The sequence below is a fragment of the Astatotilapia calliptera genome, chromosome 16, assembly GCF_964374335.1.
Source record: "Astatotilapia calliptera chromosome 16, fAstCal68.1, whole genome shotgun sequence".
NCBI lineage: Eukaryota > Metazoa > Chordata > Actinopteri > Cichliformes > Cichlidae > Astatotilapia > Astatotilapia calliptera.
In genome coordinates, this window is record NC_137437.1 from 9307697 (window position 1) to 9370045 (window position 62349).

General features: G+C 40.5%; 3 protein-coding genes across 3 annotated transcripts in view; 2 read left to right on the forward strand and 1 right to left on the reverse strand.

Annotated features, from left to right (window-relative positions):
- The first annotated feature begins 6930 nt into the window (after positions 1 to 6930).
- frzb (frizzled related protein) lies at positions 6931 to 32646 on the forward strand. Its single transcript, XM_026145187.2, has 8 exons — positions 6931 to 7323; positions 15805 to 16053; positions 23687 to 23722; positions 24553 to 24603; positions 27956 to 28021; positions 30297 to 30501; positions 30817 to 30880; positions 31631 to 32646. Exons 1-8 carry the CDS (start codon positions 7119 to 7121, stop codon positions 31673 to 31675), a joined length of 921 nt encoding a protein of 306 aa, XP_026000972.2. The 5' UTR covers positions 6931 to 7118; the 3' UTR covers positions 31676 to 32646.
- Positions 32647 to 41289: 8643 nt separating this feature from the next.
- On the reverse strand, positions 41290 to 56600 carry dnajc10 (DnaJ (Hsp40) homolog, subfamily C, member 10). Its single transcript, XM_026145489.2, has 25 exons — positions 56470 to 56600; positions 55252 to 55508; positions 54972 to 55134; positions 54770 to 54820; positions 53532 to 53614; positions 53164 to 53295; positions 52409 to 52502; positions 52180 to 52257; positions 51936 to 51979; positions 50512 to 50577; positions 49995 to 50060; positions 49825 to 49914; positions 49583 to 49693; positions 49386 to 49500; positions 47809 to 47936; positions 46281 to 46397; positions 46088 to 46189; positions 44614 to 44674; positions 44028 to 44122; positions 43201 to 43334; positions 42965 to 43018; positions 42687 to 42834; positions 42376 to 42498; positions 41742 to 41849; positions 41290 to 41667 (listed from the first exon to the last, which is right to left on the reverse strand). Exons 2-25 carry the CDS (start codon positions 55459 to 55461, stop codon positions 41656 to 41658), a joined length of 2385 nt encoding a protein of 794 aa, XP_026001274.2. The 5' UTR covers positions 55462 to 55508; positions 56470 to 56600; the 3' UTR covers positions 41290 to 41655.
- Positions 56601 to 58850: 2250 nt separating this feature from the next.
- nup35 (nucleoporin 35) overlaps positions 58851 to 62349 on the forward strand; it is a 5798-nt gene continuing 2299 nt past the window's right edge. Inside the window, exons 1-6 of the mRNA XM_026145892.2 lie at positions 58851 to 59174; positions 59769 to 59936; positions 60042 to 60178; positions 60838 to 60895; positions 62065 to 62173; positions 62251 to 62320. Of these exons, the coding sequence (XP_026001677.1) occupies positions 59162 to 59174; positions 59769 to 59936; positions 60042 to 60178; positions 60838 to 60895; positions 62065 to 62173; positions 62251 to 62320 (555 nt within the window). The 5' untranslated portion in view covers positions 58851 to 59161. The remainder of the gene's footprint in view (positions 59175 to 59768; positions 59937 to 60041; positions 60179 to 60837; positions 60896 to 62064; positions 62174 to 62250; positions 62321 to 62349) is intronic.

A 62349-nucleotide genomic window follows, 5' to 3' on the forward strand; every position in this document is an offset into this window, starting at 1 on the left:
CAGCTCCCCTGCTGACCCCAGTAGGCACCCCCATACTCTGCAACCCACCAGGGAAAGGGGGTCCAGGCCCATCCGGACCGGGGCACAGTTCAGCAGCGCCGCCTGGCCCCACAGAGCCCGGCACTCATCTTCCAGACTACATAAGACAATAGATGACCAGGCTGAGATCTTCCTCCACCTCTCCTATATCTCCCCCTCCTGTAGAGTGAGTTCCTGAAGAGAGGAGACCTCCTGGCTTAGTATTTTTATGTTAATTATAGTGATGTGACAGAGCACATATTACACTATGATGGAAATAATATAGCTCCTGTCCGTCTCCAGCTCATTGTTGTCTTGCTTCACACAGCATGGCCTTGCATATTATAAAGACATCAGAATGCTTCTGATGTGTGGCAGCTGAACATACAAAACTCTGTCTGTGTACATTTTATCAAATTGTAGGCAGGTGTGTCAGTAAATCAACAATCTGACATTCACACGCACAGATGTGGCTTTTAAACTATTTCCATACTAAAATAACCTAAATCGGTGATGTCAAGTTCACCAGGGAAGACACAAAGGACAACTGTTTGCCTTTCCTGGACTGCGCCGTGCACATTGAAGAGAACGGCAAACTCAACATCAAAATTTACCGGAAGCCCACACACACGGACCAGTACCTCCTCTTTGACTCCCATCACCCTCTGGAACACAAACTTGGAGTAATTAGGACCCTACACCACCGGGCAGAACATGTTCCCTCTAAGCCTGAAGGAAAAAAGAAGGAACACACACGTGTAAAGGAAGCACTCAAAACGTGCGGCTATCCTAATTGGGCGTTTTTAAAGTCAGCAAAGAGACACAGAAAAGAAGACCAGACACCAGCGAGGGAGGATAAGAAAGACAGACGCAACAACATTGTCATCCCCTATGTAGCCGGTGTATCAGAAAAACTCAGGAGAGTTTTCTCCAAGCATGACATCCCGGTGCATTTCAGACCCAGCAACACGCTCAGACAGAAACTGGTTCACCCGAAAGACAAAACGCCAAAACACAGACTTAACAATGTGGTGTATGCTGTACAGTGCAGCGAGGAATGCCCAGACCTCTACATTGGAGAGACCAAACAGCCACTTCACAAGCGCATGGCACAACACAGAAGAGCCACCTCCACAGGACAAGACTCAGCAGTCCATCTGCATCTTAAGGATAAAGGACACTCTTTCGAGGATGCCAATGTTTACATTTTGGACAGAGAGGACAGATGGTTTGAAAGAGGAGTGAAAGAAGCATCTATGTCCACTGTGAGCGACCATCTTTGAACAGAGGCGGGGGTTTACGACACCAACTCTCTGCCATCTATAATCCAGTTTTGAGATCCCTCCCCAGACGCCTTAACACCCACTCACATCCTGGGCCATCTGACCTCAGGAATTCGCATGATAAGGTGGGGCCAAGTTTCACAATGAACTCACCCGAAACCCTGGCTGATTGGGACCCACACCCAGTTTCACACCTTGGCTCAGGCGATTAGAGGATCATCAGGGGGTCCTTTTGTCCCTCTGTGGGGGGTTACTCCCACTAGGTTTATATCTGGGACTCTCCACCATTTGACATATCTGTACCAGTGGCTGGGTACTCTTCCTTTGAAAGAGCCAAGAGCCTTCCTTTCCACTTCCTCCATGTAAAGGGACTCTCCACCATTTGACCTTAGAACTGAAGAAGCTTCTCGGATGAGAGGTGAAACGTCTTCAAGCAACTTAAAGAAGTCCAGACGCTTTTCTTTGCAAGCTCCTTTGACTACGATGACCTGGATGACTGAGAACCTTCACAGACATCTTTACCTATAGGACATCTCTAAAGTATATAAAAGTACGGATAAAATCCCAAAATGTGTGCCCTCCTTCACACTTACATTAAACATTAAACTGCTTTTTCAGCTTGTCTACCAGCCATAAAGAAGGTTTTTGGCTCTTTGGTGTTGCCTACACTTTCCAGCGAAAGAGACAGTTTACTGCAACTTTACTCTGATGTTAGTCTGTCATCTGTTAGCCGACTGCAGCTGGTCCAAAACGCTGCAGCACGGTTACTAACTGGCACACGCAAGCGAGACCACATATCTCCCATACTGTCATCCTTTCACTGGCTGCCAGTTAGTTTTCAAACTAATTTTAAGATTTTATTATTTGTTTTTAAGGCGTTGCATGGGTTAGCACGCTCATACCTTTCTGATGTTTTAAATTCGTATACTTCTGCAAGATCACTGAGGTCTGCGGATCGAATGCTCTTGGCTGTCCCGAGGTCCAGATTAAAGTAGAGAGGAGATCGGGCCTTTGCTGTGACTGCTTCTAAATTGTGGAACAAACTGCCCCTTCACATCAGGACCTCCCCAACAGTGGACACTTTCAAAACCTGTCTGAAAACCCACTTTTATTTTGTGGCTTGGATGTTTTTATATTTTTGATTGTCTTAAATGTACAGCACTTCGGTCAACAGTTGTAGTTTTACAATTTTTTACAGACGCTAGGACACATTTCCCAATACTTAGGTCACGTTTGCAAAACTCCTCACACAGTGAGCACAACAGAAGTCTATGTGGGCTAAACTGAGGACCAGTTATCATTGTCTTGGCTCAAAATGCATTCAATGACTACATCTCTCAAATTTCATGAATCATCTTCTCACTCAGACACAACAACTGCCAAAAAGCTTTGTACGGACAGGACATTTTGCATGTGCTTACATACTGTTTTCAAAACTGTTAAACTCATGGTCAAAACAATAACACAATGCAAAACTTGAAAAGACAGCAAAATCCAACGGCAATATTTTATTGAAACATATTTTAAATCTAACAATGCAGTTTAACCAGCCACAGCTGATTCTCATTGTGGATGAACATCTACACAGTTGTTACTCCTTCAATTTTTCAACTCCTTCAATTCTGGCAGCCAGAAGATTCTTTCCTAGGTGTATTGCCCTAGATGACATAAGATGTGATGTGGATGAGAACCTGTGGCCAAATGGAGGAGACCGAGTAGATTAGCATTACTATTGTATGTGTATCAGTGGATGGTGTGTATACAAATTCTTGTATTTTGGGATTACTTAGTGCAAAAAAATAAAAATACATAAACATAAATACATGATGTCTGATTCATTCCAGTAACATATATTGAAATTATAAACAGAGATGTGTCCTTGTTTTACACAGGAAAACACTGTGTAATGCTACATGTTGTTAGTGTTTTTTAGGTCATTGTTTTGTGGGTGACAAAGTGTGTTTGTCGGCTGTCAACCTTTGCTAGTGTTCTGGAGGAATGTGTTCATTTGAGACCTGAATGAAGTGTTTTGGTAGTTGTAGTGCATTTTGAATGTGAAATGAACTGCTTTGCCAGGCTGAGGGTCAGTTAGGAGAAATGTGTGAAGAGTTTTGCAAAAGTGACTTAAGTATTGAGAAATGTGTCCTAGCGTCTGTAAAAAACTGTAAATCTGCTATATAAATAAATTTGACTTTGACTAAATCTCACTGATAGATGAAACTGCATTGTGGGTAATGTAGGCAATGCTGTCAACAAGGAAGAAGATCATATGAAAGCAAAAAGGACACTTTTTCTGATTCTGCTGCAGTTACTTTTTAAAACTATCCATCATGAAACTGACAGTGTCATGGGAGTGCGATGTGAAATCAGTTCTCCTTTAACGCCCCCGTGACTTCTCCTTAAACACCACCCTCAGGGCAATACTCACGTTTTTAGCTCCAATTTCAGGCTCTGTAGCAAAATCAGTAATCATTCCAGATTACTTTCAGTCCTTGTACTGTGTGTGTGTGTGTGTGTGTGTGTGTGTGTGTGTGTGTGTGTGTGTGTGTGTGTGTGTGTGTGTGTGTGTGTGTGTGTGTGTGTGTGTGTGTGTGTGTGTGTGTGTGGACAGCTGCAGTCTTATTTTTGTTGGAAAAGATTCTGGTAGTTTCCAAGAATATGTCCACATACAGAGAGAAAGAGTTTTCTTTTGGCTGAAATTTTCATTCCCTCAGCACACATGTTAGTGTGTGCTGAGGCACCTAAACTTCATTCTAACCTGAACCCCTTTGGAGGTCTGTCCCAAAACTTACACTGGATCCCACAAGGACAGAGGTGCAAACACACATTCACGCAACGGAGTCAGGTTGCGGGTTTGTTTTGCTTCTCAGACAGTGGAGAGGAGAGAAAATGAGCAGGGTTTTTTCACTTTCACTGGAATGTGCATTCACTGTGCAAGAAACAGTTAATGTGTGTGTGTGTGTGTGTGTTGTGTGTGTGTGTGTGTGTGTGTGTGTGTGTGTGTGTGTGTGTGTGTGTGTGTGTGTGTGTGTGTGTGTGTGTGTGTGTGTTCATTCCTCTGATAAGATTTTCCTGCCAAATGCGAGAGGGGTTTTACGTCAGAAGAAAAAACACACTTCGGAGAGAAAGCAGAAGAAGGAAGCAATAGTGAGAGGAGGGTGGAAAGGAAGAAGGGAGGAAGGAAGGAATGAAGGAAGGATAGAAGGGAAAGGGCTGACTCAGTTATCTGCTTGTTGATCCATGAGTCACAAAACCCAGAGAGACCATGTCCGTGTGTGTGTGTCTGTGTGTGTGTGTGCATGTGTGTGCGTGCTGGCTGTAACTCAACCCTAACATGGGAAGCTCCTCCAACATCTGACAACCATTACTGCTGTCAACACATGCACACACACACACACACACTGCTGTAGTTTGCTGCGTCATTTTCAGCTTTATTGGACCAATAACAGAGCTGTTAATGCAACAAGCCTGCGGAGGTCAAAGGTCGACGGCCAGTGAACCACTGAACCAGTTACAGGTCCCCAGTACTTGCTGTTAGCAGGTCGTATCAAGTGCCTGATTGTCTTTGCAACAACTGTAAGAGCACAGTGTAAGACTACAACCACGTGAAAGAATGTGAAATTTTGTTTTATTCATTTTTTTTTGCTAATTTCAGGTGTGGGTCCTACTTTTGCTCTCTGTTTCCTTTAGTTATTCCACAGGGAATCCCTATTTTTATTGGAAGCTTCTCTGTATTGTTGTTATTGTTTTCTCACACACTTCATTAACTCGCAGTACCAACCGTAGCTCCCCCAGGGCTGAAAAAAGGTGCAGTGACCCGGGTGGTTCCTCAAACGACCACCTGGGTCTGGCTCCAAAAGCAAATCAGTCCCCAAAATCTCAAACTTTATAGCAGGCTGTTTGCAGGTCTCTATAGCTAACTTTCTCCTTCATAATAACTGTATGGGGTTTTTTTTCCTTTGGGATGTGGCCACTTTGCTTGACTTTGGTGCTGTCTGACAAATAATATGGCCTTTGGTACTACTTAACAGTGTCCATAGAGTCATAGAGCTTTCTAACTCAACCTGGTAGCCTTTAGATGATAACGTAGCACTCCACCCTCTGATCTACAACAAATGAGGGGATGTCACAGTTTAGCTCACACCAAAGAGCTGGATCAAACTCTATTCAGCTTTTCATTGTAAACATTTTGAATTTTCATAAAGATTATGCTTCTGTGCCCATGCACTGGTGACGATCTGTTCTGCATATGCAGATACAGAATCTGTTTTACAGAGACTTCTTCCAGTGGACAATTTGTAATCTAGTCTTGATCAGTTGTAGACTTTGTGATAAGATGTGTCTGTGTTTGTACTTTAAATGCATATTTTTTATTTTTAATCATTTCAGCTTCTATTCCCCTTTACCTCAGAGGAAAACATTTTTGCTTCGCCTACATGATAGCTTTTGTCACAGGTTACTTTTCAAAAGAGAGCACTTTGAGACTTCTAAACTCCAAACATAGCAGGAAATGTAATGCCTGGGTTCAGAAAGTTATATCAGTATAGATTAGTTTGTGAAATTGTCTTTGTTTGTTCTTGTTTGAATTTGATATTGTTATAAATGACACTATTCAAATGTCTTGAGGCATTGCAGCAGTTTATTGAAGCATATGCAAACATACATGAACAGACAGTATGACAAAAATAAAGTTTGTTCATTTTTAACTATCCTAAAAGTCAACATTTGGTATGACCGCCTTTATTCTCTGACATAGCCTGAACTCTCTTCAGCAGCTTTCATTTCTTTAAGTAGTCTTTAGCACTGGTTCTCCAGGTTTCTTGAAAGACTTTCAAAGCTCTTCTTTGGACGTTTCCTGCCTTTTGTTCAGTTCTGTGAAGATGATCCACCACTGCTTCAATGATGTTGAGGTCTGGGTCCTGATAGCGTTCTGTTGTGTCTCTCTATTCCAATGTACCTTTACTATATTTACAGAGTGTTTGAGAAATGTGTATTTAAACAAGGTTTTACTGCAGTGTGTTTGGGGTCACTGACATGTTGAAAGGTGAAGCCACTGCCATTCACATGCTACATGGCATGTTGGATCAAAATCTGCATTCATAATATCATCAGTTGTGACAACACTATCAGCTGTAATGCAGTCCAAACCATGACAGAGCCTCCACCGTGTTTTACTGACAGCTGCACGCTGTATGCGTCCTCCCTACATACTGACAGCAATCTGAAGCACAAAATCCAAAGTTGGCGTTACCGTCTGAAAATGGTCAGGTACAAGGATTTTCCCATTTGTTACGGACATCACTTTCTGCAGTAGATGGCGTTGATAACACTTCAAGTGTTTTCTAATATTTAAAAAAAAGACAGATTTTACTTTTCTCACGCTCTTACCTTCTCTTAAAGTTAACTGTATGAGGTCTAGCCACTGATTTCGTAAAATGTAGTGACACACACACACACATCTACGAGCTTTTCACGGCTTTACTCGTGTTTATTTTTCATCTAAAAGGAATCTATCTTTTAGTATGGAGGATAAGAAGGGGGAAAGGAGAGGAGGAGAGGTGAGACGAGTCCAGGAGGGAAGCTGGAGAGAGAAGGAGGGATAGAGGAAGAGGAGGACGTTGAAGTGTGCATAAGAAAGCAGCTCCTCCCTCCCGCTGTCTGCGGACCGGACGGCAGCAGCAGAAAAGCACCAATCAGCAGGAAAATCGCGTCTAATTTGGGATTTAACTCGAAGTGAATGAGCGAGTCTTCACCGGAGCACGGACCTGCGCTGCCCTCACTTCACTGTGCCCCCGTACCCTCTGTGAACCGACCGACATGCTCTCTCTGGGGCTCGCCGTGTCTCTGCTGGCCGTGTCCTGCGCGCTGTGGCCGGCTGCGGTCCGGGCGGCGTCCTGCGAGACTGTGCGGATCCCGCTGTGCCGGTCCATGCCCTGGAACATGACCAAGATGCCGAACCATCTCCACCACAGCACGCAGGACAACGCGGTGCTGGCCATCGAGCAGTTTGAGGGGCTGCTGGGTGAGTTACTGCCCCTCAGTGCCCTAATAAACTTTTTTTTAATTGGGCAGTTAATTGAGTCATTGAAGAACCTGGTGTGTAATTAACTGACCGTAGAAGCAATCGCACAGTGATTTTTCAGGTTCTCATGAAAACATGTAAACGTTTTCCCCACAACTTTATTTTTAACTTACTGTTCACGATTTTTGATTTTTGAAGTCGCTAATAAGCAGTTAAAGCGCTATTTTAGGGCACACAGATTAGTTAACAAGTCGGGCAAAGGCTGAAACAGCCTGGGATGACCTTTTTATCATCTGCACGTTGCCTTGACATTAACATAAACACCTGACCACTCATAACATCTCTGTAATGTTATTTGGCACATAACTCAGAAATGATGAAATTAAAGTAAGGAGGCTTTAATGTACATACAGAAAGTGGAGTGAAGAACAGACACTTGAATAGGTCACTTCTCTAAAATTACCAAGTGTTTTTTTTCCAGGGCCGTAATCATCATATATATTTGAGGGGACATATGCCCCCAATCAGATATATTCAAATTTCCAACCTTCCAATGTACTTATGGAAACCATAAATATTGTTTTTCTTCTGTGCAATAACAGATGATCACATCTCAAAATACTGATTAGTGAGTGTTATCATGAACTAAATTGATGTCTTTATAATAATAATAATGATTATTATTATTATTATTATTATTATTATTATTATTATTATTATTATATGCACAGCAGTGGGTAGGTATAATCAGTGTCAAATACTTTACTTTGCTTTATTTACCTTCTTTCTTCTTAAATATGCATGTAATTGGGATTCAGTAATATTTTTATATCAGCTGTTGACCACCTGACCCTCAGACTTAGATCTCTCACCCCCAGATGTTGACTAGTAATAAATGCTAATCAAATATAAACTAATAAAATACTAACTACTGCCAAGTATTTCCAGCAGATCTGCAGGAAAAATGTCAGGACGTTTTGTGGTGGAGCAGGGCTGGATCTGGTCTGATCACTGAAACCATCGCTTCACTTAGAGATTATGGAAACCTTTTTCTGCCTTTCTTTTTTGGCTGCTGTAGCAGTACTCTGTAATGGAGCAACCATATTTTGAACAGTTGGTCAGTGACAACCCACTTTCTGGTCTGACTGTAGCACTAATCCAAGACAGCACACATCAGAATTATAGCTGGCTACAGGAGGAGGAACCTGAGCATTTTCAGCCTCTTGGGTTCACATGAATTTGGTTACAAGAGCGTTCAAGATTCTGAAATGATCTCCGAGCTGTGGACGTTGTCCAGGAAAAACAGGAATTTCAATTGTTTCGCCGCAAGGAATGACATTCCATTTTTTTCTAATTAGCCAGCCAGTTGACCGTGAAGAATCATAGCATGAGTTGGTTTGAATACTGGAAATTGAATTCCTGGTATTTCCTAAAAAATTCTTGACAAAAATCTGTTTCCATTTTCTGGGGAAAATACCTGCGGTATAATAAAGTTTGAAAATGAGCCCGTTTGGCATCATTTTTAACTGGTTGAGAAGCTTGTAGTACAAAAGACTGATTTTTAAACCAGTGCGTTAGTGTTCAAACTTGTGTACATGTATCTGGCATTTCTGATGGAAACATCTTTGTAATTATGTATTATTTGCAGTTTTGAATAAGATGGTAGTCTAAATATTTTTATTCAACCAACAATACACCTGAGGCAAAAGTCATTTTTCTAGTAAAGCTGTCAAACACTCGTGGTTTTAACTAATCAGTCGGCTAAATTAATCCTTTTTCTGTCTTTCTTCCATATTCAGGGCATATAACCGAATGACCAAGGAGCACAAACAAAACAACACAACCACACTCATTCAAATAGTGCAAAAACAATTCGGCTCTTTCCATTTTCTGTTTTGTAACACTGTGAACAAAATGTCGGTCCATTTGCTTTGTAGGAAGAAACAAGACTTGTGAACATGTCACTTTAGACTGTGGGAACTTTTGATGGCCATGTTAGTTGTCTGGTAGTAAATTGTAGGCAAAAATAAAAAATCAATCAGGAACATAATCAGTGGAGTAATTGACAGCAAGTTCTGACCATGCTTAACCCTGCCGGGAGGCTTTCACTTTTCAAAAGTTTTAGCTTTGGCAGGCCGTGGAGTCTGCACACTTAGCAGGTAAGCTGACCTTAATGCCAGCAGACATCAGCTGGTCACCTATTGCATCCAATTGGCAAATTTTAGTCTTTAGACCTCTGACCTCATGTTTCTAAATATTAGAAGTATGGCCGTCTGTACCGATAACACTCATTTACACATAGTTTTGAAAGTGCTGCGTTTTCTGAGCAGAAATCTTTTTTCAGAACTAGAAATAATGAGAACCTTGGAAAATGGCACAGAAGTTATTATTCATTTATTTTAAATGACCACCTTCTCTTCATTTTAAGCGTGGCTTGTTGAGCTATAAATCCTGAGCAAAACTGTAAAAACTGTAGGATTATGGGATTGTTTTTTGTTTGTTTTTTTTAAGATAAAGGGGCCTGTTAATTTTACTTAGATATAATAGGAGGTATTCTTCCATTGAAGGGGACTGATATGCTCCTTTGTTATTATTTCCAGACTCCATGAGAGTAGCTTTGTGCGGCTCAAAGTACAAAATAATCCTTATTCATTTTACACTTGAATGTCGGTGCAGTGCTTAAGTTCACGTAAAAACGCGCCCTACTAGCTTGCATGCCTTTAAGGCTACTACTACTACTGCTGCTACTACTACTAATGATAATAATAGTGATAACTGGAATAATTTAGCCACACATAATAACCGTTCAACTCCAAATCTAAAAGTCTCCCATCAGGGAGACTGTTTGCCTGATAAGTTAGCCCCACAGTGGAAGTAAATAGGATTGGTTCCTTTCGCATATTAAAGAAAAAGTTATTCTTGATTCTTTGTCTTTTGAAATTGCCACGTCTCACTACTTATTTCACTCATATATATTCTAGCAAGTCAGGTTAACAAACGTTATTTTTATTGCAGGTGACTTTACATCGGTTTTGCATTATATGATTTAAAAGTAGTTCAACCACATGAAATGTTACAGTTTTACTGTAGCTGCTAATCAAGGCTAGTTAGCTCCTTAAAAAAATAGCTTTAACTTTTTTCCCCTCATTATGATTTTATTTTCACTACCATTTGATGTATGTGGTAATTCAGTTAAGTAAAAGTTTCTAATCCATCAGACCAATACAATTAGGCAAATTAGATTTAGATAGTCTTTTCTCCTTCCACTCAAGTGGAATAGGTCATTATAGAGGACAGTGGAAGTAGAATCGCCTCAGTCAAAATGCATAAAATTTACATTTATTAAGTAAACTGTAACAGGAACTGCCTCGGAGCATATCTGCGGATATCAAATATTACTATCTCTCTGTAGGATTTGGCAAGTAACATTGCTTTTCAATCCTGCACGTTCTCTACACATGCCATCACTGTCTGGTTAAAAATAAACTAACTAAACTAAATATGAGTTCTGATTAAAGGTTTGGGCAGGCTGCCACAGTTAGGTTTGGTTTGGTTACTTTGGCTGATCTCCTCCATCCATACTAACAGCAGTTTGAACCATAAATTCCAAACTTTCAGAGGGTACCTCTCTCCTGACCTACTCCTTACATATTAACTCCATAATTAAAATGTTTTGCTTCAAAGAGTCTTCATTACTCTACTATACCTGTTGCCACTGATTTCCAGTCCAGGCCTTGGGTAATTTTCCGTGCCTCAGTTTGGGGTTTTTTTTGCCCTGTTCCCTTTCCTTAAGGATGGGTTCTTGACAGCCACCCTTCTACTGAGACCGGTTATGATGATGCCTCAAAGAGCCAAACAGTAGATCAGAGGTCCCCAATCCCAGTCCACGAGGGCCGGTGTCCCTGCAGGTTTTAGATGTGTCCTTGATCCATCACAGCTGATTTAAATGGATAAATTACCTTCTCAACATGTCTTGAAGTTCTCCAGAGGCCTGGTAATGAACTAATCATGTGATTCAGGTGTGTTGACCCAGGGTGAGATCTAAAGCCTGCAGGGACACCGGCCCTCGTGGACTGGGATTGGGGACCCCTGAATTAGATGGATCAGTGGAAGGGCCAGATGCAGCTCTCAGGTTCTGTGTCAGGCTGGATTTCTTTTATTATTTATTTAAGAGATACTGTGTGTAAAATGTCACCACTAGATGTCAGTATATTGCAGTCAATTGAATTCTGTTTCAAGTGCTTAATTGAAGCTAAGGTAGCGGCTGTGGGACAGACAACTCGTGTGAGTGGTTGAGGATTTCCTGACCTTTTCTGTTAGTAAACGCTGCTTTCTTGCTGCTGTTAGTTGCTGTTAGCCTGTTGGATCCTTGCACACTTGGCGAATACACTGTCATCACGTGAGAATCCATTGAAATAACTGTGACAACATCAGAATAAATAAACCCGTTCATGCACATTTTCATGTGTTAGAGCCCCAACCACTGTGTAGGTAATGAGACATGAGGTGGAAAGAGGATAGAGCAGTGGTGGAAGAGAAAAAGGTAGCCAATGTGCAAAGAAAATCTTTCAAAATATACAGAAATATGCGCTGGCTCAAGACTTTTTGTTTTATGATAAATTGTGTATGTGTATGTATGTATATATATATATATACACACACACACACACACACACACACACACACACACACACACACACACACACACACACACACACAATTGGTGTGTTAGCATACTAAAATTTGCTAACTTAAAATGGTGAATAAGATACTTTAAAGTAGGGCTGTATAATAACGTCCTTGTTGTAAAAGCCAACCTTTTTCTTACTTCAAACCAGCAGTTTGACTTAAATTCATTTCTACAACCATATTTTGTATTCTTTGCTAAGGTAGATTTAAATTTGAAATATGTATAGGTGTTCATTCTTATTTTTTCTCTAATCGGATCATTTCTCCCAGTCGTTTAACTTGTAATAAGCAACCGTTTCACATTTCCATGTGAGACAAGCATTGATAACTGCATATGTGGTCACATTCATCAGTAATCTTCACTATTTGAGGTTTCTGCAGTCTCATTTCCTGCCATATTAGTTCATAATTTATCCATGTCTGTCTTCAATAAATACATTTAGGTGCTGGCTGAACTTTGAGCTTGGCTGAGGTGGGCGGAATGAAGATTTTAAAAAGTGGTTAAAAAGGACTCTGCTTTAACCAGAAAAATGTCCTAATGAAAGAGCTCTGGGCCAACAACCAGGAAGCAGTTTGAGGTCACAAGTTCAAGCTATTTCTGTGACTTCACTGTGAAGTGGTACAGCCAAACCTCAGACCCACTCTGCAATAAAAGCACTGATCCATCCTCTACCCAGTGCTAAACTCTTTCTGGTCTCATCCTGTTTGAAACATGCAGCAGGATGGCAGATGGTAAAAGTCCAGTGTTTGTTCAGCCAGGGGTCCCTGAATGCACCATGTCTTCACTGACATGAAGAAGACATGAGTCTATCTAGAGGGCTCAAATTAAGTGAGCTGAGACTGAACAACCGTCCTTAAATATTTCTACAACAAGTGTGGATATGAAAGCTTCTTGGTCATAGCATGTAATGTCCCATATGGAAAAGAAATAGTAAAAACTTATAAGTGATTACTCATGAAAGTGGCCACTTTCTCATTACCTTCATATATTGTTTTAGTAAGTATCCAAAACATACAAGTTTCATTATATAATTTTTCAAGGGATCTTATATCTGTTTTCACTCTTATATGCTTTTCATACAAGTTTCACACAAGACAGATACAAACTTTATAAGATTTATATATATCTTTTCCATATGGGCTAATTCTGAAATACCATTTAAAAGGTGAAGAATTCCCAGTGGATGAGCACTTGGTGACAACCTCTCTGTCTTCCTTTTCTCACCCCAACCGATCGTGCCCAGGGCTGGACTGGGACAAAAATCGGCCCGGGCATTTTAACTAGAGACCGGCCCACCAGGTATTATAGGAAAAGTCATAAAGCCTTTGAATGAAAACAAACGCTGTTGTGACAGTGATGTACAATCTTGTTGGTATATGTATGATTTCTATACATTTTACGTCAGATAAAAACTTTGGTTGAAAGATTCAGATAATTATTTAATAAAAGCTAGAAATTTTAAATGACAATAAGAAATAAAAGTATTTCTTTGTGCCCCCCTCTCCCTGTTAATGCCCTACATGCCCCCCTGGCAAAACTTTGCTAGACCCGCCCCTGCACAGTTACCAGCTGTCAGCTACTTAGAAAAGGATCCTGGTGTTATTTGTCTCTCAGAAACAGTTCATAACGTCCCTTCAACTCATTCATGTCACCTAAAAGGTAAACCTGTTTCTCCATCACCTGTTCAGCTCTGATGATTCAGTAAGGACATCTCCTGGTTTCATCTTTATGTTTCCCTCTCACCACATATCCAAACCGACATCATGACCAGCAGCTTTACAGCTGTGGCTCCAGCAAACATCAGCTGATACTAGAAATTAATATGAAATAAATTCTAACAACAGCTGATCAAGCTTAAACGTGCTGCTGTTGTTTAACGCGACATCCGCTGGTTTCCTCTTTCTGGCGCAAAGTGGGCGATAAACAAACAAGAGAGCCGATCAGCTGATCATTGATCAGTTTCATGATTGAAGCAGCAAAAGGAGAGGGAGGGGGAGAGAATGAGAGAAGAAGAGGCAGCTGTACAACGTAAAGACGCAGAATAATCTTAATGACCTTGTAGTACCATATCACCCTATTAGAGCACTTCGCTCTCGCTCTGCAGGCCTACTTGTTGTTCCTAGAGTATTTAAAAGTAGAATGCGAGGGAGAGCCTTCAGTTTTCAGGCCCCTCTTCTGTGGAACCAGCTGCCAGTTTGGATTCAGGAGACAGACACTATCTCTACTTTCAAGATTAGGCTTAAAACTTTCCTTTTTGCTAAAGCATATAGTTAGGGCTGGATCAGGTGACCCTGAATCCTCCCTTAGTTTGGGAGGATTCAGGGTGCAATACACATAGGCTGCCGGGGGATTCCCATGATGCATTGAGTGTTTCCTTTCCAGTCATCTTTCTCACTCACTATGTATTAACAGACCTCTCTGCATTGAATCATATCTGTTATTAACCTCTGTCTCTCTTCCACAGTATGTCTTTATCCTGTCTTCCTTCTCTCACCCCAACCGGTCGCAGCAGATGGCCCCGCCCCTCCCTGAGCCTGGTTCTGCCGGAGGTTTCTTCCTGTTAAAAGGGAGTTTTTCCTTCCCACTGTTGCCAAAGTGCTTGCTCATAGGGGGTCATATGAATGTTGGGTTTTTCTCTGTATCTATGAAGCGCCTTGAGGCGACTTTTGTTGTGATTTGGCGCTATATAAATAAAATTGAATTGAATAACTCCAGCTATGTCTTTTTCTATTCTAGCTGAAGTCCGGGACAAACTGTGTTCCTTTTCAGCTCAATATGAAACTCATAATATTTTCTCTGAATACGGGACGATTCCGTTTTTTACAGGACAGTTGGCAACTCTACTAACTAACCTTATGAATAAAATAAAGTTCATTATCAGTAACATCATAGCACCCACCCAGCTGTATAGAAACTCCGTCATGCTAGCTAGTAGTACGAGTTATTGTACTAACTGACTCACTATTAGTGAAAAGTGTGGAAGGTCACTTTATTAATGGGTCTGTTTGAAATGGAGCAGCGAACTTTTGGATGCCCTCGTCTTTCTCCAGAGTAGGAGTCACAGGAGCTTCCAGTCAGCATCACCAATGACTTGTGTTGCTACCACATGGATTTAAAAAGAAAATAAAAAAGATATTTCCAGGATGGACACCATTTGCTAAAAATGTCTGTTTTTTAAATGCTTGCAGGTGTTCACAACATATTTTCCTAAGTGCTCCAATTTGTCCTCATTATTTATTTATTTTAACCATATAAGATATTGTGTAACTTTCTTGAGTAACATTGCATATTTACATGTGGGCTGTAATCCATAAATATTGTGACTACAGCTGCCTCTAGCAAAACATCTGTATTTAGAGCTATTTGCAGCTATTTTTATTGCAAAAAGACATCTTTCCACCGATTCTGCCTTTATATACGAATCCATGGAAAAATGTCTTTATACCGCTTGATTGCTTGGATGCTCAAAAGTATTGAGTTTATGGAGGGAGGGTGTTGGATGTACACGGAACTCATATACACAGAGTGAGAGTGGGAAACTACACTGACCTTATTTTACCTTATTTTACCTGGAAAAATCTCAAGTTCTACTTAAAACAGTACAATGGCATAAGAGTTCACACCAGGTGTACATGATACACCTGGTGTGGGCGGGGGAGTGACTCCAGGGCGGGTGGACTAAATTCAATAGCTGCCACCCCACTGATTTCTATTTTGTCATTTCAGCTGCTCATCATTTATGCTCTCTAATGAAATTGCACATATAACCTATGTTTCCCTTCTTCTTCAAGGTACTGGTTGCAGTCCGGATTTGCTCTTTTTCCTATGTGCCATGTACGCGCCAATCTGTACTATTGACTTCCAGCATGAGCCAATCAAGCCCTGTAAGGCAGTGTGCGAGCGGGCGAAGCTCGGCTGTGAGCCGGTGATGAAGCGTTACAACCACAGCTGGCCCGACAACCTGGCCTGCAGCGAGCTGCCACTCTATGACCGTGGAGTCTGCATCTCTCCTGAGGCCATCGTCAAGGCAGACGGACCAGGTACACTCATTCGTTTGTATTATTGCTGTTATATGTGTGGCTGCCAATTTTGACCCGAGACAGCCTAATTCTGGAAATTGTTCTTATGTTTCTGTTTTGTTTTGTATTTTTGTTTTTTGTTTGTTTTTGTTTCACCATCACAAAAATGATGTTGACGTTGACAAAGATTATTAAAAAATCTTTTAAAAAAAGCACAAAATCCAAAGAGGGGGGAAAAATATTAAGCAAGTAATCACCATTTTTATAACTAATAAGACCTATTTCCAATGCTAATGTTCATGCTGGTACTTGAAGGATGTCCTTCATTTAAAAGTGCAAGAGACAGTAAAAGGATGGTAACAGGAAGCTGTTCAGTGACTCTGGCTGACGTGCAGAAACATTAAAAACATCATAAACAACATTATAAAAAAAACTTTAAAATCAGCTCCTTTTTAGAGGTCCTGAATGAAGGTGTGAGTGAGCATGACCAAATGATTGATTCAAATTTAAAATGTAATCTTTATTAAGCTTTTTGGACAGTGAACATCAGCTTGTGAATAAAAAGTTCATAAGATGATTATTTGAAGCCAGACACTGTTTAATTCATGTATTTGACCACTGAAGTAAAATGTAGCAGGCTCTAACCTCTTACTAATACCACATACCAGTGTCTGTCAGCATGACCAAAGACTGTGAAAGATGGATGTAGCTACAGTAACATGAGCCCCTGATTGCTTCTGCCATTGCCTTTTTAGTATTTTGAGACCAGATGTGATAAGAAAGGGGTGACTTTGATAATCCTGCCTTTCCAACACTTAGAATGACCAAAATTACAAAGTGGACATGACGTTTTATTCCATATCACTCAGAATGAGAGACTCAAACCATAAACTCAGAAAAGTGTTCATACAGGTCAGGGCTGATGCCAATTTTCCTGCAGATTTCTAAAACACCGACCCTTGTAGAAAAGAAGACAGATTTAAATTGCTTTGCATTGGTTTCTATTTTTCAGACCTGAAAGCTATGTCCGTCTTTCATAGTGTCTGTAGTAATGAAAGGACTATCTGCATTGGAAGGTTAGCCTTTTCACCAAAGATATTCTGAGTGTCTCCTCAGAATACAGATATTGCTTCACTATTGAGATTTTTCTGAATCAAAAAGAGCAAATATTTTTCTTTGTGAAGACAAAGAGGGAGCTTGTTCACGTGATGGCCCTTCATTGCTATTAAACACAAGCGTTTTTCAGTCTCACAGATTTGTAGCATTTGAGTTTAATTTAAAACATTGGGTTTTCATTATTTAACATAGTTTCAGGATATTTTTAGGAATTCTGTCAATTTCAACACAACTTTTGATTTTGAATGTGTAATTAAGTAACAAAATGACTCTGCAGATTAGTGACATAAGTGCCATAAAGAGCAGCTATGTTCCATGACCAGCAGATGTGGCTGGTTCTGCTGGAGGTTTCTTCCTGATAAAAGGGAGTTTTGTCTTCTACTGTCACCAAAGTGTTTATTCATAAGGGGTTCATCTGATTGTTGGGGTTTCTCCATGTTATTGTAGGTTTACAATAGTACAATATATATACATTGGCAATAACCATAGCAAAGGTGATCCACATAAATAATACCATGTATGATATCTTTAAGAGTGAATTATGACAACATGAAAATGACTCGTACTCCAGTTCTTGCATAGTAAAACCAGTGACATCTTAAATGGTATGAACTGCACTCTTTCTTTTTTTCCTCCCGAGAGTCTCAACATGGAGGCTAACTCCGACGAGGATCGCTCACTGCAATTTTTAGTATATATCAGTGTTTTCTATCATGCTATACTACTCTCAGCAGTTTGTTTCTGCTCCCTCTCAGATAACATGAGTCATTCCCTGTCCAACTTCACTCCCACAGACTTTCTCAAAGAGCTCCTTGATACAGGAGGCCCACTCATTTTACACTCAATAAAACCCTCACTGTCCTCTGCTCCTTCAAACAGATCCAGGACCAGCAGGTCCAGAAAAAACCTTCATCTCAATCCCCTTGACCTCCATAACGATACACCCACATATCTCTGTTCTGCCCCAGCTTGGCTTGGCTCAGCGGGGCTTTGGGATTTTCCCTTGGTGTAATTTGTTGGTTTGCTGAGGTTCTGTCGGGGTGAATCATTTAAGTCATTCCAGTGATTTTCTGTGGGACTCTGGTCTGCATGTTGCTTTACAGAAGTATGTCTACAACTAGAAGCAGCTGCAGTTTTTCAGTGTATTGAAACACCAGCTCACAACCCCAGTTACCTTTGCACGCCTAGAGGTACATGTATGCAGGAGAACAGAGACTTGTACCATAAAGCTAATTCCCAGGTCATTATCAGTGTATTATGCTTTTCCCGTGATTGGATGCCACCCCACATAGCTCTTTTCCCTATCCTCTATTGATTTTTCGGTAGAGCTGCACATAAAGTGGTGTGGAAAGGTATTTGCCCCCTTCCAGATTTTTTTTGTATGTTTGTCACACTTAAATGTTTCAGATCATCAAACACATTTAGATATTAGACAATGATGACATAAGAAAGCACAAAATGCAGTTTCTAAATTAAGGTGTTTATTATTAATGTGAAAAAGTGTGCAGCAGCAGCAACTCATCCAATAGGTCACAGAAGACCCCAGAACAGCATCCAAAGACCTGCAGGCCTCACTTGTCTCAGTAAATGTCAGCGTTCATGATTCCACCATAAGATAGAGACTGGGCAAAAATTGCCTGTGTGGGAGAGTTCCAAGACGAAAGCCACTGCTGAGCAAAGGAGCTTGTCTCAGCTATGCCAGAAAACATCTTGAGAAATTCCTCTGTGGACTGACGAGACAAAAGTTTAACTTTTTGGAAGGTGTCTGTCCCATTACATCTGGCGTAAAAAAGTAACAGAGCATTTCAGAAAAAGAACAACATACCAACAGTAAAATTTGGTGGTCATGGTGTGATGGTCTGAGGCTGTTTTGCTGCCTCAGGACTTGGTAGACTTGTTGTGGTAAATAAAACAATGCCGTCTACCAAAACATCCTAAAGGAGCAGAAGGTCCACCTCTGAATGGCTTAAGAAACACAAAACTAAGATTATGGAGTGGCCTAGTCAATGTCTTGACCTGAATCTGATTGAGATTCTGTGATGTGAGCTTAAAAAGGTGGTTCATATACAGGGAGTGCAGAATTATTAGGCAAATGAGTATTTTGTCCACATCATCCTCTTCATCAGAATCAGAATCAGAATGGGGTTTATTGCCAAATGTTGAGCAGGTTTACAACATTAGGAAATTGCTGCGGTGCTTCAGTGCAAACATGCTGTCATAAATATCACTTAAATAGACATGGAAAAAAATAAAAGTAGGGATAAGAATTAAAAGTGCTACGTGGAAAGATATGTGCATGAGATATACATGAGATATAGAATCAGAATCAGAATGGGTTTATTGCCAGATGTTGAGGTTTACAACATTAGGAATTTGCTGCGGTGCTTCAGTGCAAACAATAAGAATTAAAGTGCTATGTAGAAAGAAAGATATGTGCATGAGATATACATTAGATATATACATGAGAATAAGAATGAAGAGTGCTACGTAGAAGGATATATACATGAGTGCAGGTGGTGATCAGTGCCAGACATGAAATGATGCAGTGACACAGCGTAGGGTCATGTGTGAGTGGCGGGGACAGTCATGTGGTTATTGTTCATGTGTCCAACAGCAGAGGGGAAGAAACTGTTCTTGTGGCGAGAGGTTCTGGTGCGAATGGACCGGAGCCTCCTGCCTGAGGGGAGCAGGTCAAACAGACTGTGTCCAGGGTGGGAAGGGTCAGCTGAGATCCGGGCTGCACGCCGCAGTGTCCTGGAGGTGTACAGGTCCTGCAGAGATGGGAGTCTGCAGCCAATCACCTTCTCAGCAGAGCGCACAACACGCTGCAGTCTCTGTTTGTCCCTGACAGTGGCTCCAGCGTACCACACGGTGATGGAGGAGGTGAGGATGGACTCGATGATTGCGGTGTAGAATTGCATCATCGTCCGTGTTGGCAGGTTGAATTTCTTCAGCTGCCTCAGGAAGTACATCCTCTGCTGGGCTTTCTTGATGACGGAGGTGATGGTGGGCTCCCACTTCAGGTCCTGGGTGATGGTGGTACCCAGGAAGCGGAATGAGTCCACAGAGGTGATGGGGGTGTCAGTCAGGATGATGGGGGGGAGTGGGGCTGTGTGCTTCCTGAAGTCCACAATAATCTCCACTGTCTTCTGGGCATTCAGCACCAGGTTGTTGTGGCTGCACCAGGACACCAGACGTTCAACCTCCCTCCTGTAGGCAGACTCATCCCCGTCAGAGATGAGTCCAATAACGGTGGTGTCATCTGCAAACTTGATTAGCTTGACAGACTGGTGGGTGGAGGTGCAGCAGTTGGTGTACAGGGAGAAGAGCAGAGGAGAAAGAACACAGCCCTGAGGGGAGCCGGTGCTGATGGTCCGGGAGTCCGAGACATTCTTTCCCAGCCTCACATGCTGCTTCCTGTCCGTCAGGAAGTCAGTGATCCACCGGCAGATGGGATCAGGCACATTCATCTGGGAAAGCTTGTCTCGGAGATGGTCTGGAAGGATGGTGTTGAAGGCAGAGCTGAAGTCCACAAACAGGATCCTGGCGTAGGTTCCTGGGGAGTCCAGATGCTGCAGGATGAAGTGTAGAGCCATGTTGATGGCGTCGTCTACATGCATGTTGTCTTACTCCAAGCTGTATAGGCTTGAAAGCCTACTACCAATTAAGCATATTAGGTGATGTGCATCGCTGTAATGAGAAGGGGTGTGGTCTAATGACATCAACACCCTATATCAGGTGTGCATAATTATTAGGCAACGTCCTTTCCTTTGGCAAAATGGGTCAAAAGAAGGACTTGACAGGCTCAGAAAAGTCAAAAATAGTGAGATATCTTGCAGAGGGATGCAGCAGTCTCAAAATTGCAAAGCTTCTGAAGCGTGATCATCGAACAATCAAGCGTTTCATTCAAAATAGTCAACAGGGTCGCAAGAAGCGTGTGGAAAAACCAAGGCGCAAAATAACTGCCCATGAACTGAGAAAAGTCAAGCGTGCAGCTGCCAAGATGCCACTTGCCACCAGTTTGGCCATATTTCAGAGCTGCAACATCACTGGAGTGCCCAAAAGCACAAGGTGTGCAATACTCAGACACATGGCCAAGGTAAGACAGGCTGAAAGACGACCACCACTGAACAAGACACACAAGCTGAAACGTCAAGACTGGGCCAAGAAATATCTCAAGACTGGTTTTTCTAAGGTTTTATGGACTGATGAAATGAGAGTGAGTCTTGATGGGCCAGATGGATGGGCCCGTGGCTGGATTGGTAAAGGGCAGAGAGCTCCAGTCCGACTCAGACGCCAGCAAGGTGGAGGTGGAGTACTGGTTTGGGCTGGTATCATCAAAGATGAGCTTGTGGGGCCTTTTCGGGTTGAGATTTACAAGGAGGGAAAACAGTACACCTCTCTGAACAGTGTCTGGGAGGCTGTGGTTGCTGCTGCACGCAATGTTGATGGTGAACAGATCAAAACACTGACAGAATCCATGGATGGCAGGCTTTTGAGTGTCCTTGCAAAGAAAGGTGGCTATATTGGTCACTGATTTGTTTTTGTTTTGTTTTTGCATGTCAGATATGTATATTTGTGAATGTGGAGATGTTATATTGGTTTCACTGGTAAAAATAAATAATTGAAATGGGTATACAGGTATATTTGTTTTTTGTTAAGTTGCCTAATAATTATGCACAGTAATAGTCACCTGCAAACACAGATATCCCCCTAAAATAGCTAAAACTAAAAACAAACTAAAAACTACTTCCAAAAACATTCAGCTTTGATATTAATGAGTTTTTTGGGTTCATTGAGAACATGGTTGTTGTTCAATAATAAAATTATTCCTCAAAAATACAACTTGCCTAATAATTCTGCACTCCCTGTAGACTTATATAGATGTAGCACAGCAGCCGCCAGGGTGGCATACTTTCTGTGCAGAACTGTAAACTGTAAAAAATTGGTAACTGCAATACATATCTCTGTATTGGCAGTTGTCTGGCCAATCTGGCTAAGGTATTCAGGCAGTTTTTAAGTCTGATCTCTTTAAGTTCACCTCCTCCAGAGCAGTTAAATGCCACACCACAGGCTAATGTGCTAATCTGCCATAATGATCTAGTTTTTACAATATCAGGGGGAAAAGGAGAAAAAAAAATGACTGGCCAAATAACCTTGTTGGGTTTTTTTTGTTTGTTTGTTTGTTGGGGGGGGGGGGGGGGGTGCAGAAACCCTGCAGATAGAAAGTTATTGTAGCATCTCAGGTCTGTATTAAGAACCTGGCTTATCGATACAGATGCCAAGGCTAAAGCCTGTTTTTACAGAGCAACTTTGGAAGTTTCTGAAACATTGACGTTTTCCACAGTTGCTCTTTCTGATGAGATAGATGGATGAAAATGTTCAGTTTGGTTTATAGAAGGGTGCTGCCCGTATGTACCTTGCAGGAGGCAGCATTTATAAATAAAAAAATGATAATAATAAAGAAATCCAAAGTCCCACATATCTCCAAAGTTAATTTTCCCTCCTTCTGGACCTTTTCCCACAACCTCCAGGACAGTCTAACCATCCATTTTGCCCAGGTCCAGATCACAATGGTAACAGTGATCACAAGCTTCTTGTTGAAAATATTTTTCTGGTCAGGTGGGACGCAAATTTCCAGCCTCTTCTTCCAGTTGAATATCACTACAAAACCCCCTACTTGAAGCAACCTCTACTGGCTTCTTTCTGTGTAAAGGGAGGAAATTTCGCTTTACACATGTAACAGATGTCTGACTCAAAGGGTAAGCAAAACAAACTGAGGCCTATTCACTTTAGTCGACGGTGCCTTGGTTAAAAGGTTAAGGCTTGAGGATATATGCAATGCTGTTGGTATTCATACACTATAAATAATGTTGCTCTTGGAACTTTTATTGCAACTGACTAATCACATTGTGGTGATGTCATAGCTTTGCAACTAGGCAAAAAAGACCAAAATCTGCTCCCACAACAGCTTTAGAAAGTCGATGAGAGACGATAATGTGCAACAAAGTCGGTGTAGGAAGCGGACTGAGATGGACATTCAAACTGCAGTTCATGTCATGTGACAACCAATGGGGTAATGATGACTTAGGTTTAGGTATAAAGTTGTCATCGTCATAATAATAGTTGTTGTTATTGTCATTGTTTTTACAATTTCTATTTTTTTTTTTCAGTTTCATAAAAATATACTTTTGTGAAAAGGTTCATTAAAATCCAAACTGTCTTTCAGTGCTTTCTCAAAAGCTTTTGAAAGTAAACTTCCCCTGTTGGTTCTGAAGCAACATTAACAAAATTATGATGCTTCTAAAACACACACACAAAAGGAAAAACTCCCTTTTTAACAGAAAGAAACCTCTCTGCTTGGGGGTGAAGTAGTGAATATCAAAGTCATAATGACTGTTCTGTGCAGTTTGTGCATTACTGACACTGCTCAATGATCCACCTGTTTGAGTTGTATTCTGATAAGACCACCATTTTTAATCACGAACCAAAAGAACAAGTTTCTTTCATTTCTGACTGCCATCTTTCTGATCCATAGATCCATACCACCAGGACCCAGCCAGGTGTAACCCAGGTAAGGCTAAACCTTAACATTTCCATTTTCTTAACATGGTCTGTATGTAAAATATCTTCCAGGGCCTAAAAAGCAAAGCCTTAAGCCTACAGGATGGTCAGTAGTGGGCAACACCTGAGGGTTGCAAAAAAAACCCAAAACATCTAGTCTTATGAAATCTGTGAAAATGACCCTTATATCTGTAAACACTTGGGTTTTGGGGCTCACAGTCTCATTCTGGGTCATTATTGAATAAAATCTTTACTAAATGTTATAAAAAAAAAATTTCATTCATCATGTCAGTATTACATCCAGCATTATCCAGGATATGATCATTAGTCAATGACTGCTTGTGTTAAAGAGTTCAGCTGTCACCCTCGATTTCTGTCTGATCCACCCCTCGTTCATCACATCAAGTTTCAAAACCTCAAGTTGGCTAAAGTAGAAAATAAAACTGACCTTGAGGCCTCACAACCAGATTACACCAAACGGTGATGAATTGGTGTGTGTGTGTGTGTGTGTGTGTGTGTGTGTGTGTGTGTGTGTGTGTGTGTGTGTGTGTGTGTGTGTGTGTGTGTGTGTGTGTGTGGAAACGACTGCATTTTTTTTCTGACCACTAGACTACCCGATGTCAGTAGTTGTCAAACGTTTTCTGCCGCACCTCAGAAGCTGGAAAATCTGACACACCAATTTTAAAATTAGTTCAACATGGGTAAAAGGTCAGCACAATGGGATCTAGATCTCTGTGTCCCACCCCAAAAGTTTGAAAACCACTGGTATGAATTAACTATGAACCTGTTAAAATACTTTACTAAAAAGTGTGTCTTTCCTGGGTTTGATTCCCCTGACAGAATCCAGTCCAGACTTGTCAATGGACTTTCACTGCAGAGGACCAGATGGAGGTAACTTCTGTCTAATGTTATTTATTTATTTATTAACCTTTATTTAACCAGGAAGATCCCATTGAGATTAAAAACCTCTTTTTCAAGGGAGACCTGGCCAAGATAGGCAGCAGCAGGTGTCTCAGAATTACAGAAATTACTCAAACACAGGCAGCAACAACACACATACAACAATAAGTGAAAGAATACAAATAAAATAAAAAATAAAATTCAATAAAATTCAAATAAAAATAAAAAAGTCAGTTAAAATGACAATCAATCTAATTGAAACAGTTACATGTTATGGACTTGGCCTCAAGGATTCGTAGTTTAGACTTAAAAGCACTTAATGAAATGAATTCAGTCATTTTCCATTCCTTCTGCAGTTTGTTCCAGGCCAAGGGCGCTAAATGGACAAAAGCTCTTTTACCAAGTTCAGTTCGGGCAAATGGAACAGAAAGCAACAAGTAGCCATGCGGATGAAGAGAATACCGACCAGCATGTTTCATTACAAGCAGGGAACATAGATAAGAAGGCAGCAACCCAAGTATCGCCTTATATATAAAACTGTATAAATGAGAGTTCCTCCGACTTACCAAAGCAGGCCATCCTACCTGAGAGTATAACTCACAGTGGTGAGTCTGGTACAGTTAGTGATGAACCTCAGAGAAGCATGATACACAGAATCAACCATTCGAAGACATTGAGCAGAAGCATTCATATACTGTATACACTCAACAAAAATATAAACGCAACACCTTTGTTACTGCTCCCATTCCCCATGGGATGGACGTAGAGACCTAAAATTCATTCCAGATACACAATATAACCATCCCTCCCAAACAGTGGTCACAAATCAGTCCAAATGTGTGGTAGTGGGCACATCTGCCATATTGAGATAATCCATCCCACCTCACAGGTGTGCCACATCAGGATGCTGATCTGACATCATGAGTAGTGCACAGGTGTACCTCAGACTGCCCACAACAAAAGGCCACCCTGGAATGTGCAGTTTTTTGCGCTATTGGGGGTCTGGGGACCCAGAACCGGTCAGTATCTGGTGTGACCACCATTTGCCTCATGCAGTGCAACACATCGTCGCATGGAGTCTATCAGATAGTCAATTGTGGCCTGTGGAATGTTGGTCCACTCCACTTCAATGGCTGTGCGAGGTTGTTGGATATTCGTGGGAACTGGTACACGCTGTCGTATACGCCGGTCAAGCACATCCCGAACATGCTCAATGGGTGACATGTCCGGTGAGTATGCTGGCCATGCAAGAACTGGGACATTCTCAGCTGCCATCTGCCCTTAACAATGTGAACCATGATTCATCTGTGAAGCGCACACCTCTCCAACGTGCCAGACGCCATCGAATGTGAGCATTTGCCCACACAAGTCTGTTACGGCGACGAGCTGGAGTCAGGTCAAGACCCCGATGAGGACGACGGGTATGCAGTTGAGCGTCCCTGAGACGGTTTCTGACAGTTTTTGCAGAAATTGTTTGGTTGTGCAAACCAATTGTTCCAGCAGCTGTCTGGGTGGCTGGTCTCAGACGATCTTGGAGGTGAACCTGCTGGATGTGGAGGTCCTGGGCTGGTGTGGTTACACGAGGTCTGCGGTTGTGAGGCCGGTTGGATGTGCTGCCATATTCTCTGAAATGCCTGTGGAGACGGCTTATGGTTGAGAAATCAACATTCAATGCACGGGCGACAGATCTGGTTGACATTCCTGCTGTCAGCATGCCAGTTGCACGCTCCCTCATTGCTTGTGGCATCTGTGGCATTTTGCTGTGAGACAAAACTGCACATTCCAGGGTGGCCTTTTGTTGTGGGCAGTCTGAGGTACACCTGTGCACTACTCATGATGTCAGATCAGCATCCTGATGTGGCACACCTGTGAGGTGGGATGGATTATCTCAATATAGCAGATGTGCCCACTACCACACATTTGGACTGATTTGTGACCACTGTTTGGGAGGGATGGTTATATTGTGTATCTGGAATGAATTTTAGGTCTCTACATCCATCCCATGGGGAATGGGAGCAGTAACAAAGGTGTTGCGTTTATATTTTTGTTGAGTGTAGAATATCACCATAATCCAGCACAGGCAAGAATGTTGCAGCAACAAGCCGCTTCTTTGTATTAAAAGAGAAACACAACTTATTTTGAAAATAAAATCTCAATTTTAACTTCAGGTTTTTTACAAGATTCTCTACATGTGGTTTGAAGGTAAGCGAGTCATCAATTAAGATTCCCAGATATTTATAGGTGTGAACCAACTCTATTTTATTACCTTCAAGAGTGGTTACTGATGGGATTGTTTGGGCTCGTCTCCTTGATTTAGAAAACAACATGAGCTTTGTTTTGTCTGCGTTGAGAACAAGTTTAAGCTGAAGTAATGAGTGCTGGACAGCAGAAAAGGCTTTCTGCAAGGAGTCAATGGCTTGGACAAGAGTTGAACCACAGCTGTAAATAACTGTATCATCAGCATAGAAGTGCAAGTTTGCATCTGGCACATGTAGACTAAGATTGTTTATGTAAATGATAAATAGAAGGGGACCTAATACAGAACCCTGTGGCACACCATTGTGCACTGTAACAAAGTCAGAACATAGACCGTCAGATTTAATGCACTGAGTCCTGTTACTGAGGTAGTTTGAGAACCATGCCACTGCTCTCTCAGAGAGTCCTGACTGGAAGAGTCTAAGTTTTAAAATACAGTGATCAACAGTGTCAAATGCTTTTGACAAATCAATAAAAAGGGATGCACAGTGTTGTTTTTTATCAAGTGCAATAGTAATATCATTTACCACTCTAATTGCAGCTGTGATAGTACTGTGATTCTTCCTAAAGCCTGATTGATATTCAGATAAAATGGCATTGGTGTGTAAAAACTCCTTTAACTGCTCACACACAAGAGCTTCAAGAACTTTGGCCAGCACAGATAGATTAGATATTGTCCGACCTTTGGTGTAGTTTACATCATTCTGCACCAGTGGTATTGATAATATTTATATTTGGCCCTGAGTGTAGCTTAATAGTTACAGTCAGACCACATTTGGCCAATTGGAAGTATAAAAATTGGTAACATGAGGCAACAGCTATGCTGGGTGCTGTCCAAATGGCCACGAAAGTAAACAAATTTGAATGTGTCATATCAGTCCATGTTTTAAGAACAACCAAATTCATAGATGCCCTCAGACAAGCAACAATCTTGAGTGGATTTAAACTTGCAACGATGATCTTTCTTGGCTCACTCAAATGTGGCATTGCAAATTTAACTGGGAAATGTGGATTTTTAAGATGGAGCTTGGAAGAAACTTTCCTTTGTCAGTGCTTATTTGAAAAGTTGTAATTTGTGTGTCCATAGATAGATGCAGATGTAAGTCAGTCAGAATGAATATGAGAACCTATGAGAAGAACAACTACAACTATGGTGAGTCATCTGAAGTTTTTGTTTAAAGTATTATTTTTCTTTTCTTTTTTACACTTAATGTAAATGCATAATTTATTTGAGGTCACATTTTCATATATATGTGTGTATAATTTTACTGAGATACAAGTCAGATCGGATGCTCTGAAATGATTTTGGGATCTTGTTTTTCATGTTTAGTACCTGGAAAAGCCTATATTATGGAGAGAGAGTGTCATTTGTTGTTTAGCTTTCATCAGGTGGCTAATCTTGTATCATATTTGATGCTCAGATGCTATTGGTGACACTAATAATGAACCAGTGTCTTTAAAGTAATGTGATCTGAGTAATCCCATTGTTCCTTTTCACAAGTCTGTAAAATCAGTACTTGACTTGCTTTATACCTTAACCGCAAGAAGGTTTTTAACAACCTCGTACACAGATATTTTCTCCCTGAATATAAAAGTAAAACAATTCTGTGCTCCAACTAGAAATAAATTGGAGACAAAAATGCTTGAGGCCAGAAAGGCTTTTCCTGATGAATACAGCACGCAGGCTTGATTTGGCAAATCCAGCAGAGATTTCCATGTGGTCCTCACTAATGCTTTTGGCCACAAAATCCATTTGGGAAAGCTTTTAGATTTTTATTTTTTTCCAAGCAATCATTAAACAAGAGCCCACTTTCAAAACCGTCCGATATAATTGAAACAGAGAAGTTTAGTAAACCTGGTAGCATGCCAGAGTGCACAAGGTGGTCTTTATAAATCTTACTGCTTGCATTCTCCCTTTGCTAATTAACACTGATTCTGATATTACACTGGAATCCAACCTGCCGTGCTGGTTCTGCTTACTTCTCATCCATCTGTGTAGCTTCCATTTCCTCGTTTAGTGGCCTTTTTCTTTTTCTTTTTCTTTTTCTTCTTCTTTTTTTTTTTTTTTTTTTTTTTGCTTTACAGTGATGTCTGTTTTTCTGCGTTAGTTGCATTCTTTGGTATGTTAACCCTGAGACTTCTGCATAGGTTTGTTTTTGTTAGGATGACAGTTTAGCAAATTCCGTGCTCTGGGCTGGTGCTGCTGGATGATTAATATATACATTTTTTATTTTACTTTTGAAGTGACGGGTTTGTAATCAGTAAGTCTAATAAACACGTTTTAATTGTGAAAAATAGGCCACAGGGCTTTTTGGAAGATCCGTTTCTTGACTGTCTCTCTATTAGCCTCATGTGTCAGCGCTTGAGATTTTCTAATGTGAGCATGTCAAGTCTTTTTTTTTTTTAAATAAAATAAAATGCACAACAGAAAAGTTGGGAACTTGTATATCATCAACATGCAAACACCACATATGTTGCATACTACATGCCAGTTGGAGTCCTGGTCATGTTAGCCCCTGATATATAATATTAAATGTATCTTTAATAGTTTTGTAACATTTAGGTCAACTTACCCAAGTCATAGCTAGCTGTCTAACTGCCCTGAGCTGGTTATTTGTTTAGAAAGTGCAAATATCAGTTTTATATCTTTTGATTTGTACCATTATATGACTGTCTCCACTTGCATTTTGCTAGTGATAATGTTAGCAAAAATGATACAGTTAGCTAGCTAGCTATAACTTAGCCAGATTTGTACAGTGTAGCTATATTCCAATGTAAGATGGGTTGCAGTTGCTTTGATGCTAGTATTACAGTAGCTAACATTGGTAAAATGGCCTGTAAATGGCCTGTATTTATATAGAGCTTTACTAGTCCCGAAGTACCCCAAAGCGCTTTACATATCCAGTCATCCACCCATTCACACACACATTCACACACTGGTGATGGTACATTGTAGCCACAGCCACCCTGGGGCGCACTGACAGAGGCAAGGCTGCCGGACACTGGCGCCACATTAGCCAACATTAGGCAGAAAAACGATAGCTCAGCATTAGCATTGATATCCAAAGTCAAACTACCTTCCATAACTCAGGTTCCCCGGAGTTTAATTTTTTTTTTTTCAGGCAGACAGGCTTCATTAGTCAGTGTTTGAGTTTCTTGCTTGCTGACTTGGACAAATTGCTCAATGCCATTAGCTTCCTTACCCACGCTGTGCTGTCCAGTAAAGTTTTCACGAGTAAAATGTGGTATGCATGTGTTTAATAAGGTCTGGTACCAGGCCAAGAAAAATTAAATAATGATTCACACTTAAACCAGGAATTTAAAAAAACATAACAAAAGGGTGTGTTTTTATGGGTTGGTGCGTATTGGTAAGAGGAATTTCTGAATATCTCATATTCAGTTTCCATGCTGGTGCCTTTGTTCTGCAGTGATCAGAGCAAGGGTCAAGGACGTGAGGAATCGCGGTCTGGAGCCCACTGCTGTGGTGGACGTGAAGGAGGTGATCAAGTCTTCTCTGGTCAACATTCCCAAGATGACGCTGACACTCTACTACTCATCCTCCTGCCTGTGTCCTAAGCTGACTCCTGGAGAAGATTACATCATTATGGGCTACGAGGACGGTGAAACCTCAAAGTATGGGCAGTGGAAGATATAACTGATAATATAGTTATTGACAAGAAGAAGTTGGTAAGATAGAAGTCCAGAACTTGTTGAGACTGGGCCCGTGCTTTATCTAGAGAAAAATCTCACTCGTAGAACCAGTATGCTGTCAGACTTTCTGAGACAGCTTCCGATTGTCCCTTTGCTCTGCAGGGTGCTATTGTGATAAATTACTGATCACAGCCAAATGTTACTTTTTTCCTTTTTTTTCAAAAAAGTCATATTTTAGTTTCTTCTTTTGCTAGCTGTTAAACTATGCCAAACATTGTTAAAATTTTGTCTTTGCAGGTTGCTCCTGATTGACAGGTCCATTGCTCAGAAGTGGAAGGATAGAATTGGCAGGAAGGTCAAGGTGCGTAGTTAAATATACCTGATTTTGGTTTTGGGTTAAAATAGAAAGTCTCTAGTGCTGACTGGTTTCAGACCCTTTGCTCTCAACTCTTTTCTTTTTTTTCCCCCATCTTCTGCCAACTATGAGCAAATTACTACTCAGGCAAAACTGAGTCAGCAATTTAAAATAAATCATCAGTTTTCTTTGGAACAGGCTTGCAGCTCTTGTTTTCTCACACTCTGAAGATTTGGCATTGTGACTGTGGTGAAACACGCGCCCATCATTGTCATTGCACATGGCAGCATGCACCGAAACTGCTCAGCGCACTGTAGTGTTGTTAATGTTTGAAATGTACCAGAGCAGGAGCATCGGGATTCCCCAGAGACTTAGAGGGAGATTTCAACAGTTGGAAAAACTGAACAGCTCTGCTGAAACCTTTTAAAAACAAAGATTCATGTTTTGCTTTGTTTTCTGTTTTTACTACCTTTTTTGTTTTCTTTGAACGTGTATCATTTAGGGGAAGATTGCAGCAAGTTAGTCGCCATAGGCTTGAGCATAAATGATTACAATGCTGTCACACTTTGCGATCAGTGACTAATACATTGATTGTAGTACCCTCTCTAGAAAAGTAACATTGACAGCGATAGTGATCAATCCAATGGTGAAGAGCAGCAACCAAGGATCTTTATTAGGGATTGTATTTTTAGTTGCTTATTGTCTCCAAAGATGGGGCTGATCATCTTTCACTTTTCTGTCTTTCCTTCTGTCCAGAGATGGAACCAGATGCTGCACAGGAGAATTCAGAGTCGCCACTGAGATCTTCCGACTTTGTGTGCGTGTGACCGTGTGTGTGTAGATATTGCACTATTACAGGCTGTTGTAGCTGAATGTAGTTCATCTCTTCATCTGCCACTGTTTGAAGTCAGTTTTGTCATTTACTTCCTTTGCACAAACATCAATTAGTGTGTGTGTGTGTGTGTGTGTGTGTGTGTGTGTGTGTGTGTGTGTGTGTGTGTGTGTGTGTGTGTTCGTGTGTACGTGTGTTCGTGTGTATGTGTGTGTGTACACCTAAAGCACTCAGTTAAGAGGGAGGAGCTTAAAATTGCGTGCAGCCATGTACTTTTATTTTTTACTTTTTCCCCCTGCGGTGGCTGTGTTGGCTACACAGCTCCTCTTCATGGTTACAGTTTTTATCAATCCTGGATGTTGGCCATGTTACCATGGTGATGGGATGGACAACATTTGAATGATACGAAAGCCATTTGGACTTGGACATTTTGAATACATCTGTAGCCATGACCTGCCTTCCACTGAGCTCCTAAGAAAATGAAACGTGGATATCTGTGCTTTGTTCAGACAGCAGTGTGAGTAGAAAGCAGCAGAAACTTGTTTTCCTGAATATCATTAGATCCAGTTATCAATGGATTACTGAATGGGCCTCATGAGCACAGGTCACAGCCTTCTGTTTTGGCAAATTCCAACTTTAAAATCTGCAAAGAGCTTCAAAACAGTCACATAGATGTGTAAAAAGACAGTAAATGACTGCAAAGATATGGATAACAAGTTGAAGACTAACAACCATATAAAGAGATACAAATGATCAAAACTCTGTGTGGCACTGTTTTAAATAAAAGAAAAGCCCTTTTTAAAATTGCCTGTAAAATTCACATTTTGCAAATTTGTTAGACATGAATAACACATTTTTAAACATTTTGTAAAGCTTTTTATAACCGTTTTTTTAAAGCAGTTGTACGTAAAGAATAAAACCAAAAATCTTACTGCTTTGATATGGCATTCAGTATTATGATTTCTTGTTGGCTGATGGTTTACGTGGGCATTATGGGGGTGGGGGGCAGATGTAGGACATCAGTTCCATTATGCTTTTGTTTAACAAATGTTTATTCTCCCCTCAAATCTGACCAGCAAACATATTCTAACATGAATTTACTGTTTTGGTACCTGTTAAAAATTAGTACTATATTTGTGCGACCCACACCGTGACCAATAAAGACTTTTTTTTTTTTCTAAGTAAAATTTTAAATAGAAGAGGAATGTGACCGTAACTTAAAGAGAGAGTTCACCCCAAAATAAAATGTAATCCACCATATCACCGTGCATAAGGATGCCTGCGTCTGCTCGTGACAGGATGTAAACGCTGATGGCGTCACCCTCGTCAGAACTGTAGTGTTGGTAGTGTCAATGTTTCTATGTCTGATATATCCAAAACTGGACGTTCTGCACCAAAAATATTCATACATTTACATACACATCTCAGTACATGTGAAAGCCAACTGTGGGCCATAAAACCTTTTTTATATTTGCAAGGGGTCTTTCATCATTTGACTAAAAAAAATTATGAATATGTGATAAATTCATAAAATGACAGTCGCGAGTCAGAAAACACACACGATGGCAGACAAAAAGTCCTTAAATGTGTGCTTGTTGCATTTCTCTTAAATTCGGTAATATTAATCTGTATTACATGGATCCTGTATTGGTACATATCTCTTGTGGAGCACAAAAGCTCCACCAACATTATGTCCAAACCTATTTAAGAAGGGCAGCCAATCAGAAGAAGGTGATCTTGAATGGCATGCGAAGGGAGCTAAAATAGACTGCACCAAGGCCAAGAAAAATAAGGATTATCTTGAGCTGAGAATCATCCAAAGCTAACTGAGTAGAATCCAAAAATATAATAAAAAAAAAAATCATGTTGGAAATGTTAGAAAACGGAATGGTTAACCAGTTTTAACATTTCTCGTTTAAAATTGTAGGTAGATATTAAAAAAGGGACTTTGTAACACGTTATTTTTGTTGCGACTAAACTCTAGGCTTTTATTGGAGTTCTCTGTGGACGCAGCCATTGACTTTGTGCAAGAGGCAAAGTAAAAACGTATTCCCATTATGATATTCACATACTATATACTGACATGTAGCACACATGAAGTGCATTACCTTGACATAATGTACTGTTGGGTTGGCCACAAAATCTGGGGAATGGATATAATGATGATGAAGCATATAAAATAATGGCTTTTGCACAGATTGACAATAAAAATACTCTACTGTTGGTCGTGTGACCAAGGTAAGTTGGCGTCATTTGCCTTAAGCATTCCCTTTTGTGTGTGCGTTTTGTGGTTTTCTTCTCAGAGGAATGGCAGGCTTTGCAGACTTTTCCTTGGATGTTAATCTCTTACATCTGAAAAATGTATGAGCATCACCTCTACTTTTAAAGTCATTTGAAAAACTTTTTTTGTTGTTGTTGTCACAGCAGCCATCCAAACTGTTACCATTCCCACCTGTGCTGTCCCTACTCTGACAGATGTGATCAGTGAGCAAAGTCTTTTTCTTTTCTTTTTTTTTTTTAATTGAACTGCAATTTGCTGCTGCTGCTGTCTGAACACAGCCTCAAATAAACAGTATTCTCATTATCGCACAGTAACTCTGTTCATGTAAACACACTAACACTCAGTGCCACACTACTCTGTACTAACACCCTGATATGTTGAATTCTGGACTTCTCGTAGCAGTGTGAACCATTAAACATTTAGACAAGATAAGCTGGAGTGTGTCTGTTTTTGGGTTTTTTTTGTTTTGTTTTAAAAATCGGCCTTAAAATTGAGGCTGATTCATACCATAAAGGCTCATATAGGGCTTCACCACCTTGAACTACACCAGATTAAAAGCAATAAAGCTGAACTCTCAGAATTTCAGTGTTTCTTATTGATGGGAGTAAAGTTTAACAAAGCAGACCAGTAGCCGCATGAACTAGCCACTGTGCGTGCGTGTGTGTGTGTGTGTGTGTGTGTGTGTGTTTGTACTGCTTCCAGTAGTTCCTGAGTACTAATTTCCAGCAGTGTTTTCTCAGCTGCAGTTTCCATGAGAGGGAAGAGAAAATGTTTTCATGGATTTACTGCCATTACACCTCCTTATCCTCCTCCGCTTTAGTCCTCCACGCTCTTGTCCTCTCTGGTCTGTGCTCCGTGTTGACTTCAGCTGACTGCCTGACTGAAAACACACCTGGTGCTGGGATAAGGTGTAGTCTGTTTCTGGAGGCTGAGTGGTTCTATTCATGTTCCTGAGTGCTGACACAGCAGAGAGTTTGACACCGGCCGACCTTGTTGACAGAAGTTAAAGCTGCTTTAAATCCTTTTTTTTTTCCCCCCCCCAACATCTGTTCATCAAGTTCTTAAACACTCATTGAAATAAAACTAAAAAGCACAAGTAGAAATGTTTCTTTGGCTTTTCTCATGTGTCATCACATCTGGTGCTGTCAAATATTTGGTTGTATTTCAGCCCGTTTTGTAAGAGCACTTGACAACGTTTCAGTGCTAGCTTGGTCAATTTTCTCGTCAATGTTTTAACCCTTTTTCATTTTTTTTCTATGCAACATGAATCTGATGTAGTCTGGTATATTGCCATATCCTAGGGTGTTTTTGCCCTAGCTTTTCCTATAGCTTCACTGATACTGATACAATATTATCAACATTCAATATAATATAGTATTTATAATATTTATATAGTGCCAAATCACAAAAGTGGTTGCCTCGAGGTGATTGGTATGGTAAGGTAAAGACTCTACAGTAATACAAAGAAAACCCCAATAATTATATTATGAGCAAGAATTTGGTGACAGTGGGAAGGAAAAACTACCCTCTAACAGGAAGAAACCTCCAGCAGAATCAAGCTCAGGGAGGGGTGGCCATCTACTGGGACCGTTTGGGGTCTGGTTGTAAGGTAAAGACCCAACAATAATGGGTTAGGGTTTTATCAGACTCTCTGATGCACGGTGTCAAATATGAGGCCCGGTGGCCCGAATCGACCCAGCAAAGACTCCAATCCAGCCCGCTAGACAGCTTTGGAAAATATGATGGAGGACATACATTTTTGGACTTTAAGTTATATTATCAGACATTTTACAGCTTTTTTCTGCTAATAAAGACCCCCCCCCCACAGCCATTCATATTACACCGAAACTGTAATAGACAGAAAATAATAGACAAACAATTAAATGTCAGAAAATTTCCTGTGTTTTACTTTCTAATTTAGATATTTCAGTTCAATCAACAAAAATTTTGTTTTGAAACTACAGGACAGTCTGGACAGTGAGCAACCAGAACTTTGTAATTTTACAAATTATCATGTAAAAAGACTGAGACGTGCTGTAGAAATTGCTTTTCTCTGTTTTATATTAGGATATCTCAGGGATTCAATATGTTAATTAAAGATTTTTATGATGACAGAAAGAACAGTTTCACTCGCCCGCATTAAGATCAAAGTGGGCTGAATGTGGCCCACATACAGTTTGACATCCCTGCTTAATGAGTCTCTGTAGCAGGTGTAATCCAATATTTTGGTTATGTTGTTTCACATGTTGGTCAGAATTACTCTGATGTCTTAGCCAGGGTTTAATCTATATATCTCTATCTATAAATCAATTTAATAATTTTGTAATGTGTTAGGAGTTTTATATGTTATCACCTTACATTTTAGCTCTAGTTTTTGGACTCGTGGTTTGAAACCATAGTCACCTAGCAGGGATTGATATCCCATTGATATCCTGACCTAGGTTTCTAGGCCAGGGCTTGGTATTAGTGTTTTGGGGGGTTTAAGCCCTAGTTTGGTCAGTTATGACATAATGTTTAGTCCTTTTTTCTGTTTTGCTGCCTTTATTAATTTTTCTTTCAATATTTTCCAATCTAATGTTTTTCCTAGTATAATTCAAACCCTGATTTGAGCCAGTATCCACTGATGCTTTGTCGCCAGTTCAGTCTGGTATTTGCCATATTTTGGTCTTCTAACCTTTTGATGTTGCAGTCCTGATTCAGATTAGTTATTATTTTTAGCCCTAGTGTGTTTCCATCTTGTGATGTTTTGGCATAGTTGGCTAAATATCTGTTTGTTAGCCACCTTCTCTGAATTTTTTTTGGCCACTATTTCTTGTTGGTGTTGGGGCACTAGTTTTAACAGGGTTTCATCCAGTACCAGTGCTTCAGTTATAGTTCATTCCAGTATTATACATATCCCTCATTTGGTCTGATATATGCCCTGTTTTTTCTGTCCAATCCTTTTTTCCTGTGTTTCAGATCATGATGTTGTCTTAAATTTAGTGGTCTTGGAGTTGTGCTAATAGGGGTTTCAGGGTCTTGTTTAACACTTGGTGGTGTTAAAGGTTAAATGAAATTTCTCCAGTGTTAACAACATCAACAAATGATTATGGAAATGTGGAATCTTTTTTCTCTTAATGATGTTATTTAATGCTAAAATTAAACAGCTTAAACGTACACAGAGCTACTCTGGCAGGATTTTCTCTTGTGTGTTAATCATTGTGATAAGGCATGTAAAAGTTTGTTCTATGCAGCACACAGCGTCACAGGAAGCGGTGCTCTCCAACTCAAATATGGCCAGCCAAATCTCCAAGCGTCCAACACGGAAAGTAATCTGACGTCATCATCAAAACACACACGCACAGGACTACCAGGTCGGTTCCCACAATAACTCAGCGAGTGTTTGTCCAACTTGTTGCTCCATTTCACATAATGAAACAATAGAATGCACACGCAGTAAGTGATTCCAGTGGTTTATGGAGCAGTGCTGCGTCAATGCTGACCTCCAACTGCCCACAAAACGAAGAGAGAGAAAGAGGTAAAGGGGGGGACTACATAGAAATGTCCTCCTCTAATAATGTTCAAGTGGAAAGTATCTAAGGTCATTTAGGTAATTACAGTAATAGAGAACATTTTAACTATTGGTCTTTTCCAGACTGTGAGAATTTCTATGTCTGATGGTTACACTTGTATGTAATTATATACAGATTTATATAGAGAGGGACGTGATGCTGTCCAACAGTATAATGTGTAAGGTTTGTGTAACAGGTGAATTACTAAAGGTAGACCTGAAACACAAATGCCTAGCATTATATTTTTTATAGGTGTCACTGATCACATGGACACATAAAGTAATTTAATTTTCATGTCCCCCATAAAATGAACCACGCTAACCTCAGTGATCCTCTCACGTTTCATCTACCGCATAGGGTAAGTAGCAACCAGGTCCTGCTAATCAAAACAACTCTATAAAATCAGAAGTTTTGGCAGTTTGTAGGTGTGCAGCATTCTCAGGTGTCTTAACACATTTTCAGCATTCAGCGAAAACAAACACCTCATAGGAGCTGTCAGTGGCGATGGTAAAGGGGTGATGATTTGGGCTTGTTTTGCAGCTGCAGGGCTTGGGCACCATGCAGTCACTGAGTTGACCATGAACCAAACCAAAACCAAAGTGTTCTAGAGTCAAATGTGAGGCCATCTGTCTGACAGCTAAACTTGGCCCATATGAGGTAATGCAACAGGTCAGTTATCCCAAGCACATCTCAAATCTACAACACAATTGCTGAAAAATCAATGAATCGAGGTGTTGCAGTGGCCCAGTCAAAGTCCAGAGCTCAAATACTGTAGTGGGACCTTGTAAAGAAGAGCGGGCCAAAATTCCTCCTCAACAATGAGAGACTGATAAAGTCCTACAGAAGCAATTACTTCAACTTACTTATAATTACTGCTAAAGGTGGTTCTACAAACAATTGAATCATGGCATGCACTTTCACAGGGCCGCACAGAGCCCTGGGAAAATATTTTTTTCACAGGACTATGTTTGACCTTTTTTCTGTTTTCAACACCAACTGGATGGATTACTGCGAAATTCGCATTCCCACTGGGATGAGATTAATTGTTGGTTATGCCCAAGATGCGATTTGTTGCCAAACAAATAGGTTATCAGCAAAATCAAGAATAATCTTCACGAATCACATGGATTTAGATGGGTGTAGCTACTGTGACGTCACTGGTTTGTGAACTCCTTGAGAAGAAAGTTTTCACTGTCATCACATCACAGTGTTGGCGTTTTCAAACTGGAACCAGCAAGCACGTTTGTTAGCTAACAACTTAAAAATCATGAGTCATTAGCCAAGACGTATATCCAGTTAATCCTGCTTTCTGACTCTTAGAATGACCAAAATGTATAAAATGGAAATAATGTTATATAAGGTATGAACCAAAATGAGTGAGCCCATCAGGAAAGTGCTTACTGCAGTCAGAGCTGAGAGCCCTTTCCCCAAAGACTTCTACAGGGTTTTTCATGCAACAGGTATCCCCCCCTGGTGGCCATTAAAAGGCATTACCTGAATTGGCTTTGCTTCTCAGAGCCAGAGGCTACATTCATCTTTTACACTATGGTGCAAATTAGCCAGATATAAGCATCACTGCTGCTTAGTAGATTTTTACTTTTGAGGTAGACTCTCACCTACTGCTACAGAAGACAAAGAAGAGTTTCTCATTATCATCAAGAAATCTTTAATGTGAACCTGGCCAGTTTCCCAGTGTGATCATCAGAGACAGATTCGATGAAAATTATATGCACAGAAACATTAATATCACCACCTTTTTCTGTCTTACCGAAGGCATGGATGAACTTTAGGCTTCAGTTCACAAGGTTAGCAGACCAGCTGCTATCTACAGCTTAATTTATTGAGTATAGTATAGTCAGTGTCGGGAAGGTTACTTTTAAAATGTATTCCATTACAGATTACAGAATACATGCCCCAAAATGTATTCTGTAACGTATTCTGAATACTTTGGATTACTTAATATATTATCATGCTGTTTACAACTATGTGAATGTACTATTGCTGTGATTTATTATTGTTACTGAAGGTCCGCGGCTCCGAAGCGTAGTAAAGGGACCTCTGACTAATACGGCGGGTTCCGAGTTGGGCTCATAGCCGAAAAATAGCTTTACTTTGTTGTCTGGGTCAACTTTGCTTGCGAGAGACAGAGAGAGGCGTTGAAAGGCTGCTCCAACGGAAATTATTGTTTCGGAGGAAAACACGAACACAGCGTACAGTCGAGTCTTAATAGCTTACTTACAACTGGGCTCGTCAGGCACTCTTCTTGGCTGCAGTGGTTATTATTATATTTACATGCTTCCAGCTCCCGTTTCTGCTCGATGACAACTCGTACTTTTCTACTCGCCTTTTTCTCCCTCCTCGAGTTCACGGACACATAACGTGTATGGCAGTCCATTCTCCCTGCAGCACGGACTACACTGCCCATGATGCTACATTCTTTAGAGCTATACCTGTAGCATTCTGCCTATTAGCTTAGCACAACAACAACAACAAAAAGGCGCTCTCTCACCCAGGAAACACGCAGAGAGAGAGTGTCACCCTGTAACCATGGCAACTGTAACGCTGCCACCTGGAACAACAGAACGTAGCTGTCAAACAAACCCAAACAGTCCTGACCCGCGACAATATGAAACAGGAAAGTACTGCCGTGTAATCCATTTAATTCAACAAAGTAACTGTATTCCAAATACCACCTTTTTAAACGGTAACTGTAACGGAATACAGTTACTCATATTTTGTATTTTAAATACGTAACGGCGGTACATGTATTCCGTTACTCCCCAACACTGAGTATAGTAGATTAGTTTTCTTCAGACCACATAATACAGAACCGTGACACAATGTAATGTTCTCATGGTAATGTAATGTGACTCAGGTCCGTTGTGGATAAGCCCGTGTTCCAAAAGTTGAATCAGTGCACAGGTTCTGTTTCCTGATCAACTCTTTTCTGGGGAAGTCACTGCACAGAAAAGCAACGGTGACACCTGCTGCCCTTCTTAAGATACACAGCCATTACAAACCATTAAAAAGCTCCAAATTATTTCAATACAGTTTGTTGCTTTTGTTTTGTTTTTTATTTGTGTAAAATTTCCAAGAGCATAAGATAAATGCATCAGTTTTATTTGTTTGTTTTTTCTGTGGGAATACATATTACATATAACAAGTAATTAATGATCTAATTAACTTTAACGCATTAACAGTATAAACCTTTTTTTTTTACTGAGGATTTCAGCGGGCACCCAATCCTTGATATATTCTGAGCTCTTTTCAGAGACTTTATAAACCCTGTCTGCACGTATTTATCTTGTCAATCCAACTTTTCTTAAGCTCCTGTCTCCTACAGTTTTCAGCCAGATGACACAGTGAGTGAACAGTGAGTGAACAGTGACACCTGCTGGTCAAAGTGTGAATAACTAAGAAAACATCTACAGCTGTGTGTTTACGTTCTGGGGTCCATACAGAGCATTGAGGTGGACGATCATGTTTTCAGCGGGGCTATTGCCACCTCATGTCCCTCTGGATGCACCCCTATCCAATCCCCAAAAACTCAGTTTGACACACAGAAAAGCAACAGTGTTGAGAAACCATGAGATTGAAATGCATGGCACTTTTGCTTGAGAAAAAAACAAAGTAATTGAAAGAGTTAATACTTTGTGATTATTTCTTTTTTCTGAATCTTGTCAACATCTTTGTATACTTTGAATTTAACCTGCAGGGATGGTTGTAAAACTCACAGGGATGCACACACATCTAACAGAAACGAACCGTTTTATTCTCAAACTGTTTTTACATGAGCAATAAAATACAACACTATGTCAACAATTGGATCGGTGAGTGTGTGTGTATGTGTCAGTAACATGATCAATACACAGTGTCCCAAAGTTTTACTTCATAGAGTAAATAGAAACAATGGAGACAATTATAAACCAAACATAAACAAGGCAGAAGTGTTCAGTACATTCAGCACAGCAGGTAACAGTCGGTCCCAGTGTTCCAGCTGTAGCTTCTATAAAGGAGTGTTGACCGATTGATCATCTTGCTGGGCCAATCAAATTCACTTCTGTCTCTACCTGACCAATCAGGTGGCTCATCTTCCTCACAGTACCGCCCGCTTCCATCACAGCTCATCCTACAACATACAAACGTGTCAGACTCCAGTTCAGCGGCTGGGTTGATTTGTGCTTGAAGTTAACCGGCACTTACCTTTGGCTTATTGTGTAACCGTGGCAACAGCTGTTGTAGCCGCTGTCTGACGGTGTCAGCGATCACGTTAGCGTCTCGGCTATTGATATGCTCCCCACTCTGTTCATGCTGTCAGAACACACACATACACACACATTATAATCTTTTCCACTATTAAGTCAATCCATAACTGATTCTTTCCCATCAAATCTGATGATGAAGGCTGTGCTTTTTGCTTTTCTTTTGTTTTATAAAAGTAAACTGAGCTCTTTTTTTGGTGATGAATATAAAACATTAGATTATAAACCTTGCTTTTACTTTTTTTAAATGGTATTTGATGGACAAAATGTTAGAATGGGGAAAAATCAGGAGTTGATTCCTAATTAACAAAAATATTTGGGAGAAGACAGATTCACCAAAACAAAATAAAAACAAACATAAAAAACTGAAGCATGGAGAAAAACATGGCAAGCAACACAACTTTTACAAAATAAAAAAAGGCTACAGCCATGAAGTCTAATCCTAGAACATTCTTACTCTGAAGTGACAGTGCTAGTCACGGTGTGTGTGTGTGTGTGTGTGTGTGTGTGTGTGTGTGTGTGTGTGTGTGTGTGTGTGTGTGTGTGTGTGTGTGTGTGTGTGTGTGTGTGCTTACCCTCTTTTTTCCCAGGTATGGGTACAATCTGACAGTTGGGTAGGCGGTGATACCAGCTAACTGACAGGTCTGATAATGAGCCTGACAGTCAACCTTCCCTGCCCGGACCTCGCCTTTAAGCATCTGTCAATCGCACACACACAAAAAGCATGACTGCAGGACTCTTGACTACAAGAAAACCATACTTTTAAGAAACTCTTAATTTGTGCTTCGTCCCACAGTCTGTTGGAGAAGTTTACTTTCGGTTTGTCTCATCAGTCACTGCAGAAAAAAAGCAACAAGATTCATGCAGAGAAGCAAAGTTTTCACACCCGAGCTAGGACCTCAAACTCCGGGGCAAAGTGTTGACAGGGTCCGCACCAGGGGGCATAAAAGTCCAGGACCCAGTGATCCCGACCTGACAGAACCAGAGATCTGAAGGTCTCTGGAGTAAGGTCCACAGAGGCTCTGGGTAAAAAACTGTACACACAAGAGAATAACTCAACTATTAACACTGTACACGTCCCATTTCATTGGTTCTTTTACTGCAGAAAGAAAGAAAAACCCTAAAGAAATACAGAAAGACAAGAAAAGGCAACTTGCATCTCACCTCAGTGCCCATGTTCTCAGTGAATGGGCATCTCTGTGCCAACCATTATAACTCCTACAGAGACAGGCAGGCGAAAAGGAAATCAGTAATCAATAATCTAAGTAAAAAGAAGATGTAAGAAGGTAAAACAAATAATTCTGATCATCTGAGATGTTGTGATGAAACTCATATCCATATTCTCATCTCCTGGGAATATTCATTTCCCGACATCTGAGCATGTAAAGTGAGTTACATACGTATAGCGATCTGGCTGCCGGCTGTTTCCAGGGTACAGGCGGATTTCTGGGTATGCTCTCACACTCTGGCTCTGACAGAACGACTGAAAGCGCTGACAGTCGACCGAACCGACCAGGATCTGACCTGAAAGCAGCTGGATGGAAACCAAGACGGCGTCAGGTTAGAGGCTGCTCTCTCCTTCTGCTAGCTGAGTCCTGACCCTCTGTTTTCATCTGCTGATTTCTGTCACTTGCTTTAGGTTCATAAACAAAATCCCAATGTTCCTGGTTTTCTTCACAAATTCACTGTTTTGTGGAGTTGTGCAGATTCAGTCATAGGTATTAATTTTAAAACTGACATCTAAACTGAATTTCTTTCCTTTAAGGTTCATATATTTTTGGACCAGGGCACAATTTGGCTATTTTAACTGTTTAATAAATCGCATTCAAGCTTATGTTATACAATAAATATGGGTTTAAAGGAAAGAATCTCAGCTCAGTTTTTAGAAATATGCCATTAATTGTCAAGGACAGGTCATGCTGCAGAAACAAATCTATCAAAGAGAGAGCAGGAAAATTATGAATGGCAAATTGAGACCTTTGTACATTCTGAAAACAAAATACAAAAAGTGTCTACTAAGGTTCATCTAAAGCATACAACAGCAGAACAAGCTGGAGGCCGTGTCATGGCTCGAGCTTCCAGTGGCTCAGGGTTACTGAAGTTTACTGATCAGGTGACAGTAGAGTGAAGCAGCTAGATGACCTTTAAAGTTTATACAGCTCTCCTTCTTGTGTTCTTTCATTTTGTGTCTATGGTCTATATATGGCACATGTAAAGTGAGTTATACCCGGGCCATGCGTCTCCATTCAGGCATCAGAGCCTGACAGGGACCACACCAGGGAGCGTAGAAATCTACCGCCCAGATCTGTCCTTCATCTCGACCTGCAGCAGAGAAACAGACCACTGTGTTAGACTTTAACTTTAATAATCCGGCCTCTATGGTGCTTTAAACTGAAAGATGGGAATGGGTAGTTTTCATAAAACAGCAATTGCAGCTGTCAAGTTCTTTTACAACAGTGCTGTTCAAAGTCTTTGCAACTAGCCCTTTGTGCAAGAAGCAGTTTATTGTCACGGCCGTGGTTCAGGGGGTTAGGAAGCTCATCTTGTAACCGGAAGGCTGCCGGTTCAATCCCCAGCTCTGTCTGTCTTGGTCGTTGTGTCCTTGGGCAAGACACTTCACCTACCACCTACTGGTGATGGCCAGAGGGGCCGATGGTGCGGCAGTCTTGCTTCTGTCAGCCTGCCCCAGTGGTTTGCCTCCACCAGTGTGTGAATGTGAGAGTGAATGAATAGTGGAATTGTAAACCACTTTGAGGGTCTCAAAAAGCGCTATATAAATGCAATCCATTATTATTGTCAAGAGCAGGTTTTACCTTTAATTTTCTCTGTGAAGCTTGAAGGATCCAAAATCAGGACCGATGGATTAACCAGGTCCTGCAGAGATAGAAAGAAGCCCTTTGTGATCTCACTGTCTTTTAAATACTCCACTTTGAGACCAAAGGCAACCAAAGGAAAACAGCAATGAAAAAAAATTATACTATGCATCAAATGTTATTTTGTAATAATATTGACAGTGGTGATGAGCCCTTTAGCTGCAATGATTCACTGAGTAATAAAAAAAAATTGATCATAAAAAAATTGTCAACACAAACTTTGCTTCGATGCTTTGGTTAATGCACGGCTCTGTATTGCACTGATGTGTTAAACGATGTAAACGTGAGCGCTTAACACAGGTGTGACTAAAACAAACCTTCAGAATAAATGTGTTTAGGAGCAGCGTGTGAATAAAAAGTCGGACAACATTCAGCCCACTCAGGCCTCAGTTTTAAACAAAAACACTGATAACACAACAGCAGCAATGATGATGATGCTGGCAGTTTAACGTGGACCCGGAGTCTGTTTACACACCACAAAGAGCAAAGAGACGGAGCCGTTACTGAGACATTGAGCTCAGGTAGAATGAAAGAAAAATGTTTCTAGTGACGTAAACAGCAGGGCTGTTCCTGTGATCACCAATGGTAAAAGGCATTAATCTTTAGTGGGGGAAAGCGAGCGGGAGTCCTTCATCAAAACACCCGATCATCAAACTCTGACGTAAAGAAAAGCAAAGTTTGTAGCTGCTCCGTCCACCGCTGTTTGTTTTACACAGAAAAATCTGCAGTAAATCTCCAGAAGTTGTATTAAAATGTTCAGATGAACCGTTAACTTCGTCCGAACCCGTGTTCAGCTCTCTGAAGGCTGACAGCAGCCGTCCTATTTTAGATGGAAACAATACCTGCAGTAAACAGGGATCAGTCTAAAGGGGGACATGGGGTGTAAAAAACCATATAAACGTCAAGTGCTTTCATAAAACATTTCAGATTAAAGTGAAATAATATAAAATATTGTATCAATTAAATTGCACTAATATTTAAATATATAAAAATAAAAGCTTTTTTTCACAAGCCAATAAAAATGTGTTTAATATATATATATTTGCATTTAAGAAAGCGTTTTCTTAAAAAAAAAATGAAATTAATATGGTATGCAAATACAGCTAAAGGGTTTAGCTGGGTTTCTTCTTTTACATGCAGTGAAACTTTAAAATATTGCAATTTCCAAAATGGAAACCAATGAGCAGTTCATTCTGAAAGACCTGTAATCTCTTTTGAGTTTTTATTATTGCTCATAAATGAAACTCAAGTATTTCTTATCCGATTACTTGATTAGATTACTGATTCATTTGAAAAAGATTACTCATTACAGCTGGAGCTGTAAATTTCTTAAAGGTACATTTTGACCAAACGGTGTACAGATGACAAAAATCCAGGCAAAGAGGAGCCATTTCAGTTGTATTTGATGTAGTACCTGTATAAACTCCAGGATGCCATCAGCTGAATGATGGCCTTCATATTCATGCACAGAAGAACCATTAAAGATCACTGTGGTGGGATAAGCCTGAATATTATACTGAAAAAAGAGAAAAGTAAATTACTAATTGGTCGGCACATTTTAGCCTTAAGCTTAAAAATCAACAATATACACGGATGTGTGTGCTTACTCTAGAACAGAGGTTGTGATGGATGGTACAGTCCAAAGTGCCAAACTTCATCTGCCCAGCTAGCTGGATTGAAGCTTTTCGCAGTTCCGGCAGTAAAGCTCGACACGGGGGGCACCACTGCAAGCAAGAGCCAAATGTTTGTGAGGTTAATAAGTAGCAACGACAATTCTTACCCAATGTTCAAATCTGAGCTACCAAGGATTTAGGCTGTCGGTGGTCGTTATCACGTCAGTAGTTTGGTTTTTAACTAGTGCTATTTACAAACTTCAGTTTTCACAAAGTGGTAATAGATTAAAACTGATTTTAAGTCCCATTTTCTCACTTTTGGTTTTTAATGTTTTTACTACGGTTGACAAAGCTTGATTAATTAGCCCTTGTTCACACAGCGTTCTCAGTGTTTCAGGGTCTTTCTTGCCTCTTACAAGCTCACAATGCTCCCAACAAAGTGGTCCATATCTGCCTCGGAGTTAGTGACTGTTTGTGTTGTAGGTGTAGCACCACCACCAGCCCTGAAGTTAAACAAGGACTCTGACTGGCTGCATCATCAGTGCCAAAAACATTTGGCGCAACCAGCAGATTACTCTTGTGCTACGTTTGGTCCCTTAGCTCATAGCTCAGTCACACTAGAATAAAGATAGTATTAAACTGTCAAACCCTGCAATTATAAAATAAATAAAAAATAACAGTGATTGCATTGAATATTGTTTGCAACTGAAGAATGCACAAATAGCTCGCCTGGTGGGAGACGTGTCTCCAAACGATCCCAGTCCAGCTCAGACTGGATGCAGTCACGTGAAGCTACATCAGGGTCAAAAGCTATTTCAAAGTGAAATTCTGATATTTTTTATATTTAAAAAATAAAAAAATACAATTTTTTTCTTTAATAATTATTTTATTTTAAATAATTTATTTGTTTTCATTAACTTATTTTTTTGGGTTTCAAATTTATTTTTTTTCACTTTCAGACTCTTGATCCTGATTTTGTGTTGTGACAGATTTCCAAAGCTTTGCAAATAACTCCGTCTAAAAGACAATGCAATCAATGTGAGTCAATCTGGACTGATAAGAGTAACTTGCCTCATCGATTGGCTTTTATCAATGTTTTACAGTCAATTGTCACATTATCACAGCTGTGTGTAACTTCTCAATCGCATTCAGCCAAATATAACATAAATATCAACGCTTAGAAGAAAGAGAACAGTATGGATATATTTTACAATTTATTTACTGGTTGTTCCAAAGTGGTTTACACTTTGTATTTTAGTCACTGAAGCAACTTTAGGTTTAGTCTACTATAATCTCGTAATATTTAATCAACTAAAACTAAAAGATTTAGATGCAACAACTACAAACTCTTTTGTAGTGAATCAAATGTAAATAAATAAATAAAGGAAGAGTTTGTTGTTCACTTTTGAGGTCACAGCTTAATAAATCATTTTAACCACTAAAATAACCACCTACGTGAAAATCTGCCACCAAAAGATAAAGCACAACATCATAATTGTGATTAAAGTAGTCAAATACAAACCGGAGCGAAGAAGTCGACGAGCCACGGCTCCTTTCTGTCTGAAGGAAAGTTGTCCGGCCCCAGAGTGGTGACAAAAGCTCGAACGCTGTCCCTCGCAAAACCCACAATATTGTACAACACATCTTTGCCTACACAAAACACACGAGTTAATGCAGATGAGCAAACCTTCTCTGAACGGATTAACTTAATAAGCCATTGTTCAACCAACCTTAGCAAACTGGCTCCTCAAATAATAACATGAGCCCTTTTTTGGAACTCCTCTATCCTTGTAACCTTGTAACAAACTGCTAGTTGGACAAGACGTACATGTCCTCCTCAAACATGCAGAGATATTCAAACTAATTTAAACAAATAAAATGCAAGTGGAGAGCAACATGTATGGGCTCAAAATGTGGTCATAAATATTTTGTACTTGTAAAAAAGATTTGTATGTGTAAAAAAGATTTGTGTGTGGACTTAGCCCAAAAAAACCCCTGCAAGTTACAAGTACGAATTTTGACCCTATTTTTCTTCCTTTAAGCTGATTGGTCAATGTCATGTCAATCACAAATTAAACAATCCAGTCAGAGAACAGATGGGTTTGGCTGTCGGAGGGGCACTTTTTTGAACTGCAGGTCCTTGAAGGGTAATCTCTATATAAATATCCGATAGCAGTTAGGTCCCCTAACTTTCAGCAGCTGTTGAAAGGATAAAGTTGTGGTATGTCAGTGGTTAGAAATACCATTATTACTTTAGGATTAGTTTAGCACAAAGTCAGGGCTGACCCAGGACCATTGCTGTGAGTCACAGTGCGCAGCATAAAAGTCCTTTCACATCGGACGCAGGATGTGCTGCTAATGCTAATTGCTAACTAAAAGCAAAGGATCCAGAATTTGTTGCTGGCTGCTGAGCTCTGTGGGTTTTTGCAGCAGCTCTACCTGTACTAGATGCACCTGCTCCTTGTCTTTTCTATCTCTGACTTTATGTCCTCTACAAGAGTTTCTGGTTTTTTTGCTAGTTCTTCAAATGTTCAATAAAAACATGTATGCTAATTCATAACGAAGAAAGCTTTGTAATGAAGACTGTCATTTCCAAAACACTGCCCCCCCTGCGTCCGCAGCGCTGTTGAAAAGGCTGTGGAAGTCCCTGTATTAAACACGTAGTCCTGTGACACAAAAATCACCAAACTCGGACGACCACAGACTGTTTTCCTTCGTGGTGATGAAGGAAAACGCTGGGTTGGCATGTAAAAGGGCATTTATTCCCTTCAAAGACCTGCAGTTCAAAAAAAGCGCCCCTCCGACAGCCAAACCCATCTGTTCTCTGATTGGATTGTTACATTTGTGATTGACATGACATTCACCAATCAGATGAAAGGAAGAAAAATAGGGTCAAAATTCGTAGTTGTAACTTTCAGGGGTTTTTTTGGCTAAGTCCACACACAAATCTTTTTTACACACGCACAAATCTTTTTTACGCACGCACAAATCTTTTTTACGCATGCACAAATTTTTTTTTACACATACAAATCTTTTTAACAAGTACAAAATATTTATGACCACATTTTGAGCCCAGTACAATGCAAATGTAGTACTGACCATGGTGGATCTCAAAGTCGTGGATTCCCAGTCCTTTAAAGACAGCCATACAGGGTTTATGAATGTAAAGAGACTGACACAGCTCTGAGTCCGCTATACAGTCCACTCTGCCAACCTGGAAGGACAAACAGTCAGTCAGACAGGCAGGCAGACAGATACATGCAGAGACACGCACAGACAGTCAGATAGACAGATACCTGTATGTGGTCATTTCGGAGGAAAGCTTGTAGCTTCTTGTACTCGTTGGAGGCAGAGTTTTTGTTACCAAATGTAAAACTGATTAACCAGCGATGATGGGCCAATTTACTCTGGACGAAACAAGTTACACTGCATCAGAACAATTTTACATTGTACTTCTGTATTATATTGAATTGCGCTGTAATACAATACAAGTAATTGTATTATGCACAGGTGGACTGTGCATCTGGAGTCAGAATACCTGGAAACTGTCGCTGGTGAGAAGTTCCAAATCAGGTAGATGGTTGATGACCTGATTATAAATTTCTTTACTGTCCAGAGTATTCAGCCACTGAAACACATACACATAGAGTCAGTATTCCAGTACTATACACAGTATTAGCACAGACAATAGTGTGTTCTTCGTCTTACAAGTACACTGTCTGGTTTATTCAAAGCACTTCCAGGTGGGAATAAAGCAGTTGCTCCACTGGTCACCTGAAACACAACAGAAAGATTAGCCAAGCAGGCGATACTGCTGGAAATAACTAAATCAGTCTAAAGTCAGTTCTAAGCAGAGCACTATGTGTTGACAAAATATCATCCTCCCTCCTGGCTGTAGCTCAGGGGGTATTGCAGGTCATCTACTAATTTACTAATTGGAAGGTTTGGTTTGTTCCCTAGTTGCTCCAGTCTGCATGTCAAACTATTCTTGGGTAAAATACTGAACACCACGTTGTTGTCTCATTGGAGTGTGAATGTGTGGAAAAAAGGGTGAACGAGGCATGCTGTATAAAGTGCTTTGGGTGCTGAGGTAAAGTAGAAAAGCACTATGTAGAAACCATTTACCCCCATCTTTGCAGATGATACTCCCACTTACATTGTATATAAACCCAACTACACAGATATCTCATGCAAGTACCATTACTATAGTACTTCTGACCCTTACCTGGAAACTTGCACAGATCTGTTCATCTGCTGTGCAGTCCATCCATCCCACCTTAACCAGACCATCCTACATTCAGACACAAACACTTAGCAGTTATAAAGAGATCAAACAGGCGCTGTAGTATTTATTACAACACATACATCAGCATCACAGCTACTAATAAACTTGTCATGATAGAACTACAAATAAAAGTTAGATTTTTTTTAAAAGATTTTTAACATTACACAATGTACGTTACAAATGAAACATAACTTGAGGATAGTGAGCTACCTTTATAGGATTCAATCAAATTGCCTAGACGACACTAACTGTCATAGGTCTGTCGGTCACACACAGACATCGTTTACAAGGCTGTTCCTCGCAGCTATTAGATTGGAATGACAAGCTGGAAATCCAAAGTACGTCCTCACTTCAAAAGGTTAGAGGACAAATGCATGAAGATGACACACAACCCCTCAGAGAAAACATTTGCCTGTCATTCATCAGCCCCAAATAAAGCTTATCATTTGAAAAATATAAAGAGCCACACAGCAACACTGTGGTTAGACACACGGTCTCTTTGGTGACACATTCACATAAGTAGAATTTAGCATTTAAGCCTTTTTTTTTGTCTTTGTCTTTCATGTAGGACAGTGTTAACATTATTAGTGACATATATCCTCAAGGCCCTTTCACATAGGACGCGACATGCGCTGCGCTGACCGCTAACTAGAGCGAAGGACCCAAATTTTGTGCTGTGCTGACCGTTGTGCTCTGCCTGTACATCTTTTTTTTTGCAGCCGTTTTACGTGTAGTAAGATGCCCCTGCTCCTTGTCATTTCAAAATCTCTCTCTCTGACTTTTCTCTCCTCAAGTACTTTAGAGGAAAAAAATGACCTCTTCAAGTGTTTGAAAATTTCTAAATCCATCCAGGGCCAATTTAACCAATCCCATAAAACACACCTGCTGTGTGTCTGTGATATCACATCTCTAAAGCAGTTTTGTTCTGTTCTTCACACAGCTTCAAATGACATAAAATCTGAATGATCGTTAGAAGCAGAGCATGTGGTCTGCACCAGGCCTTATAATTTGACTAGATTCTCTCTATGCCTGATTTACTGTCCTCCTTATCTGCTCCGTGCAGCTTGAAGCAACTTCCATAAAAAATATTTTATGTAAGTGATGTGGCGCACAAAGCAGATTCAGGGATTCTTCTGAATCACACTGCAGTGTGTCTGGTGGGATTTAAGCATTTCTCTGAGTGGGTATTTCAGGTGTAAGAGTCATGGGTCTGGGAGACTGAAAACCAAAGCTGCGTGCCCCTCCCTGCATGGCTTTATAAAATGCTCTACTGGCTCAAATCTTTAAAGTGAATTCATTTATTCAGCAGACACAGCATGTCTCTGTGATAAACAGCTGTAAAAACATTACTGCTGTTGTCTCACCAACATTCCTGCCAGCTTCTGTCTCGTTCTTGGCTCCAGGCAATCTGAAAAAGAGACAAACACCATTTATTTTAAACAACAAGCTTGATAACACCAGTACACTCTGTGTGTCCACGTATCAGAGCACATGGTTATGTAGACTGATTTGTGACACATCTGCCTGTCTTTTCATAAAGAGTCTTGTATGTGTGTGTATGTGTGTGTTAGCATGCAAAAAAAAAAGCTGACTGTGCACATGTGTTACCTCCACTGTCAGAGCAGAAGGTGATCAGCCAGCCAAGCCCTGACGAGAACGCGCTCTCTATCTCGCTGAACACGTTACCTGGAAAAAAAAACATTAGTACGTATAGGATGAGGAATAAACTCGAACAACAGAAAAACTCTCCACAGACTGTATTTCACTGAAAGTTTAGCCAGACTGCTCGCTAACACAAAGTTAGCTCATCTCAGTGTGGTCGCGGGTTGTAGTTCACCTTGCCAGAGCTGAGTGATGGTTGTAGTGATGAACTGCATGGAGAAGCGAACCAGGTTGTCTCTATTGCGCTCCCCATTGAATTTCTCTGGTCTCTACAGAAATGCAAAGAATTGATAAGAAATTATAAGAAACAAAACATGGAACATGTTAAATAAAGCTTTCAAACAGTGAGCGCAAACTTTTATGTCTGGGTTTTACTTTGTGAATGTGTGAATGCACAAACTCATCAGCGGAAAAGTGACATTACAATGCACCAACTAAACATGTGCCTCAAGCAGCAAACATCAAAGAGGTTTAACAGAAATAACCACTCGGCTGTCGGGTCTCCATCTGTCTGTCTCCGCATCCACAACAGAGTGCAATCAAAGCTATACACGGTTCTCCAACAGCATCAGTAGTTGAAGTAAATGTACCCTTGAATGAGAACGTACTCACTGATTTTCCTTAACATGCACTTTTTGCTTAGTGTAAACAAACAAAGGAGGCAAAGGATAAATAAGCTGTTTGCCTATCATAGGAAAAGTTCAATTATGGACTAACACTGGTAACTGTATACAACTGGTTTCAAGCTTTTGTCATTACTTTGATGAGTCTGTTAAACTCATTTATCGACGTTCGATTGAAACTTTTACTTGGTGCCTGCTCAGGTTTGTAGTGTTCAGGTGCTTGAGCTAACTCAGTATGTGCATGTACTACATTCATTTTTCAAAGTTGAGCTATATCCATTTTTGCTACAAAAAGCAGCAAACACACCTGTCCTGATCTGTATATGTACAGACTGGGGTAGCTGTTGATGCCCTTCCTCCTGCAGAGATGATTGTTGTCTCCACAGTTCACCGCTCCAATCCTGATCACACCATCCATCTCCTTGGCAAAATCCCTCCACTGTGACATGCAAAGGTCAAAGCAAACAGACACGTACATATTTTAGTAACTCACTCTGTCTGACACAGAGTCTAACTCTGTCTATGTGATTATTATCAAGTTACAACTTGAGCAAGAAACTAACAAAACCAGGAATGTTTTTCTAACAGATGCATATATAACACAGAAGAAAACAAAATCATAAAAGGGTGCAAGACTGAGGATGTGTGTTTAGTGTGTTTCTTGTGTAGTGTTACCGTCGGAGCCAGCTGGTGACAGTGGGAGCATCGTGGGAAATAGAAGTTGATGAACCAGATTTCTCCAGAGTTCACTGCTGCTTCTGAAGCAGACACACAGACACGTCAGTCACTACCTGTTTACGCTCTTGTTTCTCACACGGTGTTTGTGTCGTGGTGCCTTTGAAATCCTTTTACTGTTGCTCCCACTGATAAGAGTGGGGTAAAACTACAGTTTGGAGAAAGCTGCACAGCTGTTCTGCTTTATGCTAAGGTCTGAAGACTTACAGGAAAAAAGGTTTACGGCACATATATACACACACAAAAAAAACAGACAGCAAATAGCAGTTACTCTGGAGTTGGACCAGCCATTCCCAAACTTCAAAGTTTGAATTGTACCCTGCAGCTCACCCAAAACTAAAATCAAACAAGAAAACCATTAAACATTCCCTTTGTGTTTTCAATTTGATTTGCTGCTGACAGGTTTACTTCCAGATTAGGCTCTTTGTGTCTGATGACAAGATATGAAATAAGTTCAGGATAAAAAACATTTTAGAACCAATCCAGCATGCAAGACAAACAACTGAGAGCCTCTTCACTCATGAGCAGAGAATTTGAAATCAGAAGAAGACAAAGACATCCGTCATGAAAGAATGGAACCTGATGTCTATGTGACAGTGGGTAGGACTATTACAATTACAATGTGTGGAACCGCACATAGTAATTACAAGTGTATAAATGTGCGTCTGGGATGTCAAACATAAGACTGAGGGGCGAGAACTACAGATTAGATTTTGGACTTTGTACTGTGTTTTGTCTTTCAGACAAAATAATTTTTCTTCAGTCCTCTCAGACTGCTCATTGTGGATAACTAAATGTGAACATTTGAGAATGTGCTAAAATGTTTTTATACAAGAACAAACAAACAGTTTGTTTGTTTGGTGGGTTGATTGGTTGTTTGGGGCCATTGCACTGTTTTTCTGTTCCAGCACAATTAAGATTAGCTCAGGCTCTGTATGACAATGAACTAAAATGTGTTTGACACCTCTGAAGTTAATTATGCAATGTATAATGTCTGTCATTAAACAAGAACAACAAGATTTCAAAAGCCAATCAAAATAAATTTGAGAAATCTTTAAATTTACATAGTTCTTACGTGTTGGCTTTTTCTGAAAGGAAAACATCAAACAATCGAAAAAGGATGAAGGTTTTTCTCATTTGTACACTAAAGCAAAAACAGAATATGTTTTATATCTTACCAAAGTCTCCACTGTCCAGCGTGATGATCTCCAAATCATCGTCATATATACCTGGACAGAAAGACGAACTTAAATACTGAACAACTCTTTGTTCACAGCAGAGCTAGCTATTCTTTTCTTTTTACAATATTCTCATAAAACGATTTCTATACAAACAATTGTAAAAACATTCAAGTGTTGTAACATCCCATTGGTTACTTACCAAAGTCATATCTGTAGTAGTTCCAGCTCTCATAGCGTCCGCCCTGCTGCTCGTCCAGTCCTTTTTCTCCATATTTATCATATTTCTTTCTCAGGTCTTCATCCTTCAGAACTTCATAGGCACGATTGACCTGCAGGAACTTCTCGTGGGCTGAGGGGTCACCCTGAAATAGTCGATAAGCATCAGTTTTGTCAGGGTTTCATAGAGACGCGACAGATTTCAGAGAATTACTGTGTCATTTTTTTGTGTTTCTGGATTGTGGTTTGTCCGTGTAACTCACAGGGTTTTTGTCAGGGTGCATGGTGAGCGCCAGCTGCTTAAAGGCCCGTCGTATCTCTTTGGTCGTCGCTTCCCTGCTGACTCCCAGCAATTCATAGTAGTCCTGGCCCTCTGCCCAAACTGCCACCAAAAGGACGGTGAGGAGCATCGGCAGCACCATAAGCCAGATGGACCGAGGGTGTTGGGCCCTTAAGGCAACCCTGTGCGCCATCGGGAATGTTCCTTCAATGAGTCAACAAGCAGCCGCAACTAAAGGAACTGGGGCAGAAAGACACAAAGATCAGTTCTAAATACCCTGTCCACCCAACCCTGTAGCCATTACCATCCCCTTGCCTCACTAATATCACAGTAAGTGAGGCAAACAGCTTCTTTCCACAGCAAGAAAAAAAAAAACAAATACAGTCACTACAGGAGAGCCAGCATGTCACCTTAGGAGTGTCGTTTACATATGTGGCCTGTTTGGATTGGCTTAAAGGATGGAAGCATTATCTCTACTTTTATATGGCCTCAGGCTTTGGAAGGACAAGTGGTCTGCAGATAAAAGAAAGAGGAGCATTTTTTTACACCGTTGTCTTTTGCATTGCAGTTTCCTGCACCTTGAACTATTCAAACAGTTGCTTTGATATCCGCAGATTTCTTCCCTGTTTTCAGGGTCACTCCAGGAGGATCGCCTATTTTTATGGTACAACAGTTTTCCTCGAGAAAAATGAACATACTACAACATATTTAATTTTACATCTTACACAAACAAAAATTTAAATGAAAGCTGCATCTGCTTCCACGAAGCTGCCTTTTAATTAAATGGTAATTACATTTGATAAACGGTAGCTTTCAAAGTAAAAGCCTCCATTTCTCTATTCTTGATCAGAAACAGAGCATCCATGTAGATTTGGGAACTGTTTACGAGATTAAGGGAGAAATAAATAGCAATAATAGCACTCAGATATTTAATCAAAATTCCAGAAGATTCTGAAAAACAAGCCTAGTGAAAAATATTTTTCTTGATACAGTAGACGAAGCCAAAAAGGCGATACATTAAAGTACATGCATTGTTAACACGCCTGTGGTTATTCCTGTTACAACTTGCTCAGCTAACTAGCTCGTTAGCTTCACTGCGACACGGAGCTGTTTGCTGTCTTATTGGTGAAGCAAAAGCCAATATTCATGTAATATTTAGCAGACATTTCAATATTAATTTTTAATGCGTCGGCTTTGTTACCTTTAAAGAGTCCCAACTTCCAAAAGTCTGGAGATGAAGATCCGCATCAGCGTCCGGCTCGGACCCGGCATCAAGTTGCACACAACAGCCCAAGCTGCTTCCGCTTACTGTGCTTCACAATAAAGGTCGTGCAGCTAAACGGTACACTCTGAGTCTCACACAGACAAAACTAAAACTTTATGTATGTTCAGAAAGCCACTCGTTAATCTAATTTCATTGTGTTATTCTGTTTATGATGGCCTGTTCCCAGTGTTGGGAAGGTTACTTTTAAAATGTATTCCATTACAGATTACAGAATACATGCCCCAAAATGTATTCTGTAACGTATTCCGTTACGTTACTCAATGAGAGTAACGTATTCTGAATACTTTGGATTACTTAATATATTATCATGCTTTTTACAACTACGTGAATGCACTATTGCTGTGATTTATGAAGGGCTCCGAACCCGTAGTAAAGGGACCTCTGACTAATACCTCGGGTCTGTGTCGGGCTCGTAGCCAAAAACTAGCTTTACTTTGTTGTGTGGGTCAACTTTGCTAGCGAGAGACAGAGAGAGGCGTTGAAAGGCTGCTCCAACGGAACTTATTGTTTCGGAGGAAAACACGAACACAGCGTACAGTCGAGTCTTAATAGCTTACTTACAACTGGGCTCGTCAGGCACTCTTCTTGGCTGCAGTGGTTATTATTATATTTACATGCTTCCAGCTCCCGTTTTTGCTCGATGACAACTCCTACTTTTCCACTCCCCTTTTTCTCCCTCCTCACGGTCACAGACCCATAACGTGTATGGCAGTCCATTCTCCCTGCAGCACGGACTACACTGCCCATGATGCTACATTCTTTAGAGTAGCATTCTGCCTATTAGCTTAGCACAACAACAACAACAACAAAAAGCCACCCAGGAAACACTCAGAGAAAGAGCGTCACCCTGTAACCATGGCAACCGTAACGCTGCCACCTGGAACAACAGAACTAGCTGTCAAACAAAACCCAAACAGTCCTGACCCGCGACAATATGAAACAGGAAAATACCGCTGTGTAATCCATTTATCTCAACAAAGTAACTGTATTCTGAATACCACCTTTTTAAACGGTAACTGTAACGGAATACAGTTACTCATATTTTGTATTTTAAATACGTAACGGCGGTACATGTATTCCGTTACTCCCCAACACTGCCTGTTCCACCCACCAGCTAGCGTTATAATTTTATTTTGATAACAGAACTCTAGCTACCGGATACTTCTTGGTTTTCTGTAGAATAAGTGACAAATATTTAACAGTATTTGCCACATATTGATGACGTTCACGCAAATGGTGTGTTCGTTCGTCGGTGGATGTGCGATCCCAATGCTTCCAATTGGAATTTCAGTGTCCGGAAAAGAATTATGAGATAAAAATTTCTTATGCATAATTAAAATAAAGTAACCAAATGGGGGAAATATATAATATTCAATTAAAAAATGTTGATTTAATTACTAGATCAATGCATTTTAGTTATTCTTGAACTTTTGGTTAATTGATCAGCAATCCAACCTTCTAATATTTCACAACATATTTGTTTTCTAGCATTCCTTGTGTTTATTACACTATATGTAAACGACCTGTAAGGATTGTTTTGTTTGTTCTTTCTACTAGTGCTTTTCTTTTCATGGATTTTTCGTGGATGCAATTACTCCATCAGTCAGTACAGGTCCCAAAGAGGTTATTAATGTGATGCTAAAATGCTGATGTTTAAATGAAGCTATTAAAAAGTTCATTTACGTTAGACTTTTCAGGTACTTAGGTTGTAGTGATTTCATTAAAAATCCTCGTTTGGCCAAACCAAGGGGTTAATAATGCTACAAAAATCTTATTTTTAAAGCAGTTCCCTTAAGAACTGGCCACACTGGATCATCTTTGTTTGTTTATCATTCAACACTGATTCCCCGTCAAATAGCAGATTGTATCACAGGAATAAAGTCTGTAGTGGTCAAGAGTTTTCTCCTGTGACTATGTACAGAAACACCCTTTTTCCACAGAGCTTGGTTGCCAGGTTTTCCCTCGTTTAATGTGACTGGGTCAGATTTTACCCAGAATGTGAAACATCTAAAATAGGAATTACAACTGGAGCACTTACAGCATGAAGCAAAAGAAAAAAGTGTAGTACAGTTTATAGTATATAGATTTTATTGAGTCCCTTAAATGTTTTCGGTTAAGCCAAAAATAAACAGATTGAAGAATCATTAAAAACAGATCCCTAGTATGCCTGTTGATAAAAAAAATTTAAGTGTAAGAAAATAAAAGCCCTCAGATATTTTCTTTTCTTTGTACGTTCATTTCATTCATTAGAAAAATACAAAGGAACGACGTTACGCAGGGCCATTGAACGCGTCATCACATTGACGCTTTCTAAATTCGCCGGAAGTAAGCTGTAGTACTTCCAGTTTAGCGTCAGCCTTTTCCCAGTGCCTCTGAACTCCAGAAACACCCCGTGGCGGACTGAAAGAGTAGATTTTAAATCGGTCAGCTGTAACAGTTTAGGTCCTTAAAAACAACACTGACTCCTAGTCGCGTTTACGGTGCAGTAACAGTGAGATATTGTGACACATCATTTAGCTTTGTTAGCCGCGTTAGCCGGCTGCCATCCTTTTTTCCGAGCGTCACTTCCTACTTTTGAAAATCGCGGCCAGAAAGGAAAGAAACAGAGATGGAGTTACAAGGTAAGGAAAACTTTTAGAAATGTTAATCCGTTGCGTTCTGATTGATGGTATTAGCTATTCGGCATTTATGGCTTTATTAGGCAAGCATGTCATCTGTCAACTCTGTGTTGGGGCAGCGGTGCTAATTTTCTTGCTTTAGAAGAAGGTAGAAGGTAAAGCACTACAAAAAAGCCCATGTGTCGACCACAAGTGGCTGTATTTTAGTATTTCTTTATATAGATAGATAGATGAATACTTTAATCGTTAGTTAAGATTTTTATAAATTGCGGATGTCCTAAGACAAGAGAATAAGTTTAAAAAAAAATATGCTCATGGCTCACAATAAAGTTCACACCATGAGAACATTCGTTTTTTCAGTAACTAAGATTCCTCTACACAGAGCATCATTCAAATAAATATACACCAATTTGCGTTCATCTCCAGATTTAACATTGATAATAAACACCTAGATTTGGGGCATTTGTTCCCACTTGTCAGAGTGAAGACATGCTGTCAGAAGCTTCATAATAATATACTAGCATCTAAGCTCTAAAGCTGTATTTCTATTAATGGCTGTTTTGGACCGTCTGTCATTAAATTATCCCTGTCTCTCAGTGGGTTCAGAGCCGATGACCTTGGGCTCTCCTACCTCTCCTAAGCCAACCTCTGGGGCTCAGTTTCTGCCCGGTTTCCTGATGGGTGACCTGCCAGCTCCAGCAAGCCCACAGCCTCGCTCTTTTAGCCTGGCCTCACCACTTGCGGATAGCACAAGCACACTTCGAGGTGAGTGGAAGAAGAGACATACCTGATTGTTGTCTAAAGCTTATATTTTAGATTATTTAGATTAATTAGTGACTCATATTCATACTTAACTTATTTTAAATGGAGGAGGAGGAGGTGGTGGTGGAGGTTCTGCCATGCAGCCTGTTGTCCCCACACCCAAAGACAAGAGTGGAGCCCCACCTGTTCGCAGTATCCATGACGACCTGGTTACTGTAGCGACACCTCTTGCTGCACACAGACAGGTGGGTAAGCATGCACGGTAAAGTGAGTTAAACCGCCTATTTTCACATGAAAGCTGCCACCTCCTGGTTTTGTAACCAAGACAATAGCAGGGATAGCAGGGGGGGTTGGAGAGGGAGACTGAATTAAGAAATGCAAATGGGTGAAGGCTCTGCCATCAGACGCTCCCCAATGAACCCCGACCCCAGGTCAGACACAGTCACCTTGTGTCCAGTGACACAAGTGCCATTCTTCTTCACAGAGGTGTCTTTTGAATCACATTTAGTTAAGCACCTAACCCCGGACTAGTTTGGGACAGAACTCCTGGGATCTTTCACAAACAGCAACGCCTCTACCTTCAGTAAGGTGGTGAAACATGGAGGCCTTATAGCATTTCATGGTGACTTAATTTCTGTACATCATCATGCATGGTCAATATAATTTTCATATGTTCACAGATGTTCAGGAATAGATACAGGTGGTTGAATGGCACACAATTGATTCCTGAGCAGGTGCATGATGAAAGTAAACATAAAGTAGGCAAACCAAAAAAAAACCCAGCGTGACAAGGCTCATTACAGGCCAGATGACTGGCTAGTGCTTGTGTTTGATGAAAGTTCACGGTGACATGTGAAAAAGGCTTTTTAAAAACATGTTCCTCTGTCTGATTAACTCTCTACAGTCGTTCCCAGTCATGCAGTCTCCTCTGTCAGCACGTCAGGCCTCCACTCCAGGAACAGGTACACACTGACACTGCTGACTACTCTGTTCGTAGTGACTTGACAACAACTTCTAACAGTAATGCTCGTGTTATGTGTCGCAATGGCTAGAAGTCATCAAGGATAATTTTTTTTGTAGAAACATTTAAAAACAGTGGCTTCCTGAGAGTACTTTAAAAAAATGTAAATAAATAAAAAGAGCAGCTGGTGACAGAAGTCATTGTAGCTAGTGAAGTGAGGGATTAGCCGGCTAAGTCAACAATCAAACTTTGACGGGAGCAGAAATATGAAGTTGGTTAGACTAATTATTACTGTCACTTGTAGCACTGGTTCACTGCTCAGTTATGGAGTGACAGATCTATATCCAGAGCAGCCCAAAATCCTCTCACTCATCATGCTTTTGCCCTTAGTGGAATTCCTGGTGGTACTTTTATCTAGACAGTTGATGGTCAGTGGCATTGCAAAAGCATATTCGGTTTTATAAAGGGAAGCAGAGTGTTGGTTGTAGCACTAATTAGAAAATGTTACTCTTTTCTTACTTTTTGACTAGCCTAGATTTAGATTGCATTTTGATCACAGTGACACTAAGGGGAAATGGTGGTATGAGACTGTGGCACAACCATAATTATTGCGACAGTGTGCAACAAATATGAGGCCATGTTTTCTTTAGGCTGGTTGCTTCAAAGACGGGTGGCAGGGCTGGGATGTTTCGCAGTCAGTTGCTGGCTTCAAAGTAACTTTGTTGCATCGAGATGGCAAAACGGATGAAGTCTGTCTGTGATCATTTTTTCTGTGTTAATAGACAAGACAAATAGTGACGTGGCTGCTGGATGTTGATAAGACTGCAAAACAGACACTTTGCAACTTTTCTTTTATGTGGGAATATAACTAGAACGTGATTTTAACTCGCTAGACAGCCACGTTTAGTATTTTTCCTCTCTATCTTCTAGTTTACAAGGTTTCCATCCTACTTTCATTCTACTGTTACTGAACCATTAGGAGAATTGGTAGCTAGTAGCTTACCTGCATTCTTTCATTGTTTGTTGCTGTAAAACCTGATAACACTTGCAGCTGCAGATACTGACACATCAGTGCACAAAGCTTTGTTTGTGTTGGCACTGAAAAGGTTTATTCTTTTGCTCACAGTGGGGTTTATGGGGATTAACTGGGTAACATATCTGTCCCGACAGGCATGCAGCAGATGTGTCTGTCACCAGCTCAGGTGGACCCCTTCTACACTCAGGGAGAGTCTTTGTCATCTGACGACCAGCTGGACCAGACCTGGGTCACAGTGTTTGGGTATTTATGCTCACACTTCATCACACTTCAGTTTAAATGCACTCTGTGTACATTAAGGGTATGTCTGTGTGTTTTAGCTTCCCTCCAGCCTCGGCTTCCTACATCCTGCTCCAGTTCGCTCAATACGGAAACATCCTCAAACACACGGTGAGACACTCGCACATCATTATCAGACT

What these genes read in the sequence shown, in the direction of transcription:
- frzb (XM_026145187.2), top strand. Translation starts at nt 7,119, where the DNA reads ATGCTCTCTCTGGGGCTCGCCGTGTCTCTGCTGGCCGTGTCCTGCGCG. An exon ending in GCAGTTTGAGGGGCTGCTGG is followed by an intron (nt 7,324 to 15,804) that starts GTGAGTTACTGC and finishes TTCTTCTTCAAG; the next exon opens with GTACTGGTTGCAGTCCGGAT. An exon ending in CCCAGCCAGGTGTAACCCAG is followed by an intron (nt 23,723 to 24,552) that starts GTAAGGCTAAAC and finishes TTCCCCTGACAG; the next exon opens with AATCCAGTCCAGACTTGTCA.
- dnajc10 (XM_026145489.2), bottom strand. Translation starts at nt 55,461, where the DNA reads ATGGCGCACAGGGTTGCCTTAAGGGCCCAACACCCTCGGTCCATCTGG. An exon ending in TCGTCGACTTCTTCGCTCCG is followed by an intron (nt 46,398 to 47,808) that starts GTTTGTATTTGA and finishes TCTTGCTTGCAG; the next exon opens with TGGTGCCCCCCGTGTCGAGC. An exon ending in AATGGAGACGCATGGCCCGG is followed by an intron (nt 43,335 to 44,027) that starts GTATAACTCACT and finishes GTTTCCATCCAG; the next exon opens with CTGCTTTCAGGTCAGATCCT.